Raw genomic sequence first — 61,230 nt, 5'->3', positions numbered from 1 at the left:
TTAATAAAGATAAATTTTTAATAAAAAAAAAATAATAAATCCAAAGCCCTTTGATAATTATAATTATATTACATACAATAAATTATTATTATTATATATTATTATAATAAATTGAAGAAATTGTGTGCCAAAAAAAAATTACGAAAAGGTGTTTTTGTAATAATAAATATATTTAACGTTATTATTAATTATTATTATCATTATTATGACAAAACAAAAATAAAACATATTATGAAAAGTCACCCGCACATTATATATTGTAAATTTTAATAAATAACTAACATGACACAACATACATAAAAACATAAACACACACAAGAGGAGGAATAAACAACTCGACTATTAAACGATAAACACATTAAACATAAAAAAATAAAAGTTATAACGATAAATATAATTAAACAATATAAAAAATCCATGCAGAAAATAATTAAATTATTATAAAATGAAAAAACACACGATGATCCTACATTGAGTTAGATCATAATTAGTTAAAAGGTTAAATTCGGTTTTTATATAGATAACAAAACAAAGCTATCAACCACTCAAAAAAAAACCTAAATAAACAATTAATTAATTATTACTAAAAAAAATTCTTTATATACAACATATTTATATATATATTATAAAATATATATAATATAGTCTGTTCATTTGTTTTTCAAGGATAAAAAAAGGCGTTTTTTAAATTTCATATATATTATAAATTGTACAACTGGAATCCAGGTGTCAAAAACGATTTTTTACTATAGTAATCAATATATTAATAAAAAAATATATATATAAAAATTATTATTATTATTATGAACAAAATATGCAAATTCTTAAAGAAAAAACACTAAATAACTATCCTTGAAAAATGGACGCTCGTTGTGAAATGCACTTTACTAAAATTATATACTATATGAATGAAAGCAAAAAAAAAATGTTAATGTAATAATAAAAAAAAATAAAAATAATTAAAATTTTAGATTTTAGAACGATAATAAATGAATAAAAAAAAACACACAACACACACACTCACACACATGGAAAATTAAACGAAGTATTAACTAAATAAATAAATAAAGAAAATGATGTTTTAATTAAAAAAATGTTTTTTTTAATAATAATTATTTTTGTATAAAAATTAAACAAGGTGAGTTTTATATTTGTTTAAAAATTTTTAAGTCGAAAAAAACAATTTTTTATATTTTTGATTTTTTGAAATAAAACAAGACACTGTCAAAAAGAATTTTTTTCTAAAAAAATTTAAATAAATATTTAATTTTAAATTATTAAAAAAAGAAAATTTTTAAATTTTTAATAAATATTAAAATTAATCATAAAAAAAAATTACATAATTTAAAATATTTTTTTAACTTTTCAAAATCAATTTAAAAAAAATTTTTTTAAATATAATTTTTTTATTAAATTAAATTATTTTATGAGAAAAATCGATTTATTTTAAATTAAATATTTTTCATTTTTTTAAATATTTTAAAAAATAAATATAGTTTTTTTTAATGAGAAAAAATATAAATTTTTATTTTTAACTCTTTTTCAATATTTTTAAAAATTTAACTAATAACAGAGCACAAACAACACAAAAAATAAAAAAATTATTTATATTTGACTTATTAAAAATTTTTTTTGAAATAAAAATAAAATTTTTGAAAATCTCTTTTCTTAAATTAAGTAATAAAATTAAAACTAAAAATGATTTAAAAAAAAATTAAATTAATTTATTAAAAATTTATTTTTATTTAAAGATTAATAATTATTTAACTTTTTGTCCCAAAAGCTTTTTTATTTAAAACTTTTTTACAAAAATATTTAAATAAAAAAATTTAAATTTTTATTAAAATAAAATCGTTAACAAAAATCTAACTTTTTCAAATATTTTAATAATATTTTTATTCATAATAATAATTTTTCAATATTTTTCCAAAAGTAATAAAATAAAAAATAAAATAAAAATAAAATAAAAATAATAAAAAAAAATTATTGTTTTTATTTAATTTAAAAAAACTTACCTTTTACCTAAAAATTGCCTCCGAAAAAAATAAAAAAAAATATATTTTCATTTTTAAACATATCTCTATTATCTTTCATGAATATTTTCATTAATATTTATAATTTTTTTAATACACATCATGTTGTAATTATATTACATCTCGTACCTTATAAATTTATATCTACATTTTTTCTTACAATTTAATTTTTTTAAAGTAATATTTTTCGTAAAATAATAAAATTTCTTAGAAATTTTGATTATTTCTCCTCATTTATGTTTAATTTTTTTTATTATTATCTTCTATATTTATAAAAAAAATAATAATCATAGGAACAACTTACAGACAGAGTTTTGTATCAAAAAACTTTTTTTAATAAATTTTTGAATATTCTTTTTTTTTCTTTATGTTCTATATAAAAGGTGATATGGAAGACATACATTCAAACTAATAAACTCAAAAAAGACAAAAAGAAAATTTATTTTTTTTACGTATATTTGGCCTTTCTATACATTTCATATTTTTTTTATTATATTTTATTTATTTCGGTGAAAAATTAAAAATATCAAAAATTTTCTATTTTTATCAAAATTTGTTCATTTATAAAAATTTATCTTTTCATCAATACGGATATTTAATATTGATATGCAATTGATTTTTTTATGGGTCGTTTTTTTGTAAAAAGTTTGTCTTTTTTTCTTCTATATGTTTCAAAATCAAAAATTCAAAAAAAAATTATCTCCGTTGTAAAAATTAAAAATCATAAAGGGAAGCTCATGTTAAATATAACGAACGAAAAAAAATTAACAAAAGTCTTAAATGCGCTTATGTTTAAAGTTATACAAAAAAATATCACGAATTTAAATATTTTTCATTTTTTTCTTATATTACACATTAATTGATCTCGTCTCTCGTCGTTGTTTTTTGGCACTACGAGTCATTGTTATGGTGGAAATCCGTTTTGAAGCGTTTCTCGTTCATGTCGTGCATGTTCGCTGCAATGGGTCTCGGCGGTGGTGTATCCAACTTCAAGGGATCCTTATCCGAGTCACTTTCGTGCATCTGAATTTTATCGCCGAACGTGTTGAGGTACGTCCGTTTCAAGCCATTTATTGGTTCTTTTGTGTTTTCCTGGTCGGCATGTCCTTCATCTGCCGAATCTGGGTATTCGCCGTCACTTTCGCCATTTTCTTCGTCCATATTTTCCATGGGGCGTTGCGTGGTATTGTTATTACTTTGATCTGTCGATGCGGAATTCAGTTTTGTGGGGTCATCTTCGTGGATTTTTCTTGCTACTTCGAGTAAACTCGCGAGGGACGTGTCACAATCACTCGTATCGATATTCGTCAAACTAATTCCAGACTTTTCTATTTCCGCATAGAGTCCAATGGGGAGTTTTCCCAAGCATTCGAGACGCATTACGTGCAATTTGCTGCGTAAATGTTTCGCCAGATGCCCATGGATGCGGAATTGGGTGCCGCAATCCTTGCATTTGAAGGGCCGTGGGTTGCTTTGAGACGGAACGCCGAATGTTGAGGTCATCGAGACCTTAGTTTGATGTTGCGCCGAGCGATTATGCTTTTGTAAGTGACCTTGGGTGCGGAATCCTTGACCACAGGGACCACATTTGTACTTCCGTTCCATGGCATGAATGTTTAGATGGAGTTTCAGAGCAGATTGCTTCGGGAAAACCTTCTTGCAAATGTGACACAAGGGACGTCCCTCGTCTTGCATGAAGGGTTTCGCGTCATTTTTGACTTTTTTGTTGACGACGGCGTTAAAAGCGCCCGGACCAACCACTACAGTACGGTTCACGTTGAATTTTTGGGCATCTTGATCACTTCCGCTCTCACCTTCGCCATCATTTTCCGAGGAATTCTTCACATTTTGGGTCAATTTCAGGAATTCCGTCGCAATACTCTTCGCATTGAAGTTCCGCGAGTCATTTTCGACCTTCGGAACTGGATCTTCGGGCATTTTTGGCGAATGTATCGGCGTGACATCCAATTTGACACTACTTGCTGCCACTTCCGCCAACGTATCCATCATCGAAATACCTGGTTCGTCATCAACGACGCGCGGTTGTTCAATCGTTTGAGCAGCAACATGTTCAATTCTTGGATTTTCCTGCATCGGCATCTCCTGACTGCTGTTTTGTTGAATAATTTTCTGACTTTGTTTGATTTTTGTGTCCAACAAGGCGCGATCCGTGATGTACTTGTGCGGCAAAATATTTTGATCTGCCACGAAATGCTCCCCATTTTGCCCGAGGAACGGAAATTTGTCGGTAATTGACATCAAACTTGCCAATTCTGAAGCTGATCCGTTGATGGGCATGATGACGTCAGAGACTTTTGCGGGTTTTTTACGAGCTGCTGGTTCGGGGACGTTTTTCGATCGTTTTGTAAGGTCAATTGGGCAATCTTCAGCTTCAGCTGGAGGTGCAGCAGTTTCCTGTCGTTCGTTGATTTTCACCAAATTAGGATCGGAATAGTACTGTCCGTGAAGGTCGAATTCAGTTTTTGGGGCGGCAAATGTGATAATTCGTCGGCAGGAGATCTCATCAAGACGAGGCGGGTCAGTTTTATCGATGGCAGGTTGGTTGGAGATCAAGTTGGTTGCGGGTGGTGTCATCGATAGGGAAAGCAGGCAACGAGCAGCTTCGTGTTCGGGTAATCGGGAACGATTTTCTTCGTTGTCTGTGGGAAAATTAAAAGAATTTTTAATAATTTTGAATATTTTTGCGTTACAAGAGAAATAATCAGATAGTTTTGTTCAAAATTTTCAAGAAAAAATTTCTTTTAGTAGAAGTTTTTACCAAAAAATTTCATTTTTCTAATTTTTTTTGTTTAAAATTTTTATAAATGAAGTTTATGATGAAAATAGTTTTTAATAAATATGAAAATAATTTTTCAAGAATTTTTATTTTTTTTTTAGTTTTTGAAAACAGAATATTTTTTCCTTTTTTGAAAAAAAATTGATTCATTGGTGAAAATCTGAATTTTCTATTATATTTTGTCTGTTTTGACATTTATTTGATAAAATTTTACACAAAAATTGAAAAAATTTTTCAATTTAAACATTTTTAAAAAATTTGTAACTTTTTAAAAAATTTTAAATTTTTCTTTCATCCAAATAAACTTTTGATCAGTTTTTGACTATTTTTTGCACAAAAGGTTGAAAATTTATCACTCAAATTTTTTTAAAAAAAAGTTATAAACAAACCAAGAATATTTTTAATATTTCTATTTTTTTTTCAAACATTCTATAAAATAAAAAAATAAAATAAAATAAAAAACTTTAAAATAATAAAATGATAAAAAAATTTTATGATTTTTTTTATTAATTAAATTTTATAAAAATTTATTATAAATTTTTTTTTAATTTATTTTTTTTTTAATTTTTATAAAATTTTTTAAAATTATTTTTTTTTAATTTTTAAGAACTTAATTAAAAATAAGTGCAAAAAAAGTAGAAATTTAAAATTTTTAATATTTTTGGTCATAATTTTTGAAATTTCTGAATTTTTTTTTGCCCAAAATAATTTTTTTTTAATCAAACTTGAGATTTTAGACAAAACTATTAAAAAAAAAAATCAAAAACTCACCATCACTTTCGGTATCTTCATCGCAATCGCTGTCATTCTCGTTCTCCGACTCATCCTCAAAGCCCGTCGTCATCGCATTCGCATGTTCTCCCGACCCATTATCCCCTTCACTGCCCTGATACTCTTCATACGGAATTCCCAGCTCAATGCATTTCTTGTAATGCGCCTTCGACTTCATGTGTTTCGTGAGATTTCCCTTCGTTTTGAAGCTAAAATTGCAATTCGTGCACGTATGCGGTCTCTCATCCGTATGCGTCCTAATATGCTTCTTCAACATCGACGGTTTCTTGCATTTGATGCCACACGTCTCACAAACGTACTTGCCTCTACCTCTGCCACGCACATATTCCTCCTCCTGCGTCGCATTTCCGTTATTGGTGGCGACTTGCTCTTCCAACGGCGCAAATTTAGGGAATCTCGTGGGAGCTTCAACAGCCGACACCCGAGTTTCGGTCGATTTGACCAACGTATAAGCCATTTTTTGGGTTTTTGCGATCGTGAATTTACGATTTCGCTCGAATTTGAACGAGGAACGGTAACAAAGCATCACATCAAGCGGTTTCAAGTTCAGAGGATGCGGTTTGCTCTCCGGATAGACTTGCCAGTTGCTGTACATCGATAATTTCGCTTGCGTCACACAATAAGCCGGTTGTGGTTTGTTCACGGTGCAATAAAAGGGCTTCGTGCTGCATTTCAGGCCCAAGTAGGTGTAAGCATGTCCATTGTGGTATTGCTGCACGCAAGTTTTCGACGGTCTCGGGGTTTCTGGCGAGATCAGAGGCAAAGTATTGGCTGTTGGGGTGATGCCATGATGTTGTTTCGGCGTAAAAGTCCCCGGTTTCAACGGTAAACTGCTCGGTCTGAGGAATTTATTTGGTCGGGACTCTTCTTTCACCTTTGGCGATGGCTTGACATCATCTCCGGGCCTCACAATTATCTCATTTTTCGCGATGACGTTCTCATAATTGAAAATTCTCACGTCATCCGAGTGTAATTTAACGACAGAAGCTGCTTTTGACTCTTCCTGGTCGCCTTTTTTGCTCGGACTGATGTTATCAGCGATCCGCGAGAAGTTGAAACTCTGTTTTGGGGTCGATGGAGGTCTTTGTGGCACATTATACCCATCGTCGAATGGCTCCAACTTGATTTGCGGGACACTTCGAGGTGAAATCATCAAATTATTGCTTGGAACGGTACGAGACGATGGCATTACCGGCGTTTTTGGACTCGGCATGATATTTTTGCTCAAATTTTCGACCTTTGGATTGAACGTATTGGGTCCTGGAATGCCCGGAACATGCGGAATTAACTTCCCGCCGTGCATGATGCTTTGTACTTGCGGACTGGAAGTCGTTGTAGCAGGCGGAAGTGTCAGCGGATTATATCCGGTGATCGCATTCAACGGCGGAAATTGAAAATGCGTCTTTTGTTGGTACAAACTCTGCGTTGGCTGCGTTATTGTGAGCGTTGGCGTGATTGTCAGCACAAGTTTCGGTGTCATCGGTAGCTTTTCATGGACTTTTTGGTCTTTTTCGTGCATGGGAACTGCCATGCCGCCCGAATGGAGTCCCGTCACCATCACCGGAGCATTTTCGTTCATTTCATCCGAGTTCGGGGACAGCGACGACATCGTGCCGCCCGAACTGAATTGTCCCATGGGAGATTTTTCCAAGATTTTTACGTCGCCGCCGAACATTTGCATTTTTTCGACGCGTCCTCGCATGTCGTTGTTGTAACGGGCGCGTTTTGAAGCCGAATGCATTTGTTGTTGCTGCTGATAATGGAGCTCTTCGATTTCCGAAAGACTCATTTTGCGTTCGATCACTTGCGAGCCGTGCATTGAGTACATGTCGATGAGGGGAGTTTTGCCGAGTAACGGACCGGGTGAGGGTAAGGGAGCTTGTGTCATTTCGATTAAATTTTTGTGGTGTTGAGGGATGAGATGGAATTGGTCGATGGAAGCTCCTTCAATTACTGGCGAGACATTCGATTGGGTGATGATGATGTTGTCGGGCTTTTGGCGTGAAAGACGAGGTTTGATGATTTTTGCGGGATTTCCTAAAAAAAAAATTAAAAGAAAAAATTTTAAAAAATTAATTTTTAATGAAAAAATTTAAAATTTTTGTCCCATTTTGAAAAAAAATTAAAATTAAAATTAAAAAAAAATTGAAAAAATCTAGAAACAAAAATATATTTAAAAATTAAATAATATATAAAAATTATTTAAAAAAAATTAAAAATATATAAAAATTATTTTAAAAAAATTTAATTGAAAAATTAATTTAAAAAATAAAATTAATTGGAAGTAAAACCTAATTATGTAATTATTTTATTTAAATTTTAAAAAAATAAATAAAAATTTAAATTAAATTAAATTAATTTTCATTAAAAATTGCCTTTTTTGGCATTTTCTCCTGTATTTAATTTTTTTATAATTTAATTTTAATTTAAAATTTTTTTCTTTGATTTGAAAAATATTTATCAAAAAATTGGAAGATTTTTCTCAAAAATATTTTTAAAAAATTAGGTAAAAGTATTTTAATTTTAATTACTGACTGACAATATTTGACTTTTAATTTTTTTTTATAAAAATTTATTTAAATTTTTTTAAAATCTTGAAATTTTTAATTTTTTGAAAATTTTGTAAAAAATATTTTAAAAGCCCAAAAATTTCCAAATTCAGTTAAAAAAAATTTTTTTTTTTTTAATTTGAAAAAATTAATGGGACAAAAATTTCAAATAAAATTAAAAAAAAAATCAAAAATTTCTTACCATGAATCCGCTCAATGACCTTCCCATGCTTATCCAACGAGGCAATATGCAACGAATTCGATCGAATATACTGATGAGGTGATGCCACAGGACTAATTGGCGCACTCTGAGGACCTTGTTCATCGATATAATGTTGCTGTGGCTGCAATTCCAAACTACTTCCGTCACACGCCACAAACTGATGATACTTGAAAACATCCGCATTTTGGAAAACTTTCTTGCATGTCGGACAAATGTACCCCGTTTCGTTCGTTTCTCCCTCCGCCACGACTCCAAAAGTCCTCGAATTCAACAACAAATCCTTAATGATCGATCTTTCCGGATTTTTGGGATGATCCACGACGGGAACTTGTTCCGTTTCTTGCGACGTTTTCCTCGATCGCGGACTATTATCGGGCATTTCCTGCGGTTTTGTCGCCAAATTCAGCGGGACTTGCAACTGCAAGGGCGTTTGTTGCGGCGACGATGGCACATTTGACGGAGTTGCTGTCACAGAAGATGCCGGCGCGGATGAGTTGAACATGATGGGTTGTTGAATAATTTGCACGGAATGCGGCGTCGCTTGCAACGGATGAATGAGCTGCGTGTGCGATTGATATTGCATCTGGCCCGGGGTCTTGGGAGCCACTATCACGATGTTATTTGGCATCGATGCCGGCGATGGAGGAACTGTTGCTGAGTGTTGAATGTTGTTGTTGTTGTTGGCGTGGTGATGATGCGAAAGTTCTCGCGGTGGGATCGAAAGGGAACTTTTGCGCGTGACGTTCGGTGTCGTGTTCGAACTCGAGGAAGAGCCGATGGAGTTGTCGACGGAGATTGAACGATTTATTCCGGTAATTTTGTGATATTTCTTCTGTAATGCCGGATCGACACCTTCGATGATGGCAGCGTTTTGTGAAATTATTTTTTGGATGTGTTGCGTCACGGATTCCGAGACACTTGCACTTAACTAAAAAAAAAATTAGAAAAAAAATATTAGAAAAATAGTGAAATTTAATAAGGTCGATATTAATCGATATTAATATCAAAAATGTTTTCTTTTTATCAATATTTTTTAAAATTATTTTTTTTTATTTTTTAAAAAATTAAAGTATAATATATTTATTAAAAATTAAATAATTTTTTAATTAAATATTCATTTTTAAAATGTGTTTCTAATTCAATTTAATTAAAATAAATTTAATAAAATTATTCAAAAAAAAAATGAAATTTTATCGAAATTAAATTTAAAAAAAATTAAATTCGATTTGAGAGATTTTTTTGCCTAAATTTGATGGAAAATATATTATTTTAAGACAAGAAAACTAATTTTATAATTTTAAAATTTTTAATTTAATTTAATTTAATTTAATTTAAATTTTTAATTTAATTTAAATTTATTTTTTTTATTTTATTTTATTTTATTTTATATTATTTTATTTTATTTTATTTATTTTATTTTATTTTAATTTTTTATTTTTTTTAATTTTTTTTTTTTTTGAATGATTTTAATGCTAATTGACATTTTTTCATGCTTTTTCAATTAAAAAACATCGAAATTGGTCAAAAAATTGTCAAAGTTCTACTTATTCAAATCATTAAATTTTTTAATTTTTTTTTTTTTTTTGACGAAATCTGCTAAAAAATTGCAAATATTAAAAAAAAAATAATTTAAGCTTGTAAAACTGGAAAAATGAAAGAAATTTTTGACTTTTTAATTTTTTTGAACTAAAATTTTGATCTTTTTCATTAAAAATATTGTAAAAAAATTCTTAAAATTGAAAAATCTCATGTAAGATCTTAAAAAATCTTTAGAATGAAATCGAAAACATTTTTAATTAACTTTTCCGACCCAAACGCAATAAAAACTCACCACAAAATTACTTGCACCCGGCGGTTTGGATTGAATGACACTCGGCGTGCTCGTTGTCATTGTTGAGGTACTAATGGTTGGCACATAAGATGACGAATCTTTGTTCGACGCAACTTTCGCGGGCGCCAATTCCGCCGCTTTTCCCGGATACAAGTGAAATTTTGGCTTGTACGGCTTATCCATGGATTGTTGCGACAAAGGACTCGACGTTCTCTCATCCACGGGCGATATTCGTCGCATCTACAAGACAAAAATATTAATTGTTTTCAACAAAAACTCCAAAATTTATTAAAACATACCAAATCTAATCCACTATTACTTGTATCCTTGTCAGTCGTTTCCCCATCTGAACCGTACGAAGCCATATCGTCATCGGGATGAGGTTCTTCACCCCTTTCGCGGGACATGTGAGCGCGAGATCTGAAAAAAAATCGTTTTTTAATATTTTTTTTAGGAAAATTAAGAAAAAATGGCTTACTTGAAATGCTTGTGCAAGTTACTTTTGGTCTTGAATGCGAATCCACACATTTTGCACGGGTACGGACGTTCGTTGGTATGCGCTCGAATGTGTTTCTCCAACACCGATGGCTTTGTACAAACCAGTTGACAATACGGGCAAACATGTCGGCCCGGCGTCGATTCATTTTGCGGATACGACGACGGATCTTGGTGACTATTCACGATCATCAGTGCCGGCGGTCTCGAATTTTTGCCGTGATTGTTGTTCATGAAGGTTTCGGGCGAATTTGCAGCTGCCGCAATTTTCGCGTCAATTTGCTGCACTTGATGATGCGTCAACTTCTCCTTCGTTATTATGTAATTTTCGTACGCCGTCATCACTTGTGGCACAGATTTCGCGTTATTACTACTACTACTACTGCTATTGTGGGGTGTCATTGTGTGATTTTGCACTACTTTGAAATTGTTTATTAAATTATTGTTGTTCGTATGATGATGACTGTTATTGGCACTTGAGAAACTATTTTGTTTGGAGGAATTCTCGTACGATGACGATGACGACGGCGGCGTCGGCGGTGGAGGCGCTTTGTCCTCGTGTTTGTTGTTATTTTCGAAATTGTCACTTGTTGCACTCGCGATTCGCTTGAATTTCTTATGCAGGTACTTTTGATCACTGTTGAACGACGTTAAGGAAGATGCTTGTTGTTGTGGCGGTTGCGGAGGTTTCGCCATCGATGGCGGCATTTCCGTTGAATTTGAGACGCCTCGCGATGCGACGACGGCAGACGACGATGATATATTGTTACTACTACTACTGTTATTGTTACTGATAAAAATATTGGTCGACACTTTGCCAGCATTTAAATATGTATCACTTGATTTTCGCTTTAGTGTTTCCATCACAGATGGCTTCTTACTGCTATTACGACCAGAATCTGCAACGAAAAGTGAGAAAATAAACAATTAGAAATAGTTTTGTGGACGAAAAAGCGAATGAATGAACGGAAACGTGCCACGCTCGTAAAAAAGTTCCAAATAAAGAAATCAATTGCCAGTTAACGCCAAAACTTTTTTCATTGACTAAACACTTTGCAATGAGTTTCTCAAATGTACATTCATTCATTTTGCTAAGCTTTGCATTGAACTTGAAATAAAAAGTAAAAAAATCTGTCGAAAGCGCATTTTTTTCCAATTTTCTTTGAAACTAATAGGATTTTGTCAGTTTTTCAGCTCTTTAAAAATTTTTCAGATTTTAACAAATTTTGACTCGAAATCTTGTCAGTTTTTCAAATTTTAAGATTTTAATGAAATTTCTAACTAATTATAACAAAATAAATTAAAACTAACTAAATTTAAAGAAAATCTAAACCCTTCAGCTCTTCATTAAATTTTCAGCTCTTTCAAATTTTTTAAGACTTTTGTCAAATTGAAATATCAGATATTGTTAGTTTTCATGAATTTCATGAAATAAAAGTTAATGTTGATGAAATAAATTATAATTTTAGAATTTTTTAGATTTAGGTTATATTTTAGCTCTTTATAAATTTTCAGTCTTTTTAAAAATCAAGAGCTAAGTTTTCAGCTCTTACAAAAACCTTCAGTTTCGACTTCACATTTTGTAAGTTTTATGAAATATTTGACATATTAAACTAAATTTATCACTTTAAGATTAAAAAAGTCTCAGTTCTTCTTAATTTTTTTTGAATAAGAGCTAAGTTTTCAGCTCTTCAAAAATTTTCAACTTTGACTTTTAAATCTTGTTAGTTTTAAGAAAAAATTGTCATTTTTAACTAAATTAATCGCTTATCAACTTAAAAATTTAAAAATTCTCAGCTCTTGATAAACTTTTAAACAAGAGCTAAATTTTCAGCTCTTTAAAAAAAATTTAGATTTGAATTTTAAATCTTGTTAGATTTCATGATTTCTTAGTTTAAAGTAATTTTTAGTTTTTTTTTTAAATCTTGACTGATTCTTAGTCCTTCAGAGATTTTCAGCTTTTATTCGATTTTCAGCTCTTTAAAAATTTTTCTTTTTCAGCTCAAATTTTGTTAGTTTTTTGTAAAAATTTTAAACATAAAAAATAATTTTTAAATTTTCAAAAAATTTTCAGATTAAAAAAAATTTTTTCAGCCCACAATTGAATATTCATAACAGACCAAAAACCCGTTCAAATCGCTCCATTTCTTTCAATCAAACTCCCAACAAATCACGAATTCCATTCAATTCACGATTTCATGCAAAAAATGTCGCGTCACTTCATTAGACGACGCTCTCTGAATGTTGATAACAAAAGCACACAAATTAAAAAGTCTTCCACCAAAATAAAAATAAATTGTAAAACAAACACCATGACGACGACGATATATTTGCAAAAAAAAAACTACCATTTATCAAAATTTTGATAAGATTTTTCACACACAAACATGAAGTCACTTTTGTCGTTTGTTTTACATGCTAAACAAACGGATTAACAATGTCAAGCACGTGATGTTCGAAAGAACTTCTTAGAAAATTGTATGTATGGCATTAATTACCGCGCAAAAGGAGAAGAGAAGCAGCTTCGCGAAATTCGTTATCATCAATGAACTTTCACATTAATTAATTCTGATTCTACAACTTTTCATGTGCGATGTTCGTCTGACGTAATTTTATGTTATTATCAATTATATTGTTATTATTGTGTGTTTTGTTATCATCCGAGCCGCGTTGGAAGCCGCCTGTATACAATTTTTTTTTCTATTCAGTAACAGGCAGAGTTTATTATCACTTGTATTTATTTTTAATATGTTTTTTATTTTGCTGGTGCCGAGACACTTTGTGATTATTTTAAAAGAAAACATCTTTTTCAAGCGTCCATCAAGTCACAATGACATGTAAATTGATAAAGATTCTAACAAATAAGGAAAGGCAGCCATCAGCGAGCGGCACGACAAACACTTACATGGATTCCCTCGACTATTTATTTTTATTATGTACATCGAGTTTGCTGTATTTTTTTTATAAATGACTAAGTTGTAATGAGTATTTAGCAATCACTCGCTTTTCTGCTTATTTACATCGCACGCACGAACGAGGCACCGTGTTGTATTAAAAATTAGCTAATATATAGTAATAAGTGACGTCAATGCTCGTCTCTCTCTTGTATTTGAATCAATTTATATTTAATATTACACAAAAAAAAAAAATAATAATTAAAATTGATGACCGACGACAACGACTTCGCTATGGAAAGTAAACTAAAAAAGTGAATACTTCAAGTCTATCCGGAGAGTCGTCTACTAAAATATCATCAGACTACGACGAAAAGGAATATACATATATGAATACATGTATTTATTATTTTCCATAGAGCGCAGTCGAGTAGAGCTGCTCTGAGTAATAACAGATAACAGCTTAATCAAATATGTGTTTTGATTATATTGGGGTCAGTAGCGGCGAATGTTCTGGACTTTAAAGTTCGACATTATCGCATTGCGGAGAAAAAACTAAGAGATTGTCAAAATGTTTATCAATCGGTGATTAACCGATAAGATATTGTTTTGGGGAATTCTCCATTCTCCGAAATTAAGTCGCCTCCAATGATACGACAAAAAAATCTTACTTACTAATAAACAAATAAAATAACCGACAACGACTCTGTCGACGACGACGACTAAGCGGCATCACACATCATCATATGTGCAAAATGTACTGGCAAACACCATTCGCGTTGCCTCTATAAATATAAAATTCAATCACTCGCGCATATTATTTGCATTACTCGACAATTTGCTAGACTGACACACAGCGCTTTATTTTTTATTTCTTGTCTTTATTTATTTTAAAAATTTTTATATTGCAGATAACACAAACAGAATTTCGGTCATCATTCGTTTTTCATTAATTTAAAATTTGTATAAAATTCACTTAAAAGTTTAAATAGTACACAAACCTTATCACTGATTATTTATTGTACTCTTCTTTCTCCTATTACTACTATAAAAATATGTTTATTTATTCACGTCCGGCAAATTTATTTTTTTTTTCAAACTACTTCGTTATGGAATTTTACGGGGTATACCAGAAATAAAGTCGCGACAAATGTACGAAAAAATTTGTATTTCTTATCAAAAAACAGGCGATTCTCGCGACACTAATCTAATGAGCAGCAATTTTCCGCTTAATTATATTAATATTATTTCGCTAGACGACACTAAAAAAAACGACACGACGACGACGACGATACGCGACGACTCACAGTGAGATATTACCGTAAGAAAAATATTTCTTTTGTTGTATATTATTCAACGATGATGATAAAAATTTTGTGTACATAACGCAATAGCGATAGATACTCAATTGACAAAAAATATATATATTTATATTAAAAACGAATAAAAATTGTCAAATGACGAGTTTTTGAGAAACTACCCGGCGGTTGCTTGTCGTGTCGTCGTCCAGTAATGGAAATCAATGAATACAAACCGGCACACAGTTAATAACAGGCACTAATCATTTGTGTTTGTACAAGCTTTTTTTTCATAGGTTTATTATCACATATCATACGTGTGTTGGTATTTTTTTATTTTGTTGTTCGGAAAGTATGAATTCCAAATAAATTTGAATGGCGAATTGCGTGAATATGAATTTTTGAACGAGACAAAAGCACATTCTCTTTCAGATTAAAAAAATAAGTATTTTTATATTTGTCTAATGGGTTTAAAAAAATATTTTAGCCCAAATTATGATATGCATAATTTTTTTTTCATAAAGCTTTTAGTTATCTATCGTTATGAGACTGATTTTAATAAGTCTTGGCTGCCAATTTTTAAAATGTCTTAACATTCTACAAAATTATCCATAAGTCATTTACTCTACTCAGTTCTTAGGCAGAATCCAGGTTCAGTAAAGTTTTTCGATTTTTAAACACTTCGGTAAAAATTATCTACAGGAGGACTTTGAATACATTGGATAAATTTTTATTGTCGTTTCTGTGCCATGGTCAGGTTTTGTGATAATCAAACACTAATCATGCTCTTATTTTTGCCATTAATGGTATACCTAAAGAGCAACTCCATGTTTCAATAGAAGGATGTGGTACGTTAAACATCATAAACGCAAAAAATCTGTTGCCTATGTTTTCGTTTGGTTTCATCACTTAATTATAACTTGTCATTAGTTTCTTTGACTTCGTATGGAGTACTTAGTTTCTTCGTTGCTTTGAAATGTATGCTTTCTGTTTTTATGGTAACATGGGTTCGGGGCAATCCTTCTAAAGCTGTATTGAGATTTACTTGCTGCTTGTGTTGCAAAATTTTTCATTGTCATTATATTCTTATTAAACAAATCAGGTATCTACTAGTTTGAAAAATTAACTGCTTGTAAGTCGAGTAAACTAAGTAGCTTAACACTTTTTAGCTTCATATGACTTTTTTTTCGATTGTCAGTAAGTCTTGTCTCTGCGATGTTCTGTTTTACATTGACTCATCCTAATTTTGGAAAAAAAAATAATTAAAATCAAATTTAAAAAAATTACCTTTCTTATCAGACAGACACCTCCATGGAGCCAAATTCCTCGCATGCCATGCCAAAAAAACGCATAACCACAAAAAATTCGCTAAACATTCATACATGAGTGAGTGTCTTCATCACCATACGACAAATGTGTTCGTCGTCGTCGGTTGTCGTCATGTTTTTGTACAGTCATCGCCGCGCGGCTGTTCATTAGGTATACCAACAAACTGAATGGAATCTACTCGTTCTTTCATGCTACGTAATCTTATATTTCACACACATTTTCACAAAAAGCGGTGCACAAACACATCCATCTATCTATCTAACACATTATTATTATTTTATTATGGAGAAACCACTTCATTCATACAACGCGACAAAAAACTATATACGGAGAACTCCGCACATTACGTATAATATATTCGAGAATTCGAAGAAATAGAAGTAAATATAAACAAATGTTGTGAAAGGAATTGAACACACGAAAAAAAAAACTACGTAAATGTGTAGAAATTTGTCGTCGTCGTCGTTGTCGTTCGTGGAATTAAAATTTTTGTGGAACTGTTAACTGAATCACCACCGTTTACGCCGTAGATTCGGTATTGTCCATTTATTTCGTTCGCTCAATTGAGGAATGATTTAAATTAAAAGCCTAGACAGCAAATAAATAATTTATCCACACATTATAATGAGGTGACTTTTCTTTCGTACACTTATTTATATTTGCACACGACGATGGAATTTTTTGTCGATTCCGGTGCTTTTTATATAGGGCAACGTCTTTTTTTTTGTTTATTTAAATTTTTATTGCAAATTATATTGATTGAACCACAAAGTTTATTTTAAAAATTAAAAAACACGCAAAAATCAAACGAAAATGACTCCACCAGATGTCTGTATGCACGAAAAAAAAAATAGAAGTGATAGAAGCTGGTTGGCCTTGAGCGTACACATTACGTAGAAAAAAGTATTTCATTTATGTAAATATTATAAAATAATACAAGATCCGACACCAACGACAACAACTACTACCTATTATTATTTTTATTATTATTAGTTGGGTTCGTACATCAAGTACGGCGTTCAATGTGCATTGCAATCAAGTTTTGCGCTTTGTAATTTGCTAAACTACGAAAAATGACGTAGTACCAATATTTACTATTATTATTCGCCATGTAGACGACTTGCAAAGTCTTGTTGGCGATGATCGATGCATATGTTATGAAATTCGTTCGTTTTAAATTCCACATCGGATCAGGTCAGATTTACATCAAAAACCGGTGTGATGTGATGATGGTTGGTTTGGTACAAAAAAAAGAAGGAGAAGTGTGGATGAACTCGCGAAAAAGAAAAATAATAAACATCCTCTTCGTTTTGGTCTGTCTCTCATCACATCGCTTGTCGCCTGGTCAAACCGGACCAACTAACTCTCTTTTCTTCTAGAAGACGACAGGAGAAGAAGACAGGTTTCAAGATTTTAATTATATTTGTTAACGTTTTATTTCACTCACTCACTCAATAATAATAATAATGAGATAACAAACTTGTTTCAGCAAAAAAAAAAAAGTTATTTAAGTGATAGCCAATCACTCGCCACTGGATGAGGAGTTTAACTAACGAAGCGATACTTGAACGGTTTTCTCGAGATCACAAGATGTCGAGAAGCACGTAAACAAATATAAGAAGAAAAAAAAATAAACAAAGTATGACTCAAAATGACTTACATCATACGATCGCGTTGATTTACAATCCGAAGTTCAAGTGATGATTACCTGATTTTTCTCGCCTGCTAGTTTGAAATTATTTTCTCAAAGCAACGGAATTTGTGGTGAGTATAAATATTTATTTGTAAAGTGTCGGGACTAATGATTGTTTTGAATAGATATTTTTGGCACACATCACAGCGCTCGCTATTTTAATGTCCAATCCAAAAATTGTTTTTTTTTCGCTAAAAATAACGACGCATACCTTTTAATAAAAAATATTTCAAAGACGATCATTTAGAATTCTTGTAAGTAAAAATATTCCGCAATTTTGAATGAAAAATGTGTCGTTTTTGTCACCTCAATGGATTTGTTTGTTTGTTTTTTATTTTAGAGATCATCTGATCATAAGTTGAGATCACCGCGGGAATTTGAAATTTTGACCGTTAATATTTTTCTAAAAGCTTAAAAATCTAGACAACTAACATCAAGTTTGCTATCTATAAAACACTTAAACTGGCTAAAAGCGATGAAAACCTACAAATTTCCTTGGAAGAAATTTAAATTTAATTTGCACCTTACAGGTGAGAGAGAAATTTTTAATCTGAATTGGCCCAATCACTGTGTGTTTCTCATTTTTTAACTTTTCGTTTCATGCTTCTTGTTTCATCCTGTGATCACTCTAACCAAATAAAACACTCCAACTGGGCCTGAGGGAGGACTATGATATTGTCAATGTCAACGGATCAAATGGCGCACGACCAACAAAATTAAAATGTGAACGAAAAGATGAGATTTTTTAAGCTTTATGCTTTTTCCTCCAACTACAATGCTGTAATCTTAATTTGATGAAATAAATAAAATAAACACAAGGTTCTCAGAACAATATTGGAAGCTAAGCGGGAAGACAAGAGATGGAGACGTAGATACAACTTCGAACATATTCCTGATTTTATTGGAATGAATTTCTTCAGCAAAGCCAGATTAAGATTAAGCTTTATACTTTGAAGCGGAAAATGATGCTCAAAATTCCATCGTCATATTCGTCAACTTAATTCTATTATGCCAAGTTCGCTATAATTGGCATACGATTCAACTAAAATGACGTTCTTCAACAGACCAAAGCCAAGTAACTAGACAAGGAGACTTCTTGTAAACTTTTAAACTTTTTGATTAACGTCCAGATCATTTTGAGGATCTAACGTTGACAAAAAGTTCAAACTTCAAGAAGTCACCTTTTTGTCTATCTTGTCACTTACAAAGCATTCATTGTCCATTGCAATCCAACCTTATCTCTTTCGGATGTTTTTGGTTTTCATTATCATCGAAAATAACACAATCCAAAGTCCATTCCCGTATCAACTACTCTATAAATCTCTCTCAAACAACAATTTCTTCTCTCACTTTCGTGAAACTAATAGCGCCAAGCCATGACAAAAACAAGTTCAAAATATGGAACGCGCAAAAGCTACTTACTTACAAATTACTTTACATCATCATCATCATCAAATCGCCACTAAAGTGCCCCTAAAGAGATAAGAGTGTCGCGTTGATAAGATTTAAAACTGACGCTTTTCTAGACTTCTGCTACGTCAATTGTTCCTTTTTTTGTGAAGCTCGCAACTTTACGACGAAAAAAATTGCAATATCAGTAAATTAAAAATTAAATTGTATCACGCCATAATCGTTGCTCGTCGTATTCGTGAGTCGTCGTCGTTTAATTGATAAGAACACACAATTTTTTGATGACATTTCTACTAATAAATACACTTCGGAACACTGGAAAAGTGGCGGTTGATAAGATTTGACATGATTAATCACGTATCAGTGCTCAGTTATTTACATTATTCGTCATTTTATTTGTGTTTATTTGAATAAAACGACGAATAAAAAATCTGTTTAGACTGTCAGATAACGGAATCCACTTAGATTTAAAAAAAATGACAATCAACGTGGCTTCACTTCAAGTCATCGTGAAGGCATTATCACCATTTCCTTAATACAAGTTGTTTGACTAATGCAACAACAATAACAGATGTATGATAAGCCAAGCGATAAGATTCCGTGTAAAAAAATTGATTTGATTGATGATTAATTTTTTTCACATTATAATAATTTAGTTATTTAGTTTCACCATCACAAAAAAAATCACAGACGGAATGTCTTTGGTGATTCATGCGGCTTTTTGTCTAAATAAGGAACCGACATCACGACACCTGTGTACCTATTTTTTTTTGCGTACACGTAAAAGGAAACCTCGGAAACGACGAAAAAAAAAACTTGTTGAAAAAATCTTACATTCATTCGACGACGACGTGTCGATGGCCGTAACGCGTAAACTTGATAATTTCTTACGAAATGAAAAAAAAATAATAGAAATTTTTTTTAATAAACAACGTCCGAGAACTTCTTACAAAATACAATGTACAAGTTCAACTGTCTGAGAAATTACTTGTTACTTTTGTATTTACACCAATGAAAAAAAAAATTATTTATTTACGATGACGATGATTGTGCATGGTTGTATTGGTGTTCGAACAGTAGTTCGAGGTATTTAGTGCTATAGTTGTTGATCTACCAAAGCAACTAAAAATATAATAATCGAGTAATTTTTTACACACTCTCACAGAAATTTTGTGTGAAATCCGTTTGTCGGTATGCGTGTGATGATGATGATGATTACTATTATTATTTATGGAGAATTAAATTTATTAATAAATACTCTCGGAACGATAAGAACTGGAATGAATTCCTTTCATGAAAACTTTTTTTATTTAAATATCAAAGAACTTTGTAATGAATTCAGAGTTAAAGAGACGCATGACGTAATTTGACACATATTGAACGTTTGGCAGTAGGATGTACACGGAAACGGTCTTTGTACCCATAATTCGTAGGTTAACAAAATATAGCAAAAATACTTTGATGAATGGAATAGAAGTTGTTTTTGCTTTATTTGGGCATTAGCGCGATGATGATTTGGTGGTGTGGTGCATCATCGTCGCCAATGTTCTTCTTCTTTTTTTTTCGCAATCTTCTTTGTCGCTCGCTGAACCGGTTATGTGCAGAAAATATGGCTATAAATAGTGATCTAATGGATCTCGATAGCACTTCAGTTTAAATTATTACAAAAAATTAAAAAAAAACGAAATGAACTGGGAAATCAAGTTCGAACCGTTAATAACCGATTCGAGGCTTGACATGAAAAGAAGTTTTATGGAAAATTTATTGAAAGAAATTTTTAAACGAGTTTAATGAAATGGGATTGTTAACTTGATCAACCAGAATTCTTGTTTCAATCTTGATTTTTGATAGGTTTTTACATTTTATTTATAGCCCACTTCAAGCCCGATTTAAAACCAAAAAAAAAATAAAATTTTTTTTAAAATCAATTTTTTAATATAAAATTATATTTTTACTAAACAATCAGTGATAAGAAACAAAAATTTTGCACAAAATCGATAAAAAAAGATTCGCACAAAAAATTCACCTCGTCGCCACTTTCACAAACAGACATTCAATAAACCCTACAATTTTTTTCTACCCATTGTTCTATTTTTTTACGACAATTTAGAGTTATTTGAATTAAAATTTGTCTGTTTTTGACGTTAACATGGTACGCATGAAATCACAGATTTTTTTAGACATAAGGGAAAAAATCAATATCGAGAAAACTTACCTTTCAGATCATCTGTGTCTTGATCCAGAGCTTCTATCTGAGTATTCTTTGCTGTCTTGCTTTTCGCTGTTGAGGTTTCTAAAATAAAAAACAAAAAAAAAAGAAAAATTATTGAATCGGTTCAGTAATCGGTTCATTATCGGTTCTACGAATTTATGAATCGGTTGCGAATCGGTAATTTCTCTTATTTATTTTTAATTTTCACAACACAAAAGAACGAATCAAGACCAGTAGCAAGCAATCCGCACTTCACAAAATAAACAAACAAAAGCGCTTATTATATTTTAATTCAAATCACATTCGGGCGTGTTTACTCTTTTTTTTTTTCCTCTTTCAATTTTTTTTTTTTCATTTTTCGTTTAAAATGAATTCTTTGAGAAATGAGATTCAAACTGAAGTGAAATACACAAAGAAGAACAATAATCGCATTGAAATTTTTTGCTCTCTCTTGATAAATAGTAATAAAAATGGAATAAAAATAATTCCTTCCATTTTTTTTTATGTAGTAGACTTGTGTCGAACGACGACGACCTTTACTCTACACATGCCATGAAAAATTCTGTGCAAATTGTGTCATCATTATCATCACGGACGATGATGCCGACAATATGTTGCGCATATTTCAGACGTTTTTTGAGAGGTTTCTGTGGGAAGGAAGGAGGAAGAAATTTTTTGGTCAAACATTTGTCTCGTACTTTCTTTTGTGTTACTTTGCCGCCTTTTACTGTAAGTTCTCTATATGACAAACAGACTTCGATAGGATTTTTCGATGATTTGTCTTTCTTTCTTTTTTTTTTGTAGGAAAGGAACGACGACGACATCGACATAGAGACACAGTATGCGGTAAGTTTTAATATTCATCGTTGTTGTTGCTTTTCTTCTCTTTTTTTTTTGTTTGTCAATCTCGATCACATACAGCACACAAAGGCCGTCGTATGGTGTGTACGTTGGGTTATTATTAAATTTATTTTACGTCGGAGATTCCTCTGCAACCATTGCCGTCATGTTGGCGCCAATCAAATGAACTCAGTTCAACATGTATTAAAATTTATGTGGATGTTTGTGTGTCTGTGTGTGTGTGTGAATGTTCAGACATAAGCAACATGTTTCTCTCTATTATTATTGCTTGCTGTTTGTTTGGCTCTTTTTATTGCGGAAAGATAGATTTTGTTGTTGTTGAGAACTATTTGATTGGAGATTCTGCGAAAAATCCATCGAAAATCGCTCGAGAAAGCAACAAGTTCGAAATGTCTTTTTAATTTTTATTTGTTTCTTTTTTTCAGAGAGAGGATCCAGTTTAACCAGTTTTTGACGATTATTATTATTTTTGTTAAAAATCATTAAAATTACTCTCACATTGTCGTAAAAAAGAAAAAATTTGCAAGTATGGAGGAGCAACAGGCAACAGCACCCAACAACACCATCAGGCGCATTTTTTACATTTTCTGCGTGTTGAAGGAAGGAATAACCGAAAAAATCAGCCAACCATGTGGTTTGAACTTTTATTTTGCTTTGTGCACTTATTTTTTTTTTTTATTTTTATTTCGTTGTTGTTGTCGTTTTAGAGGTACATGCACAGAAAATTGCAACCTGTTGCAGAAATATGCTGTTTTTATATCTGGTTTGGAAATATTTTTTTGCAGCAACGTATTAAAGTGTAATAATGATTGCAATTGCACTCGTTACTACTGCGGGACACCTGCAACTTTTTTTTCCGTGCGAAATTGGCACTCGAGGGATCGAAACTGGACCACCTGGCAAAATTTCTGATTTCCGACAAAATTTGTGGATTTTTTTTTTCAAAATAAGATTTCCAAACCAAGCAAAAAAATCTAATTTCAGCAAACAAAGACATCTTGGCATCTGATGAGTCACCACAAAACAACTGTCAATGACATAAAACGACGACGACGACGACGAATAATAACAACTCCAAGTCCCACAAAAAAAACTGAAAATAAACAGAAAAATGCACACAGAATACAAAAAAACGATCGAATTCATGCCAAATTTTTATCGTCAAGGTCAACTATCAATGTTCTGGGCAAATATTCACTTTTGCGAGCCGTTGCCGCCGCCCAGAATCTCGCGCGCCCAAGATTATTGATTTTTTTGTGTCATTTCGAAGACACAATCTCCTTCAATTTGTCACACTCACGTACTTGCCTGCAAATTTTTGGCACATATTCGATGATGGGTGCAAATTGTTTGTTCAAACAGCTCTTCAATAATTTTTTTTAAGTCTTTTTTAAATGCGTTTGACTTTGAATAAACACAAAAAATAAAAAGATTTACAAGGAAATTGTCGTTTTATGCGATAAATTTTGTCGATCTTTCTCGGGCAAACACATGTTCGAAAAAAAAAAGATGAAATCGGTACATCTTGAAAGAGTGACACAGACACACACACTCGACTTGACTTGAGTGGGATTTCTGTTTTAAAAAAATATTTCTAGGCAAAATATTTTATTTTTTCGTTCATCGGCGATGATGATGATGATGCTGATGAGACGAGAATTCCTTGCGTGTGATCTCTTTGAACGAGAAGAAAAATTTTTTGTTGTGTAGATAAATTATTAAGTAATTTCGAGTGTGTTTCGTTGGTGAAAAAAAAATAAATATTTTTGGACTTAATCCAATCTGTGACTTTTGCTTTTTATTCGAAAATATTTCGCGCGGTCTGATCTATTTCTCCGTAATTTATTGTGATTCATTTAAAACTTTGTGAGCGTCAACAATTTTTCATGTTTTGAGCATACTTTTTTCAAGCGAAGACGCGGTTTGTGAGTAATTTTAATGTTTTCTGGGAATTTTGATTATTTTTTGTGAAAAATTCTTGGTTTTTGGGTGGGATTTTCTTGTTTATCTGTTTATTTTTTAAAAAGTGTTTGACGTACCAAGTTTTGTTTTTCTAAGAGGTTTTAATGCAAGAAAATTAAAATTCATATTTGAGATGCTTTTTTAGAGTTGAAAAGTCATCTTGGAATGTCTTAAAGTCATTAAAATGTCCCAAAAAAAATCTTGAAATTTTTTTAGAGTTATTTTATTTATAAATTTTTTATTTTTTTTAATTTTAAAGAAGTTGATATTGAATAAATTTTGTTAAATACATAGAAAATAATTTAAAAAAAATAGATTAAAATAATTAAATTAAAAAAAATAAAATAATTAATTTTTACTCAATTTTGCACAAAAAAAACATTTTTTAAAATTTTTTATGTCTTTTTATAATTTTAAAAAAATTAAAAATAACTTTTGAGAACAAAAACAGACATCTTAAAATTCTAACATGAACTTTGATTTTGACTTTGATTGAATTTTTGGTCAAAATATTCAATTTTTAACTAAATTGGATACAATTTTTACCAAAACTCAAGATTTTGAGTAATTTAAAAAAAAATTCTTAAAAATTTTATAAGTTTCATAATATTTTTTGATGACCTTGAAGCTTAAAAGAATCTTGGAAAACGATCACTAAAATTTTTAATAACTTCTGAGAATCTTCTAAAAATTTTTTTATTCTTCAAAAATCAGTCCGGACATTTTTATTATTTTTTTTTTCTTTTGCTAAAAATGAACTTTTTAAGTCAAATTCTGTCACTTTTCAATCTCTTTTTATCAACAAAACTCTTCCATTCCTTGACAAGAAAAAATTCCATAAAAAACGCAAAATTCATTCAAAAAACCTCCATCAAATCCCCGTTTCGTCGACAAGTTCTACAGCATTTTTGTGTTGCAAACCACACACTTTTGCCTCTCTTCAACGTCAAACACAAAAAAAACACAACAAAATTCCTACACAACTTTCTGGTTTTCTTTCTCGACTCATATTTTTTGTGTTTCACATCGTAAAACACACATCAAAGAGGAAAACGAACATCGAGAGGTAAACGACAACACGAAGAACGAAGAGGTAGTAATAACATAAAATACGAAAAGAAAAAAAAATAACAACATAAAAACTTATTCGAGCATCCGATGGATGTTGAAGCGCATTTCCAAGAATTTTCGGGGTATCCCAAACGAACTTTACGTACGAGACGCATTGTACGATGCATTTGCTGTATGGATTCAGGTACGACAACAACGAAGATAAAGAAGAAAACAAAATACGAGAAGAGAAGAAAAAAATGCACTTGTTATGGTTTTACAATATTATTATTGTTATGCTGTCTTGCCATGCTGCCATGCGCTGTACACGGCACGAAGGAAGGCAGAAAAGAGAAGAGAACACAAGAAGACAAAAGAAAAGACAAAAAAAAAATACTAGACAGTACTGGTGCCAGTGCTTTAATTAATGAAAATAAATTCTTTTTAACTTTTCTGTCGATGATGTCGAAACAAGAACCGAGATAAATAGAGAAAGAGAGAGGAACATCCCATTATTTATTGTTGTTACACGAGAGACGATGTATATGAGTGAGAAACGCAAATAAATAACACAAAATGCAATTTCATAGATGACTTGGAGACAAGGAAGAAACATGTATTTTGACACTGTAGGGTGGTCGTAGACGTGTCGAATTTCCTGTGTGTACGAAGAAGAAGAAAGTAAATTGCTTAGAAAAAAGTATCACGTAGCGCCACAAGAATTACTCTCTTCTTCCCTTTTTTTCGGTTTCCATATCTGTTGTCCCTCATCTTCGTCAAGTACGTGATTGATTAGAAGAAATTTTCCCTCTTTTTGTCTTTTTTTGGCAGGAAAGTGAAAAGAAGAGTTCGTCCATGGAAATCAATTTTCATCGTTGCACAGTGGGGGATTTGGCGAAGTTTTACATCCGCATACTAAGAGGAAGCTAATTTGATGGAAATTAATGGAAAATTATGAAAAAATTGATTTGGTTTATGTATTGAAGGTTTTTAAGCCCCTGAAAGTAGGCAAAGTACATTAAAACTAAAAATTTGGTCAAAAAGTTAGTTTTCGAAGGACAATAGAGCTGAAATTTGGAAAAAATTGATAGAAAATAGAGTTTTCTCCAAATTTTGGCTCGATTGTCCTTCGATAACTTAATTTTTCAGCTTTTTTTAATTGTTGAGTATTTTGCATACTTTCAGGGGCACATCGCTCGGTTTCAACATATCATCAAAGAAATTTGGCATAAGATTTTATTGATGGTTTTGTGTTATTTAGGCCTAAAGTAATCGAAAAAACCTAAATTTAAAATTCTGGAATGAGCTTCAGTGTTTGTAGGTATTTTTAGTTGGATTTGGTATGTCAAAGAGATACTTGAAAACCCCCAAATCAACTGAAAAATTTTTAAAATCTCAAAAGCTCATTCTAGAATTTTGAATTTAGGTTTCTTAGGTTACTTTAGGCCTAACTAACACAAAACCATTAAAAAATCTCATTCGACATATTTTTTGATGAAATTTCGAAATATGTAGAGCGATTTGAGGGCCTTTTTCTTTCGACACATGAGCAATGGGAGCTTTTTCCGTCTTTCAAAGCCCTCCAAAGTTTTTCCTATTTTTTCCATTTTTCATGTTTTTATTCAAGAAATTTAGTGAAATAAATGTAATTTTGAAAAAAAAATTATGGTTATGGTTCAGAAGTAGTTCTACTGAAATTGAATTTTTGACCATAAATCATAAAATTTTCTCAAAATTACAATTATTTTACAATTTTATCGAAAAAAAAAACAAAAAATTGGAAAAGCTATTAGGAAAACTTTGAAGAGCCTTATTTTCAGCCTTTTTCTTATTTTTTTATTAATTAACATCAAATAAGCTTTCGATTAGTTTGTTAATGTCCCAAGGAGTTTTTTCAGACATTATTAAACTAATCGAAAGCTTATTTGATGTTAATTAATGAAAAATAAGAAAAAGGCTGAAAAAAAGGCTCTCCAAAGGTTTCTTAATAGTTTTTCCAATTTTTTGTTTTTTTTATGAAATTGTAAATTCTCCAATGAGTTAAAAAAAATAATTTCCGGAATTCTTCCACTGTGCGTTGTCATGGATGTCCCTTTTTTCCGCATGTACAAAATAAATACAAGTTGAGGCATCAACAGGCATTTTATTACACAAACACAAGCATACACCCTAAAAATTTTTCCACAACATTTGTAAATGTTTCATTCACGCATTTCACTGTCCAAAGAAGCGTTATGGCACGTGTACGAGCAAAAAACGAGGGTTTCCCATGGATTTCCCTCGTACCACGTACCTCCATAGACACTCGCACGACAAAAAGACGCGCGCATATCACACATTTTCCCGAACATTTTCTTAATTTTTGCACAACACAACAAGGACCCAAACATATGCCGTTGAAGTAAATAAGAGCACATTTATCGACATGAACCGAGAAGAAAAAAAGGGATGGTACGAAGGAGGAAGACGATACGAGTAAGAGAGAGAGAGAACGCACGAAAGAGATTCCCCAAATGACCTGAAATTGTGAACCGAACAATAATAAAGCAGAAAGTTAATGTAAACAATCGAAGAGAACAGACCTGGCGCACATTAAAAAAAGTGTGTATGCGAGAAAAAGCAGGTAATTTATATTCGGAACATGTTTTTTTTTTATTTTTAAAGGTGCACACCGGTTAAGCAGGTTCTGAGTCAGGTACGAGAGAACTTCATCATCGCACCTCACCACGCCAACCAATTCACTGTAAAGTGCTTTGTTTCCATGGTATCAATTTTTTCGTCGTCGTCGTCGTCATTAAAGAAATCCAGTTTATGCGGGGATTGCTCACTTCTCGCACTTCGCCCTGCACACAGACACATTCACAGCCCGTAGTAATAGGATACAGGAGAGACAAAAGATTACACAATACATGACCTGTCTTTCAAATAAAAAAAAAAAACATGAAACACAAATTTCTGCGCAGAGCGGTAATCGGTATGGAATGTAGGAAAATCACGTACTTTTTCTGTCGTAGATACAAATTTTATTTTATCAAACTCGTATCAAAAAAATACAGATAGGAAAAAAAAGGTAAACCTTATTGAATTGACTGAGTGTGTAAATGGGAACAACATGACATTAATCTGCGTCGTAAATATAAAAGAATATTCGTCATGGAAAAAAAAAATTTTTCTCTCTCACAAGGGACACATCAGCGCTGGCTGTCGAAAAAAAGGTCAATCAACAAGAACACGTATTTAGCACGACGGTGTGAGAATTTTAAAGACATGTGATGTGATGGAACGAGATTTTTGATGTTTTAAAGGTGAAGCTTGCGAGTGAAATTGTTGGGAAATGGAAAATTTGTCAGGTTTTTGATTGACAATTTTTATTAAGGGGAATTTTTGATGGTTTGACAGTGAGAGTTTGGATCGTTTTTAATTAAAAATTGTAGGTTTTTGAATCAAAAAGTGACAATTGAATTGAATTGAAGCAATTTGAGGAGTTTTGGTAAGATTTTTTTTTCGATTTTAAGAATCTATTGATGAAGAGTTTTACTCTTTATAAAGAAATTACAACAATTCTTAAAATTTCTTACAATCCTTAAGTTCTTATCATAAATTTAGACGATCTGAAACCCAGTGGGACGAAATAACCTTTTTTTAAGGCCCTGAGGTCTTGAAAATAAGGCCCTTAAACTTTTTTATGGAATTTTTATGAAATTTTTATATTTTTGAAAAAATTTTTTTTTAATTTTTTCAAAAAATAAAAATTTCGGAATTTCTCTATGTAAAAGTTTGAGGGCCTTATTTCCAAGACCCCAGGGCCTTAAAAAAGGTTATTTCGTCCCACTTTGAAGAATTCTTCGTAGGGAGATTCAAATGCTTTTTCAACTTTATCATTTTTAATCAACGCACGTTCTTATGCGAAAATAAGCTTCTTCGGTACATCAGTCATCCTTTTTATTACACAGTTTAATCCTTACTTTTATTTATTTATTTCATCAAATTAAGATTACAGCATTGTAGTTGGAGAAAAAAGCATAAAGCTTAAAAATCTCATCTTTTCTTTCACATTTTAATTTTGTTGGTCGTGCGCCATTTGATCCGTTGACATTGAAAATATCACAGTCCTCCCTCAGGCCCAGTTGGAGTGTTTTAACTATTTAAGTCAAAATTTATTTTCTTTCAGAAACTTTAATTTTCAAAAAAAAGTACTTTAATTTCCTAAAAATACTCGTTAAGCTAAAAACAAATAGATAAAAATTGGTTTGAAAAAACTGAAAAACGGATAATTTCCACAAAATAATGAAAAATCTGAACTTTGATCATTAAAGAAATGAAATTTTTTGAAGAAAAAAGTAAATTTGGAACCGATGAAAGTCACCTTGTACCCAAAACGGGCTTAAAATGCTTCCATTTGGTAATATATGTATTCACTTTTTTAATTTTAATTTTCTTTATAATATTCATTCATTTTCAGCCAATTCGAATACATTAAAAATTTTAAGTTGAAAAAATTTTTAACTTAAAAATCATCTCATAGAATACCGAAAACAGCCTATAGATTAGATTTCTAATCTTAATTTTCGATTCTATACAATTATCAGACATATTCTAATCATTTAAAACTAAACCATGATCCTGTTCCAGCTAAAATTGATTAAAATCGTCAATTAATCTCCATGAGCGACTTAAACTAACTTCATTAGATCTTCAATCAATTTCCAACGAATTTATTTTAATTCTTGGATTCAGCAACATTTTAAAACGCAAATTAATTCAATTAAACTTCAATATAAATTCCCGACCATTGCAGCTCAATACTTTCTTCGAAGTCGTGCCACTTGAGGCATTTTCCGCGTAATTCCCTTAATATACGGCACAATTCTCGCGAAACTCCTCGAAAAAAACGAAAAAAAAATCGCTCGCCGCATGTGAGATCATCATCATTCTCAATGGCATATCAATTTAAATATATTTCGCTACGGATTGAATATAAAATAGAGAATATTAATAGTCGCCATCATCATCATCATCAAACGCGACGACGACGACGAACTGAAATTTATATCGCGTCCATTCTATTGCTGCTTGAACGCTCGCTGCCTTGCCTGCTTTGCCCGATAGATAGACTTGTTCGTTAGATAGTTGAAAAACAAGTTTCTTTTCTTTTGAAATTCATGTATGCATGAAATTATTTCGTTTGTACTTGATTGAGAACGCAACGTTCTGCGTGGCACCTTTTTTGCACAAAAACGAAAAAAAAAATTATTAAAAGGCTGGCAAGTCACGGATTATTGTGAAATGTGTCTCCAGCTAGGCGTCTCCATCGGAATAAATTTCGTAGATATTTATCGGGCACACAAAAAAAAATAAATTACAAACTCTCCGTGTGTATTTACTATTACGTAAGGGAGATTCCCATACAACAACATATGTAACAACAACAACAACGACGACGACGGCAACGAGAGGTGATGCACACACACAATCGACGTCTCGTCGTTCACATACTCGTCGGTTATCGTATGTGTGAACAAGTGTGGAATACCCTTCTTAGTCAGTACTTTAGCGAGTACCGCGTACAACCATGATTGTTGTTTTGCCACGAACAACGACGACGACGACAACAAGTTCACGACGTTGAAATTTTTTTTTTGTTTCATGCCTCGAGAAAGCCGAATTTTTTTAAACGTTCTCTCTCTCGGATTTCTCTCGCAGTTGCAATTTTGCTCGGGCGATTACTCATGCAAGATTTTAAAATAGATGAACGATGATGATCTTAAGTGATTTGTTTACTGCTCTGACACAGTAAATTTTTATTGATGTATGCTGCCAAGAACTCTGAAGAAAAATCTGTTTGAAGGTCCCACAACGATTCCAGATTGCCTTTTTTAGACATGTGGCAAGGAAACCGGAATGCACTTCACATTTTTTTGCAACAACAATAAAAATTTTAAAGTTTTTTGTCAAAAGAACGCACGCAGCAGATAGAAATTCAGTCATTTTCAGGTAACTTCTATCGTTTCTTCCACACACATGTTCACATATTCTACGTGTGACGACTGCTCTGTACGTGATACAGGTAAATCAGGTTTCCTCTTGAATTTTTTTTCTTACACGACAGAGCGACGTGCATGCATGAAGAATAAAATAATAACAAAAGTTGTAGCTGTATAAACCAGTTTTGCCAGATGATGTAGGCACAGGCGATACGTTTTATATTAAAGTAAATGGTATTTAATAGAGGCGAGTTGTTGTTGCTCTTGCTGCTGCTGCTGCTGATGATGGTGATGTGGAAATGTACCGACTACACGAAAGACGTTGGCAGAGAAGAAGAAAAAAAATGAGGAATTTCTTGATTCACGGGATCGTTCGCGGAAATTATCGCGGCAGTGTAAGAAAAAAAAAAGCAGAAGGGGTTTACCGGATACTACTTTTTTCGCGATTATTGCAATTCGAGCATGTTCTTGATTCTTGGAACGGTGTTAGATATTGAAAGTATCACTTGACAAGGTCGGTTTGGTGATTGTGAAGAATTAGATTGCTTCTTCCTCGTTTCTTAAAGATTTCAAAGAAATTTTTTTCTTCTTTTTTTATTTCTTTGAAATTAAAAAAAAATTAAAAAATCCCAAATTAATTAGAATTTCTCAAGAATTTTTGTAGATTAAATTCAATTATTTTTAAAAATTTTGGTCGAAATTTTAATAATGAATTTAGTATTTATTAATTCGAATAAAAATAAAATTTATTTTCATAATTTTTTTAATGATTTAAATTCTTAACTTTTAAAATAAAATTATTGTTGTTGTTGTTGTATTTCTTTCCATCATTTACGATGATATTGCGACGATTTTTTGGCTAGTTCGTTTAATATTACTTTTTCATATACTTATTTCGTTTATCACATATTGCTTTGCTTTAACTTTAAAAGTCTCCAAACTATCATAGTCTTTAATATCACATATCACAGTCATTTTGTTAAAATAATTCTAAAATTAAATTAAATAATACTAAAGCTATTTTATGATTCTTTTGAATTTTTTTATAAAAAAAAAAGTTAAAATTTTTGACTAAAAAACTTCTATATTAAAAAAAAACTAAATTATTTTAATAAAATAATTTTTTTATAATAATTTCTTAGTAAAATATTAAAAGAATTTTTGGAAAATTTAATTTTTTTCAAAAGAAATTCTTTAAAAAAAAATTGCTAAAAAAATATTAGTTTTTTATAAAAAATTTAGCTTCTTTTAAAAACCCAAATTTTTTTTTGATAAAAAAAATAGTGTAAATTTTTGACTAAAAAAATTCTATATTCAAAAAATTTTACATTAGGTATTTTAACTAAATATTTTTTTTAAATAAAAATAAATTATTTTTTTAGTAAAATATTAATAGAAAAATCATTTTAAATTTTCTCAAAAAAATTCTTTTAAATTTTTTTTTAAAATTAATTAATTAAATTTCTAATTTAAAATATTATTTTTTTTAAATTCAATGAAAAATTTTTAAATTTAAATTTTTGGCAATTTTTAAAGAATATTCGATAAAAATTATTTTTTTATCGAAAAAATTCGACATTCATCGTCAAAAAAATTTACAAAAGTCGAAAAAAATAATTTTTTTTTAAATTTCGTAAAATGTTCATTACTCAACTCAAAAATCAACGGAAGATTTCTGTCCTTCCCGTTGACTGCCTTCAATGAACTTGAAAGCATTCACTGCCAAGTTGTCTACAATGAGAATTTCAGGTACCAAAGTGAACCTGCTTACCGTGTCTAGCAGGTTCAATCCATTTTAAGTAACAAGTGCAAGGTTTAAAATTTTTTTTAACCGGATCAAGTGGACCCAAAATTGACCTGATGCCAAATCATTAATGGATTTACTGGTTTACAAAACAAAAAAAAAATTATTAAGACGAACTTCGTCCTAAATTCTGTCTGATAAGGCACTAACGATGCGAAAATGAAAAAATTCTCAGTAAAACGTTTAACTTCGAATCATCCCAAAAGTACCTGTTTCATCATTTTATCATGTACGTGACTCATCATCCTTAAAAAAAATAAAAATTATTACCACACCCTTTCTGGGATGCTGCGACATTCCAAAGAAAGTTTTAATTTTTACATTCCGTCACTCACGGAAACTTTCGGAAAAGTCTCCCTAGACATTCGATAAAAATCAACAAATTCACAGACGACACAGAGATTTGTCCCAAAAATAGAAGAAGAACGGATCCACCACCGTAGCAGAAACAGAAGAAGAAGAAGAAGTAGAAGAAAAAAAAAGTTACTCACTTGTTTTCGATACTTTTCTTCGTGCCATGTTGATTCACTGTCCGTACAAATTTTTTTTTTTGTTTCGGTATGGATGACGTCAAATTTTTTGTGTACACCACACGAATTGAATGGGAAACGAAAAAAAACAACAAATTAAGTCTATCCTACTCGCACTTGTTAGATATTCAATGAACGAGGAGACATCATCGTCAACTATGCCTCGCTTTTGTGTTTGATATTTAGGTAGGTATTCCCTCTCTCTTTTTATGCAATTCACATGTGTGTGTAAAAATTTTTTTTTTTTTTGTGATATTTTTGTGTGTTGTTTGTAATAATGAGCGAAACGTTGCTTGCCTGCTCGCTGCTTGACGAGAAGAAGAAGAGCGACGACGAGAATTTGTACAAAGAAAATGCTGCTAAAATAAATTCCAATCTGTATATGTAATAACAACGCGTTACGTTATAATTAGAATAAAAGGCTCGTGGTGATGTGATGGGTGATACTATAAGAGAAATATTTTTCGTGTGTGCACTAATAAAAAAAAGGTGATTCTTCGTTTCGTTTTCTTTCTTTTTATTTTTATTCCATCGAGCTTCTTTCTTTTTTTTTTCTTCTTTTAATGCGACAACGTACGTGACATTACTTAATTATGTTTTCGCGTGTGATTGATAACATTTTTTCCGATGCTTGTGACGATGACTCGGTTGGTCACTTAAATTGTTGTGTAGACTCTCTTAATTGGATAATGTAACTTTTATTATCAATTGTACGTGCGTTTTGCTGTTCAGGTTCACTCTTATCATTTTTTTTGTTTTTTTGCAGAAAATAGCGCACTCGAGTTTTTCCTTTTACAAAAAGTTGAGGAATTCCCTTTTTTGTGATTTTTTTATTTATTTTGTAACACAAATTTTTCACGCGCGCGGATTTTTTTGTTTTTCTCGGATTTTTTTCTTGAGTGCAAGTTCAGTTGATTTTTTTTCTGTATTTTGGTATTTTTTTGTTATTTATTTGTTTAATATATAATATTATATATATATTTTTATATAAAGATATATAAAATACGAAAAATAAAATACGTCCACGAGTTATTTTCTACGACTTGCTTCATTGACTGACCGAAGAACACTGAATGACTGAATTTTACATACGTTGTTGTACTCAAATGTATATAAAGGACGGTACAATAGATGGTTTTGTTCATGAAATCTTTTTTAAATTTAATTTTTTTAATGGATTTTTAGTGATTTGTTTAATTTTTAAAATTATATTAATAAAAATTTAATTAAAAATATTTTTTAAATTATTTTTAGTGATTTTTTGAAGTAATTTCAGGTTAAAATGATTTTTTTCTAGAAGGAGATAAAAGACAAAAATTGTAAAGGCCTTTCACAACGCAATAAAAGAATACTACGCACTAACACAAGCATAAATTTCGTGATTCATACGCGTACTCACACCACTATAGAACATCTCGACATCGAGAATTTTGTTAACCCTTGTTCGCTCGATGTTGTGGGGGTGGAATTTTTATCATGTTTGAATGTTTTTAATTAAATTTTAATAAAAAATATTTAAATTTGACTTAATTTACGAAATAAAATTTTAAAAAAAATTAAATTGATGATTTTTTGTAATATAAAAATTTTTTATAAACTGTTATAAAAATTTTAAAATAAAAATTTGAAATATTCTTAGATATTTAAGAATTAATTTATTTAAATTTATATCTAATGGGCTATTTTATTAGCTCAAAAAATTTATTTTTTTTTTAAATTTAGATTGAAAATATTTAGAAATTTTTAATTTTGATAAAATTTGAGTTGTATAACAGTTATAAAAAAAAATTCTTCCAAAAAAATTAAAAAAAAATAATTTTTATGTGTCTCTTGATTTCTTTGTACTTCTTATAAGTACTTTATATAATTTTTCTTATATCATTTTAATTAAAATATTAATTATTTAAATAATAAATAAAGAATTTTTTGCAATTTTAGAACTGTTATAAAAATTTCATAATGCTGTTTTTGATATATTTTAGCAATTTTTTTAATAAAATTTTTAAAAAATTAGGCAAAATGGACTTCGTGATTAAAAATTTCATTTGAATGGATTAAAATTAAGAAAAATTTAACATGTTGATCATTGCAATAAATAATGAACAATAATAAAAATGTGTTATAAACTGTTATAAAAATTTCAAAAATAAAAAAATAACATAATTTTAATTTTTATGCATAAATAAATTGATCAAAATTTAAATTTAAAAGCCTTGAAAATGCTCAATAAATAAATCTTTACACGAAATTTAAATGAAAATTTGGTAAAAAATCAAAATTTTGTTAAATTTTAAATTGTATAACAGTTATAACAATTAAAATTTTATTCAAATTCGTATTTAAAAAAATTAAAAGAGCAAATTTAAATATTTTACAACATTTTATTTTTAAAAAATAACCATTTTTACAAAGTTTTTCATTCATATCATTACAAAAACTAAAGAAATGCGTAGAAAAGTAGATAAAATTGTTCTACCATACAATATAATAGACTGTTATACAAAGACATATGATATGAAGAATATCCAATTTTTGTCAAAAGACATTCATTAATAATTACGATTATCCGATTTTTTTTAGTAGTAAGATGGACAGTTAACGAGCAGTGATTAATTTACAAGAGAAATTCCCGGAAAAATCAACATTTCCCGTTATTTTTACTTCTTTTTGGTGGTGGTCGACGACAAAAATGTCAATCAAGTTGGGTTATTTTGCTTGTTTGAACGCAACCGCGCAAGACCCGACGTTCGTTCCTCCTCCTCGTCGCTCGTGTAGGAATTTTTCGAGATAAACCCGTGCGTGCTTGTGGCTTGCATGAGTTCCTGATCGGGCTCCAGTCGATTTTCGTACAACAAAATGTGCAAAGTTTCCTCGAAAATCCTCGCCTCGGGAAATTCGACTTTTGTGTGTTTCTTGTCAGTCGCATAAACGATCGATGTGCAACAAACTTCGCCCACTTTCTTCCCATTGCCGTAAAAAGACCAGCAGCAAATCTCCGACGAGCCAATTACGTCTTTGATGAACAGCACGCGCCCACTGAACCGCAAACTGAGTTTGTCGAATAATTCAATGTTTTTCAGCAAATTGTCGTCACTGGCATTTGTGTAGGAATATTTGTTGTTGTGTCGATTAATTAGCAGCTTCACGACGGGCTTCGTGCTCGTCGATATCAGATAAAGTTCCTCTTTTTGCGACGTAATGAGCGGAACGTTGCAAATTGGCTCAACTTCGTTCTGTTGTTGCTTCTTCAAGATCGTTCGTTCGCAAATTTCCGCCAATTCCGTGATGCAATAATACTTTGCCTCGGCCAAAATTTCGTGCAACGCCTTTAAATTGTGTTCCGGCAGCGGACAACTTCCATCACGCAAGAAATTGAGAATTATGTCGAAATGTTTGCCACAACGATCGATCAGAATCCAGCCCTCGGCATCTGTTAGGATCTCCATGCGACCCGAAAACATCGCGCGCAACATGGAATCATGCTAGAAATTGAAGAAAAAAAATGATGACAAGAAAAAAATTGAATTTAATTTTCTTACTTTGGTCAATGTAGAAATTGTCGTCTGGAACAGAGATCCTCCGATATTCAGTTTGACGTACTTTCCGCCTTTGTTCTCCAGTTTCAGCTGCTGTAGCGCGTTACTCACTTCCTCACTGCCCATTTTTTGTCCTCAATTTCCGTCCGTAAACCTCTTGAAAAGCCTTTTTCTCCCGATTTTCCAATAGAAATTTTTTGTTTTGATGGATTTATCATTTCCTTTCGTCTCAAAAATTTGCTTGAATTGGCAGAAAAGGCGATTTTAGAAGTGTAGACGACTGGTTTTTTATGGAAAAGACGTCAAATTTGAAAAAAAATTACGTTACGTTGCGAAAACTTTTTTATTTTTATTGTTTTTATTGATTTTTTGATGAAAAGTGATGGAAAATACTGTGACAGTACGGTCCGTGGGTAGTTTCTAAAATGCATTACTTCTTTTTCTTATTGCTTTTGCCAGATGGGGCGGGCAGAGGTTGTCCCGTCAATTCAGCAAGTTGTTTCTTGAGCCCTAAAAGCACTTCGACTTCTGGTTGCCACACACTTTTGTCGCTTGATCCCTTCAAAAGGCGCACTTTTTCACCCTAAAATGATTTTTTTTTTTATTTTTTACGAAATTTTATTAAAAATATTAAAAATTTACTTGTTTTGTTATTTTGTCTTCCAATTCTTTTACAGCGTTAGGAGAAGGTGTCGCCGCCGCCGGAGCTGCAGCTGCTTTCGGAGCACTTCCTGGTCCCAGTTTGAGCTTCAAATTTTCCAATTGTTTCTTCAATTCCAACAAAATTGTGACTTCTGGTTGCCAAACAGCTTTTTCGACGCCACTTCCCTTGAGTTTACGGACTTTTTCGCCCTGATCAGCGACAGCACGTTCGCATTCCTCCACAGTATCGAAAAGTTTATTTGAGGTAGTTTCTTTTTTCGCTGGCGCCCCAGTGCCTTGTTGGACTCCGGCGTATTTTTTCTTCAACTCATCAATTGTGGTTTGTTCGATTTTGGTGAAAAGGGGTGTGGGTTTGCCGATTTTGTGGCCCTCTTTTAGGAGCATCGACATTTGAGATTTTCTGAAAGTGAAAAAAAATTATGAGAAAATTATTTTTGAAGGTTGTTTAATTTTTTTTTCGAAAAATCAAAAAAAACATGGGACAAAAATAAAATTTAAAATTAAAAAAAAATAAAATATTTATAAAATCTGTCGTTTTTTGAGTTTTTTTTTTATAAATTTGTAATTTTTTAAATATTTCATAGTAAATTTCATAATAAAATTAGAATTTTTTCTTAATTTCCGAAAAATACCCAAAAAAAAATAATTTAAAAAAAAAAAATCCAATTAAAATTTTAATTTTTAAGCTTTTTAAAAAAAAAATTCTTTTTAAAATTATTTTTTTATCAACATTTTAAATTTCTTGTTTCGCAAAAATTAAATAAAAATCAAAATGTAATTTAATTATCAAAAAAAAAGTCGATTTTATGAATTTTTCTAAAATTTGCTTAAAAAAATCCGATTTTGAGCGAATTTTGTAAAAATGTACTAAAAAAATGGCATTTTCAACGATTGAGATATCATATTAATTATTTTTTTATTTTTTTGATTTTTGAAAAAAAAAATTGAACTTGAACATATTAAAAAATATTCAAAAATTAAGCAAATTCAATCATTTTAAATTAATTTTTTTTTTAATTTTTTTTAAAGTTTAAAATTTTTTTTAAATTTTTTTTTAAGCTTTAAAATTTTTTTTTAATTTTTTTAAAGTTTAAAAATTTTAATAATTAAATTTTTATATTAGTTTTAAACTTAGTAAATTTAAAATTATTTTTTTTTAATTTTTAAAAATTTAAACTTTTTTTAAAATTTTTAAAAATTTAATTTTTTTTTTTAATTTTCCAAATTTTTTTTTTTAAATTTTAAAAAGCATTTTTGGGAAAAAATTAATAAAAATTACTTACTCTGGATTAATTCTCTGTTGCTGCACATTCAACTGTTTGAACAAATTTCTCGCAGTATCGGGCATATAAGGGAACAACAGAGTCGCTAAAAGGCAAGCCATGTTACATGCAAGGCCAATAACTGTTCCAGCACGAGTTTTTTGCTTGTCATCTCCTTTCGCAAGCACCCATGGCTGTTGCGATTGCATATATTGATTGCCATGTCGTGAAATCGACAACAAATGTCGAATACCGTCTCGCAAACGCGCCTTCTCCAACGACTGAATGTAACCTTTGAGCTCGCGATTGACTAGAGCGAGTAAAATGAGTTCATCTTCCTCCAATTTTATGACCGGGATTGTCGAAGCGAAATTCTTTTCGCAGAAAACGAGCGCTCTGTTACAGAAATTACCCAAATTGTTCAACAATTCCGAGTTATTTCGCGCTGCCAAGTCGTTCCAACTGAAACTCGAGTCTTGTCCCTCGGGGCGGGCAGCTGCCAGGTAGAAACGCCACACATCCGATGGGATGCCCGTTTCTTGGGCATCATTTCCAAAGACGCCAATGCCGCGTGACTTGCTGAATTTGCCGTCTTCGTAGTTGAGATATTCCGTTGCCATGATGTTCGAGACCATTGTGTGACCTTTATTGATGCCCAAAAGTGTTGCGGGGAACATGACTGAATGGAACGGAACATTATCCTTCGCCATGAATTGGAATAGCTCAACTTTCGTGTCGCTAGCTGGTTGCCACCATTGCTTCCAATCTTTCGTGTATTTGCTCGTGATGGACAGGTATCCGATGGGAGCGTCGAACCACACGTAAAAAACTTTGGATTCGAAGCCGGGAACCGGGACAGGGATGCCCCATTTGAGATCGCGCGTGATGCAACGTGAACGGAGACCTTCTTTCAACCAGGTTCGGGTGATGACACGAGCATTGTTGGTCCATCCTTGTTCGACACTGTCGACCCATGATTTGAGTTTTGGTTCAATTTTCGGCAAATCGATGAAAAATTGCTTGGATTGTCGCACAACGGGTGTGTTGTTGCATACTTTGCATCGAGGACGAACAAGTTCGATGGCGTTGACGAGTTTTCCGCAGCCGTCGCATTGATCTCCGCGAGCATCTTCGTAACCGCAGCCTGGATGAGGGCAAGTTCCTTCGACGAAACGATCTGCGAGGAAACGATCGCACTTTTGACATAACAATTGTTCGACTGTTTGGGTTTCAATCATGCCAGCTGCCTGTAAATGAAAGAAAAAATGTTTTAATTGAATATTTTTTGCTTTTAAAAGGAAAAATATTAATGACAAAATATTTTTAAATAATTTTTTGAGAAATTTTGAGGAAAAGTATTTTAAAAATTTAATTTTAGGAGCAATTTTGACGCATTTTTTTTCAAAAATATCAGAATGTTTGTAAAAATGAGTATTTAATTAATATTTTTCTTAGTTTTCAATTAATAAATGAAAAATTTTGTGAAGAAAAAAAATCATTTATCTTATTTTTATCTAAAATTTTATTAAAAATTATGAAAAAAATTAAAATTTTAAGTTAATTTAAAATTTTTAGTATTTGTTTTGAAAATTTTTATCATTAATTTAACGAAAAAATTCAGAACTGTTGAAAAAGTCATAAAAATTTGGAAATTTTAAGACATTTTTGAGGAAAAATTATTTCAAAAATTATTCTAAAAACAAAAATAAAATTGAAAAAGTTGAAAAAAATAAAAATTTCTGAAAATATAATAAAAAAATTAGACTTTTTTTAATAAAATTGAATCATTGTGTTGATATTTTATCACAACAAATTATTTTTTTACCATGTCTGAAAGAAAATGTTCAAAAGTTGGTCAAAATTAAAAAAATAATGGTAAGATTTTTTTTGAGAATTTTTTTAAATAAAAATGCAGAACAATAATTTTTGATAAAAAGTGGGGTCTAGAGCGCAAGAATAAGGATAAAATAAATACACTACTCCCTCTCTGATATAAACATTTTGGGGGACGACTTAGTTGATATATGAGAAAAATTGATATATGAGAGGGAGGGTTGATTTTCAAGGAAAATCTAGACTTTTACTCGATAATCTTGTGATAGGCGTCTTGTGAATTTGATTTTTAAATATTTAGAACTTAATTTCTTTTAAAAAAGAATAATTTTCTCGTAAAATAAAAATTTTCTTTATACCGAAAAAATTGATAACCTCTCTTATATCAATAAAATATCGATTTTGACAGCATTTATTGATATAAAAGAGGTTGTCAACTCCGAAAAAATATTGATATATGAGAGGGTTGATATAAGAGAGGTTGATATAAGAGAGGGAGTAGTGTATTTTAATCATTTTTTTTTAATTTTCTTGCGTTATTATTGGTTATGGAGCGTTATGATATATAAAAAAAAAATTAAAGAAATTTTTTCAAAAATTTTTTAGCATCAATTTTTCAAAGATTTTCCTTCTTAAATGGTCAAAAATACAGAATTTTCTATTATTAAACCTTAAAAATAGGGTTAAAGCTTATTAAAAATTTTCTCATAATGTCAAAAATTTAATTCTTTTTTCAAATTAAAATTTGAATTTATTTTTGATGTGACTCTAAGACCTAAAATTTTATGAAATTTGACAATAAACTCTCAATTTTTTTGTCATATGTGAGAAAAAATCCAGAAAAATGCTTAATTATCACAAAAAAATGTAAAAAAAATGTTACAAAAAATAAATTTTAAAATAATTTGCTGATAAGAATTATTAAAAGGTGCATAATTTCGTATTAAAGTCAATAAATTAATGAAATTTTTAACTTTACCTGCAATTCCTTGAACATTTCCTGCACAATTTGCGTTTGTTCCTGCGTCGACGTACGCCCAAAATAATCAAACCCGATTCCAAACCACCGATAAATCGAATTATGAATCTCAAAATATTTATCGCAAATTTGCCGTGGCGTCATATTCTCGGCAAGCGCTTTCGTCTCTGTTGCTGTGCCATATTCATCCGTACCGCAAACGTACAACGTGTTATAGCCACATAAACGAGCATACCGCGCAAAAATATCCGCCGACAAGACACATCCGATGATATTTCCCAAATGCGGCACATTATTGACGTACGGCAAGGCAGATGTGATGAGGACATTGCGTTCTCCCTTCTTGGGCAGCACCACACGAGGCTCCTGCGCCTTCACCTCTTTAACGGGAACGAAATTTTCACGCGCTGCTTCCATTTCTTCCGGCAAAACGGTGTCCGAAATCGTAGGAGTTTCGGGATTCAACAACTGAAGATTACTGTCACCGATTTTCGGGTCAAGAACGATGTGATGAACGCCTCCGAAGCGGTTTGCGTTGACCAAGGAGTTGAAATGAAGTTCTTTGAGAGGTAAAACTTTCAATGCTTCTTGCACGGCGGGAAATTCTCGAACAGCACGATACCATCGCAGTAAATTATCGATATTTTGAGCTCCTTTTAGGGTTCCATCGGGCGCCAAGAGACTCCAAACTGCCCAATCGGCTGACGAAACTTGATCTCCCGTGAGGAAATTCACTTTTGCCAAATGATCTTCCAACGTTTTCACCAAGGCATTGAGGATGGCACGTGCATCGGGGTCCGCGCGATGCCCAACTGCGAAATTATGAGCCAAAGCAGGCGCTAGACGTGTCGAGGACCAATCCAACCATTGATCGTTGAGCGATTCGTTCTTCGTGACAGGCAATAAAAACTTGACAGCTGCATTTGTGCTGAAAATTTGGACTCCGCTGTCGAGTTCCAACGTTGGCAAGTGCTTCGGCTCCTTCAACGCAGGATCTAAAAATAAAAAAACGACACGTACGTGAGTGACCTTGGCGTTATCGGTTGTGGTTAGAATGAAAATGTCCTTAAAATCCTCAAAAATTAAATTATTTTTCATAAAAAATCATTTTTTGTGGGATTTTTAGGACTTTTTAACAGACGAAAGGTATGAAATCGAAGAATTTTTACCCGAAAAAGCAATTTTCTTGACTTGCACTTTTTTGTTTGCCACATTTGCACTTATCAACAGCTTCAGTGTGAGAGGGTTTCCGTCATTTGTGTAGATAATCATCGTGTTTGGCGTCCTTTGAGACAATTTTCGTGACTTTTCCGGCAATTTCCTTCAGTTTTTCTGTGAAAACTGCGATAAAAACACTCGAGCACTCCGCTGGTGTGAACAAAATTTGCCCAATTTACAATTTTCCGCATGTGTCATCGTCATTTTCGTGCCCATGCGACAATCGACGGCACAGTTGTTGTTGTTGCTTTATTGATTTTTCGATTTTCTCCAGTACTGGATCGCGATTCGTGAATATTTTAGTGCGTAAAACGAGTGAAAAGCACGGAAAATTGCCCATTAAACGCAAGACGAAGGCAATTGCGACGAAATTCAAGTGCGGAAAATGCCAAATTGAGGAAAACAAGTGCGCGGAATGTCGAGACGAGCAATTGACCCGGATGAGCAAGCAGCAGCAGCGACGACGACGACAAATTTAATCGAAGAATTTCTGGCGAAGACGAGTTCGTTGCGTAACTCGAAGGAAGAGAAGGAACGACAGAATGAGGTGATAAGTTATGCGGGGGGATTGACCGAAACAGCTGCTGGAGGCGATTCGTATGCTGTCGTAGCGCATCTCGATGACGAAGGTGAAAGTACGTCGAGTGACAACCATGTAAGGAACACCGATAGTGGATTTTCTACAATTTGCGACTACGGTAGCGACGTGAATTGCACACCGAAGCGATCGTGTTTCATCGATGCCAGCACTTTGTACGACGAAAATGAGTTTGATTCGCTGCCATCGACCACGGCAACGGGCGCGGAGTCATTTCGGGCGAGTATCAGTTCGAATAACAGCTCAACCTCGTCCTCAAGTCAACCGCGTTCTGATTCGCGGCAAGAAAATGAGAAGCGTCAAGGTTATTTAGTCTTCAAAAACTCCATTCATCAATATTCGGGGCATCCAATTTCAACTTCCTCGAATTCTAACAGCAAAGAAGCCGAAGATTTCGAGATTGTAGACTTCCCCGAAGAAAATGGGACCCCCCAAAACTCCTTGGCATACATCCCAACTGCAGCGCATGACGATGACAGAGGTCGAGTTGAGGACCCCGCGCCCATTTTAACTGCTGCCGAGCTTTATTCGAGTCGTGCGGCAATGACAAAGCGCCAAAAACACGACGAATCGGCGCCAATTGTCTCTGGAGGAGCAAGTTTGACGGATTTTAAGCCCTCAATGACAGAAAGTCCCGCGGTGAGACGTCGTACGGAGATGTGTCCCATCGTTTCCGGCGGTTTTTGTGACACAGATTTGCCGGTTGAGACAAAAGAACCCAAAAAACGATCATCTTCCGTGACTTCGGCTTCGTGGGTGGTCGATGTCAGCAGTTTGAGGGGCTCAAGTCACACGACAGAAGCCAAAAATGACTTTAGCAGTTTGAAATATACGCGGGAAACGAGTTCACCAAAGCCCAGTTTGAGTTTTTACGTGAATTTGGAGCCGGAGAAGAAGGAAACGAAGGAATTGAGGGATTATGAGACCCCGAAATCGCTTCAACTCACGAAATCTACGGGATTTTTCATTGATTTGTCGGGAGATAAGGAAGTTCCGAAGGAAAAAAAGAAAATTACAGCGCCAGAACCTGTGGTAATTGCTAAAAAACAAGAAGAAACTGACACGAAAAATATTTTTTCCATGTTCATTGACTTTGGTGAGAACAAAAAACCACGTACTGGTACGCCGCGACTCTCAAACAGTTCCTTCAAAAGTCTCGATGGCAGTTTCAGAGGCGCAACTGCTCAAAATAAGGACAACAAAGAAGTCACGGAGCAAAAACCAGCCGTCATTAAGGCTTCTGAGCAAGAAGAAACGAAAATTCCCGAAACTCCGAGTCCCGATAAGCAATCTCTGACCTCGGAATCTTTCACGTCGAACACAAATTCGCACGACGGCGGCGTAAATGGCGGCAAAAAGCAACAAGACGCAAAAATTAACGAAACTTTTGACAAAAGTTCACTCGGTTCATTGACTGACGGCATCCTATCGAAGGATTTATCGCCAATTTCGAGCACCGAAACTGACGATGCGACGTTCCAGCGCGATTCAGACGGAAGTTTTGTGCCACAGAAGAAATCCGAGTCGAAAGAATCGATTATCAGGTCACAAGAATCCGACATGCAAATTGCCATGGATTCGATTCAAGCGAGAATTGAGATTCAGAAACAAGCGTTACTCGATACGCCAACGAGTGACGGTGGGACTTTTGTAAAATTATCGGATATGGATAAACAACCGAAATCGTTGACGGGCTTGGAAGACGTGCAAAAACCACGTGGAAAGGGAATGTCGGCGTCAGCTGGAATGACGGGAATTAAGAAGCATAATTGGTTGGGCGACTTGGGAACGCAAAATGGTGACTTGGGGAAGCAAACGAATCTGTCGCCGTCTGAGGGAAATGTTAATTCGATCCCGTTGGCGTCTTCGGTGGAGAATTCCAAGTCACTTAGTCGATTGTTTCCGCATCTCAGTGATGGTAAGTCATGATTTTTTATTTTTTTTAAAGATTTTTTTTTTATCAAATTGAATATTTTTGTTCGAAATTTTTTAACAAAATTTTAAATTTGAAATTTTAAAATTTTCAGTTTCAATTTTTTTGCAGTTTTGAGTTATAAAATGATTAAAAATGATAAATTAGAGCCCTCTGACAAATTTTTATCCATTTGGAGCAAGATTTGACAAAAATGGCTTTGACACAGTTTTTGAGTTTTTGATTTAGTTTTGCTCTTGATTTAGTTTTCAAAACAAAACTATGTCAAAGAAAAAATTTTTTTTTCAGTTTCAATTTTTTGGCAGTTTTGAGTTATAAAATGATTAAAAATGATAAATTAGAGCCCTCTGACAAATTTTTATCCATTTGGAGCAAGATTTGACAAATATGGCTTTGACACAGTTTTTGCTCTTTATTTAGTTTTCAAAACAAAACTATGTCAAAGAAAAAAATTTTTTTTTTTTAAGAAAATGTTTTATAAATAATTTTTTTTTATTTTTCTGGAAATTATTTACAAGTGAGAAAAATTAATTATTTTTTTTCTCCAAAATTTGTTTTTCAAAATTATTAAAAATTGTTTTAAAAAAAATTTTTTTTAAAATTTTATGTTTTTATATTTTTTTTTTTTTTCATAAAAATTGAAAAATTTATACATATTTTAAAATTTTTTAAAAAATTTTAGAAACGCGTTTTAAAATTTTTCAAAATATTTTTTGGTCTGCAATACTATAAAATTTTATAAAAAAAATCATTTTTTAATTTAAATTTATTAAAAAATACCTCAGAAAAACAAAAAATCAGTAAAAAATGATAGAATTTACTTTATATTTATTTTTTATTTCTAAAATTTGAAAAATTATTTAAATTATTTTTTTTTAATTTTTGAATTTTAAATTTTTTAGATTTTTTTAAGAAATTAAAAAAAAATATTTATTGATTTATTGAGTTTTGATTTTTTTTTGCTATTCTTTTGCATTTTTTTTTTAATTTTTGAACAAAACTATAAAATTTCCGCCTAAAAAGTATCTAAAATAATAATTTTCTTATTCAGTTTTCAGTAAAAGCCTTCCCAATGACAGCGAATTCACAAGTTATCGCAACTCCAACTACTTGAGCGACATCGCACAGTCAGATATCTCCAACACAACGACATCAAGTGTGACATCAGGCTTAGGTGAGAAACGCGTGCATGCTAAATTATCGATTTTTTGCTTAAAATTTAATTTTTCTCGTACTTTGTAGATTCCCCCGATGAGTCATCCATTTCGTGTCGTCAACCGCGTCGCTTGGGTGAAGATCTACTCAAGATGTTTTTGCAGGAAATTGCGACAGATATCACCGTAGAAGTCGGCAGCAAGAAAATGCGAGCACATAAATGCATTTTACGGTCCCGTTGTCAATATTTTGCTGCAATTCTCGCTGGAAATTGGGTCGCCAATGCCGGAAATGTCATTTCGTTGTCGGGATATTCGTATGCTGCGGTGCACTTTGCCTTGTGTCATATTTATTCGGGTGCCTCGTATCCGCCCGAGGGAATTAGTTTGATGGAATTGGCGAGTCTTAGCGATTTGCTGGGACTGGAAGGCCTGAAGGAAGTGACAACGTACGCCTTAAAAATTAATTATTGTCACAATTTCCATAAACCGTGTTCCGGATGCATCGAGGGAGTGATGCAAGTGTTTCCGGTGACGCTAAATCATGGCCTTGATGATCTCTACAGGAAGTGTTTGAAGTGGAGTTGTAAATATTGGGGCAAAATATGGACTACGAGGTCGTTTGCACTGTTGCCAACTGACGTTATCTATCGATGTCGGCAGAGTATTTTGTCTCATATGGTAAGAAAAATTTTTAATTTTTTTTTAGAAAAATATTTTTTTCATTTTTGGATTTTGGGAAAAATTAAAATTTTAAAGATTTTTAATAAATTTTCATATTTTTGCATTTTTTTTTAATTTTTTAATTAAATTTAATATTTTGACAATTCATAATTAAAATTTTTTTTTAATGTTAGAATTATTGAAATATTAATTTAATTTTTAAAAAAATTTAAAATTCTAAAATTCTCAAATTTTTAAAGAATTTTAATAATTTTCCATAAAACTTTGACAATTTTTAAAGTAAAAAAATTTTTTTTTTTCAATTTTAAAATTATTTAAATTTTTTTTTGATAAAATCAAATAAAAAATAAATAAAATTAAATATTTTAATCAAATAAAAATTTAAATAAAATAAAGAAAAATTTATAATTAATAATTTTGAGATTTTTTGACTTTCTTTTTATCAAATTTTGACCTCAAAATTTCAAAAACTATTTTTTTGAATTTTTTTCATATAAAATTTTCGGAAATAAAATTGAAATAAAATGTGAAAAATCTTCAAAAAATGTTTTTTTTTGTATTAAAAAATACAATTTTAATTAAATTTTTCATCTTTTCCAGAGCTCTGAATCAGTTCTCAACTCAATAATCGACTGCGAGCAAATGCTTTCTGTGCTCGAACTCTCACGCTGGGCCGTTCTTGTGGAAAATGTTGTACGAGAAATCCTCGAATCAGCTCATATGTACATCGCGGATCACTTTGCGAACCTTCTTGCGAGTGACAGGTAAATTTTATTCCCTTCCAAAATTTAAATTTTAACTAAAAAATATTTTTTTTAGCTTTTTATCACTGGGTCACGGTAAAAGTTGGGCAATTACCAACTTGGAGGACCTCCTTTTGCGCACCGCTAGTACATTAACCCCCGACCAAGCATGCAAAAGTTACCCGAGAGCCGTTCGTTTGAACACTCTCTTGACTGTTCCGAACTCCCTGTCCTTCGACAACAGCAAAAAATCAAAAGATCACTCGGATGACGACGATTCTCTCACGTGGAACGAAGATTTTGTGCGTCTCGTGAGTGCGATCTTGACTGCCGTCGAGCAATGTCTCATCCGACAATGTTCGCGTGCCATGAAATGCAGCTCGTTCCAACGAATGGACCCGAATTTGAAGAGTAAGATCCAGAAATTGGCTTGCATCACGGATGTGATTGAGGAAAAGAAGCTGACGAGTATGAGAAATAAGGTAAAATTTCGAATTTTTTTAATTTTTAAAATTTTTTTTGATAAAAACTCTTTTTTAGTTGAACTCTAATTACCAAATCGCATCGTACCAATCACGTGATAGCGGATTAAATCAAATCCGGATGGCAATTCAGGCACATAACAACAAGTCAAACCGCGCTCCAGCTCCAGTTCCTTTGCAACCGTCCGTTTCGACGGCGACAGCGAACAAACCAAATGTGCCGAAAATGGGAATGGGCAGCAAAACGCATCGTTTTGTCGATGAAACGCGTTTTGGATCACTTCCAACGGCAATGACGAAGCAAATTCCCCGCGCCGAGAACGTTGAACGACTAAAAGTGGCACAAAATGGCGGAAATTCGACAGGAAGTTCTCGTAAAAGCAGCAATTTTTCAGTTTTGTCTGAAGCGAAGAACTCCAGTAGCAGCGGCGTAAGTTCATCTCTTCCAAAATCGCGCTTAGCTGATGTGAAACCGCGTTATTTGGAGCCTAAAAAATTGCATGTGGCTGAAATAACGCGCGGCGTTGGTAATAAATCGAACGCTTCGTCACGAACTGCAAGCCCAACTGTCGTGCGAAAGAATAAAATGGCGGATAGCAAGGCGTCACAAGACTCGAACATCTCTTTGGACAGCTTGACATCGCCGATGCGCAAGAAAAGTTCAATTATTTCCAGCAAACACACTTCCAAGGAGTCGCTAACGGCATTTTACCAAGCGAACGGCATGAAAGGACCGCAAAAAGAAAATGTCGACAAAAACGGGAAAGCAAGTTCGGTGCGTTCAGCTCGTAGTCGCATCGGATCCGGCAGTTCAACGCAGTCCCATTCAAGTTCTTTGGCTCCGGCGAATCGAACAGTTCGAAATTTAAAGTCTAAAAGTACGGATACGTCACCCGGCAATGCCCCAAAGAGCTTTTTCACGCAACGTTCGCGAAATATCCTCATGAAACGCGAACAAAAGTTCGGTTCGAGTGTTCCTGTGCCAGTTCCGGTGCAACTTCCAACCTCCGCACGCGAAAGAAATAAGCTTCGATCACAATTGGGGGTCTCAAATGTACCGTTGCCCGTCACAGCGAAGACCACGACATCAAAAGCGATGGCAAATCCCTTGAGGAAATCCGCCTCAGCGACTTCTGCAGCAAGTAACAAGTCGACAACAGCAAAAATTGACGTCACAAAGGCGAAAAATGAGAAAAACAAGAAAAAATCGCCCGTGCAAGCGACTATCGTGTATGAAAGAGTCGAGGAATTGAGTGGATCGACGACGTCACGCCTCGAACGGTCAAGTACTTTTTGCAAGGAATCATCGGATATCACAGATCTGGTCACCATTGAGTAAAAAGTGCACGAAAAAATGAGCAGAAATGCTTCTCTAGTCATAAACCAAAATAATATGCCCCAATTTTCTCCTTTTTCATTAAGAAAAAAAAAGTTACAAAGTAATCTCATCTTGTTAGAAATCTCTCTTATGTTAAAAAAAATAATATTTTAGAATTAAAGTTAAAAATTTAAAAAAATAATCGATCGAATGGACCGTACTAAGTAAAAAAAAACTAAAAATAACGAAAAATTGTGATGGCAAAAACTGAAATAATAATTAAAGTTATTAATTGATATCATTCCATATTCATAAAAATATGGCTTTTAAGTAAAAATTTAGCACGTAAGAGCTTATAAAAAAAGTATTGATTGAAATCTTGCTAATTTTTTTGAATTTTGTAAAGTATTATTAAAAATAATTTTAAAAATTTTGTTCAAGTGATTTATAAAAAAAAAGTTGTCGCATGGAAAATTTCTTTTTTGGAAAAAAAATCTCTAACCACCTGCAAAAAAAAATATTTCGTCCCTTTTTGAATCTCTAAAAAAAAATTTTTTTAACGCACTACTCTAGGATAGTTCTAACATACGTAAGACCAAAGGTTACAATTAATTATTGTTAGAAATATCACTCAACTTAGCCTTTCCCCGCAGTAAATTTGGGGAAAAATTCCGTCTTTTTGATCTCAGTTTTCATGACAGAAAAACTCGAAACTTAAAAATGCCTGTGACCTCTTTTTTTATTTGGATAGAAATTTAGTTTTAAGTTGATGAAATTAGTTATTATTTAAAGGAAAGAATTGATGTCTACTACTTCTATGTAGAAACGTATGGAAATATTTAGAATATACTGTTTGCTTAAAAAAAAATAAAATAAAATATAAAATTTATTCATTGCTGAATATTTAAAGGAAAAAAAAGAAATAAAATATAATGAAATAAATAAAGAATTATCAAAAAATTAAAGGATTTTTATTTTTTTTAAATAAATGAGGCTTCATTTTCTCTAAATGACAAAAAAAAATTTTTGAAGATTTTTTTAAATTGAAAAAAAAAAATTAAAATAATTTTTTTTTTTTAAATGTTCAAATGAGACATAAATTTTTAAAAAATTTTTTGAATCGAAAAAAATTTTTTTTTTAATTTTGGCGACAAATATTTAAAAATTAAAATTTTTTTTAGTAAAATTAAAAACTTATTTTTTTTCAAAAAATTTATATTTAAAAATTTTAATTTGAAATCTGAAAATTTTGAATTTTTCATCGCAAAATGTAACCAAGCAGGTTTGTCTAAAAACTTCGAAAATAAATTGAAACAAAGGTAAATGTTTTCAGAATTATTTTTTTTCATGATTCAATCAATTCAATAAAAAATTTAAAAAAATTAGAAAATTTACTTTGGGTTTCTCATAATTATATTTCAAAGTTAATCCACTTAATTTTATGTAAAATATGGGAAAATAATTTTTTTGACATTTAAAAAAATATTTTTAAACAAATTATTTTTTCGAAATATTTTTGAATACGAAAATCTAAAAATTGAAAAATTTTATTAAAAGTTTTATGAAAAATTTTGGAAATACATCAAAAATCGGTAATTTTTAAAATTTTTAACTTTTTTTTTTTTTGAAAAATTTAAAAATTTTCGAATTTAAAAAAACTTTTCGGACAAAATTATTGAATTTCATTTTTATTTTTAAAAAAATTTCATTAAAAAATAAATAATTAAATAAAATTATTAGAACTTAAAAAGATAAAAAAAAATATTTATCTGCGAAAGAGAAAAAAAATTATTAAAAAAATACTTGAATGAATTTTATTGCTAATTAAAATAATTTTAATTCCGATTTTTCATGCTTGTAAACAAACAAAAATCAATAACTCTAAAAAATCAGCGCCAAAAACTCATTTGCTGTACTCGCCACGCTCGAAATGTACTGCCGGAGCTGTTTAAGTATCACGGAATAAAAAGGATTCATCTTGGCGGAATGGCACGAATTCAGCTCGCATTGGCAAAGATTCAGTGAAAAATTTTGATTGTTGCTCCCTAACTCTCCAACCGTGTGCAAATCCCGTCATCACGTAAGAAGTTTTTTCATCCAAAAGACTTTTATTTAATTTTTTTCCCTAAATTTCAGTAAAGACGGAGTTTTGTTCGACAAAGAAGCGATTCTGCAATACATTTTGACGAAAAAAGAAGAATACAATCGCAAAATGAAAGCGCTTCCTTGATAATGAGCGACTTTTTGTCCTTGTCATCGTCATTAACGAGGGTGAATTTGACGTCAATGAGATCTTTGACTTTGATCGGCTTGTTGGTGATGGGACAATAAACTTGCTTATCGGGTTTTTCAATTTTTGCTCGTTTCGCGTCGGGAGTTTCGGATGGAGCCCAAAAGCTGGGAAGTTGTTTGTGTTTTCCGTTCGACATGTTGGAGATTGTACTTGAACTGGTTCCTGGTTCAGGCAGTTTTGAGCCAATTTTAGCGGTTGAGACGATATTTTTCTCCGTGCTGATGAATTTTTCAATGCGTTTGTTTTCTTCGGCGTTTGCGATTTCATTTTGTTCTTCCTCGTCGGTTTTCAATTGTTTCTCGTATTCCTTCATTTTGCGATTGTATTCTTCTTTTTTCGTCAAAATGTATTGCAGAATCGCTTCTTTGTCAAACAAAACTCCGTCTTTACTGAAATTTAAGTATAAAAATATAATAAAAGTCGGGTTTAAATGTAAACTTCTTACGTGATGACGGGATTTGCACACGGTTGGAGAGTTAAGGAGCAACAATCAAAGTTTTTCACTGAATCTTTGCCAATGCGAGCTGAATTCGTGCCATATCCGCCACTAGATGCGTCCTTTTTCTTCTCGTGATACGTGTAAACAGCTCCGGCAGTACTATTTCGAGCGTGGCGAGTCATTTTTAGGAGTTTTTGATGATTTTTTTTAGAGTCGATTGATTTTTGTTTGTTTACTTCGTTGACGGAGAATCGGAATTAAAATTACTTGAATTAGCGAAGCAAATTCGATTGTAGTATATTTTTAATAGATTTTCGATTTTGTAAGAGAGATTTTAAATATCTTTTTATTTATTTATTAATAAATTTAATTTAATTTAATTATTTTATTTTTTAAACTAAAAAAATTAAATTTTTTTTTTAATTAAAAATATATTTTTTTAAATTATTTTAATATTTCAATACATGTATTTCTTTAATTTAAAAAATTGAACATCAATGACAGGATTTAAAATTAAATTAATTATTAAATTAATTTAAAATTTATTTTTTTGATATGATTTATCCTTCTTTATATTAAAAAAAAAAACATATTTAGAAAACTAATTTTATTCAAAAATTTTAATTTTAAATTATTTTAAATAATATTAATTAAAAAAATATGAAGCAATTATTTTTTTACTTTATTTTTTTAATTAAAAAGAATTTTTTTTAAATAAAAAAAATAATCATAATAATTCTTTATTATATTAATTAAATTTTTTAAAATTTTATTAAAATTAATATTTATGTATTTTTTTTAAATTAATTATTTAATTTGATTATTTCTAAATTTAATCAATTTTATTTTTTTTATATTTTTTATTCAATTTTTAAAAGTGAAAAAATAAATATTTTTATAAAATAAATTCTATTTAATAAAAATTAGAAAAAAATTTGCTCAAAAAAATTATTTAAAAATTATCATAGCAACCACTTAATTTTTTTTCAACCCTTCAAAAAAATCCGTTACCATGACAATTCCACATTTTGTTGATTTAAATCTCAATTAAAACACTCAAAACTTACTTTTTACACCTCAAAAAAAAAATGTTCTGGGGATTCTGCGAAGCCATCGACTTAATCGACGAATACCACAAACATGTCGATCCCTCAAAATCCTCTTTTGACATCCTCTTGTACGGCGGCGGAGATCCTCGTTTCATCCTCAGCATCATCGCAAAGTCCTACAAAAGAAACGTCTCCGTCAACATTTACCTCGTCGAGGGCTGCATTGAGCTCGTAGCTCGTTACATGCTTCTCCTATCGATTGCCTTGGAGCCTCCCGAAGAGCTCAGCATCAAAGCCAAAACTCATCTTTACATGGATTTATTCGGAAATGCGCTCCTTCGCCCGGCTTCGCATCAGTACATGTGCAGCAAAGCCTTAGTTTTACGAAAAATCCTCACAGAACCCGAATTTGGCGAACAATTTGCTCCAATTTTCAATTTTGAGCATCTCAAGTACAAAGAACGCGATCAACTGGAAAACGCTTTTGAGTTTTGGACCAATAAACCGAGTTACGTCTTCGATATTCGGAAATATTGGAACAATCGGGTGCGTCACGAGCTCGCTAGTCGATACGATACCCGCTCCGGAGCATTCGATTGGGATCTTCAGATGCGTCTGAAGGAATATGGAGGCAAAACTATCACATCGCAGGAGTACAACAGCTTCCGAGATAACGGAATTGCCTTTACTTTTCCCGAATTTGAGCAAACTCACCCGAATAAAACGTTCGCAGTGGCTCTGCAGAAGAACGGAAACACCTTTTTCCATCGAGGATGTGTCGGAGACATCACCGTTGGTCCATTTATCCCCTATGGCGTCACTTGCAGCGACGAAAAATTCCTGAAACAGGACCATGGAGTGGGGAAATTTCGTGCTACAGACATCACGGAACGAAATTTGTACGAATTAATGTGGGAAATTCAGGAACGTCGTGAATATGAACACGATCCGAAGGACACTCATGCTTACGGATCCGCGAAATTAGCTGATGTTCCGATATTAGAAGCCCAAAAATCGCAAGAAACGCTAAATTTGAAGCCATTTGATAAGCCAATGCTCGAAGCTGGGGGCGTAAAAGTGCATTTCATGTCCATCGATGACGTCCTGCAACTTCATGAAAAGCCAAAATTCCACCAAAAGTTCGATTTGATGTTTGTAGCTGCCAATTATTTCACTTTTCTAAAGGAATGTCACCAAAAACAGCTCGCTCCAAAGGCAATGATGATTTTTGAGACGCGTCGTTACTCGACAATGACTAAAAAAGAAATCGCCGATTTTTTGGCGCAGATTAAAAATTACGCGAAAAGCTTAAATCTCGAAGCCGTAACAAATTTCGCGATTAACACTCAATATTCGATGATAAAATATAAACTTAAGGAATAATTCTTAAACATTTTAATTAAAAATATTTGGAAAAATATTGAAATTCAATGAAAAACAGCCAATTTTTTTTTATGACGACGCAATTTCCGTCAGTGGTCCTTCCAAGTATTCCGCGAGTTTTGTTGCTTTTTGCACCAACATGCCTAAATTCACGCTCGAGTTCGCGTAGAGGCAAAGTAATAAGTTGACAACTTGAGTAATTGCGACATTTCCGCCGTCGCACTGCAAAACGAGCATCTTTAAGGAGTTTTCTTTTAAAGCCATTCGCCCGTGTTTCTCGTAAACGGCCCAAATGTTGCTGGCAATCGCTCCGCATGAGATGTTGGGACCGCCAGTTGATTGTCCGGAGTAGGCTAGCAAAGCTCCTTCTTGATTCAGGAGCAAAGTGTTTTCGATTCCGCCTGTGTTTGCTTGACTCAGCACTTGCATGAGGGCCTGAAATTGAGGAAATTTGATAAAAATTTTTTGCTAAAAAGTGGAAAATTAAAAATTACCTTTGGTTTCAGCATTTTTTTGAAGATTTTTAAGTCTTTTTTGAAATTATCAAAGATTTGTTTTTGTTTATCTGAATTTTTAGGCAAGCGCAAGTTGAAAATTTTTTCCTGTATCTAAAAAAATTAGGCCAAAAAAATTAAAAATTTAAAATTTTGACAACATTTTTCAAAATTTAAAGAAATTTGAGTCATTTGATTTTGAAATTAATGATTTTAAATTAAATTTAGGATAAAAATATTTAACAAAAAAATTTATAAAAAAATTTAAATTTTTTCAAAATTCAAAGAAAAATAAATTTTGAATTTTAACTGATAAAATTTTACCAAAAAAAAACGAATAAAAAACCAATTTTAGATAAAATTTTAATTTTTTTAGTGAATTCTTTGAATTTTTGAAAAATAAAATTAAAAAGTAACTTTTTTTATTATTTAAATTTTTGAGTTATAAAAAAATCAGAAAATTTTAAACATTTTTTTCAATCATTTGTATGAAATTTAAACGCTTTGTGAAAATATATCTTTTTACTAAACTTTAATTTATTTCAAAATAAGGCCATTAAATTTAATTATTTCACTTTATGTAACCCCCCCCTCCGATTTTGCCGAAAAAATTTTGTACTTTTTGATTGAAAAACAAAAAAAATGTCCAGTAAACATTTAAATTATATTAGATATGAACTTAATTTGCTTTAAAAACGCATTATCTATCGAAAATTTGATGAAAAAATTTTTGAGTCACGTGACCAAATTTTTTATTTTTTCTTAAATTTTTATTTTGTGAAATTTTATTAAAATTTTGACTTAAAAATTTAAAATAATGAAAATAAAAATTATTTTAATGTGTTCAATCAACGATTAACGTTCAAAAAAGTAGTAAAAAAAATTAAATAATTTTTATTTTTTTTTTCTCCTCCCCCTTCATAAAAATCCACATTCGAAGTGAAATAATTAAATTTAATGGCCTAAATTAAAAAAATCATTTTTTGCAATTACAAACAACAAATTTTTCCATTAATTGTACAAATTTTGGTCAAAAATTAAAAAAAAAACTAAAAATTCTGAAACTAAAATTACATTTTTAACAATTTTAAATAATTTTGAATAATTTTTGAAATCAAATACGAAAAAAATTTAAAATTGCACTGGCCTTAATTTTTTTCAAGACAGCGGATACTCGTCACATTTTTGCACTCCTCTTCGTATTCCGACACGTCAGTCCGATAAATCGTCAAACATTTGGAAATCTGGAAAAAATCTCAAATTTCACGGGTAATAAGGCGACTCTCTCCTCGCAATGATGTACAAAGCAGGTAAATGTCACTTTCAACATCGCAAATGCAAAAAATTTCCCCTAAACCCTCAAAATTCGCTAAAAATCGCAAGATGCCGGCTGGGGATTCCATGTAATCACTTTAAGGGTGGAACGTTTTTATAAAAAAAATATTTTTCATCAATTTTTTAACTAACATTCGAAATATTTTTCATTTTTAGTGATTTTATTCGTGCTTGCTTGTGTGATCGCCTCGTCAACGGGTCTGCGAACGGTCCAGCAATGCCTTTCTGACGTCGACACCGCCAGATATAATCAAGTTTTTGCCGATGGCTTGAAATCCTCCGATCTCCAAGGAATTTATTATTCCGCAATTAACCACAAAACCGTGACCGATGCCGAAAAGAAGGATGTTTGCAAGCGATTGCCCACACTTTACACCGATTCCAAACTAAATGTGAGTAACCTTGAGTAAACAAATAAAAAAATTCATGTCAACGTGTCTTAAAAAAAATTTTTTTTAGGAGTTCGAAAAGAACTTTTACCTCGTTGGAACGCACAAACACTTCGGATGTACGGAAAAATATCCCTCGGAAGTAGATGCCAGCATCAAATTCGCCTTCAGCAAAAATAGTTCGACAACGCAGGAAGTTTATTTCAACTTTTTCACCGCAAAAGCGCTGAAAGTCAACTTGCCGAATGAGATGTTGTTGCAAATTAGTCGCAATTTGCAGCTCGTTTTGAAGAAAGATGACTCTTTGAGCTCCGTAGCTCATGCTTTTTATGTCGCCGCTGAACTAGGCACGCACGGAGAATTCGCCTGGAAGCGTGTTGAAAGCACTTTAGCTCAAGCTGACGAAGTTGATGGCAAATTTTTGCAATTTGAAGGTGGTTTGAGCATTACAGCGTCAGTTATTAGCAGCATTTTCAAATTATCCGCAAATTTGAAGAAAGAAGTCCCCCTGACAACGGAACAAGCTACCAAATTCACTGCCTACTTCTTGTCGCGTCGCTCCGTTCAAACCCCGAAAGGCGTTTCGTCACTTCTGGAAGTTCTCACAACAGTTTCTGCCAAGCCGAGTCACGCTCCGGTCTGCATGCGACTTTATGACAACGGAAAATTGAAGCCGGAACAAGCATTATTGCGAATTCTCGTCGCTGATGTCTTTGGAAAGCCTCTTGCTGCGGTGCCAACGGTCAATGTGAAGATCGTTGCCAAGCAGGGCAACAAAGAAATCGAATCCAAAGCCGCTTTGAGTCAAATTAAGGCAGAACCAACAACTTTCGTCATCGATTTAGCGAAATATAACTTGGCAGGTGGTCATTATTTGGTCGATTTGGATGCCGGCACCTACAAAACGCAAGTTGTCATTAGTATGTTGCAAAAAGTGAAGGTTTCCTCGTTCGAAGTTGGCGTTGGAGATGTCGAAAGTTCCGCTGCCATCAAAAAACACACCGTTAACCACCCGGATAAGCTTCGCGAGGTCTTAAACGCCGATTCGCAACAAAAAATCGTCTTAAAAGTCGCTCTTGTGGACGAACAAACGAAAGCTCCGTTGACCGTTCATCAAGTTTTCGTGCGTTTAAGCAACGAACAAACCAAAGAAGAGATCATTTTCGTCGCGGAACAAGATTCCAGCAAAGCATACAAGTTCGATATGGATGTCGGGGCACGTAGCGCTGACTTTGGACACAAATCCGGGCAATACAGCATGGAATTGATCGTTGGAGATGCGTTACTTGCCAACTCTTTCGTGTGGAAATTCGCTGATGCTCAACTAAAATTCGCCCAGGAACCGTCGAAGAGTGCGCAACCAGTTCGCAAGGCATTGCCCGAAATCGCTCACAAGTTCCGCGAACCAGAATCGAGACCCCCGCGTATTTTTAGTGACTTGTTTACCGGATTGTGTGCTGCTCCGTTGCTTATTTTGGTTGTTTTGTGGCTCAAGTTGAGGGTTAATGTCTCGAATTTCCCGTTGTCGTTGAGCGCTCTTGGGTTCCATGTCGGACTCGGATCGATTTTTGCACTTTTCTTGTGTTTCTGGCTCAAGTTGAACATGTTCACGACACTGAAATACCTTTTGCCACTCGCTTTGTTCACATTTTTGACCGGAAACCGACTACTGAGACACATTGCGGCACGACGATCGGAAAAATAGAAGACTGTAAGAGAATTTTTCAGACATTCTAGATACTGTACTACGCGTTTCACATTTTTTTTTTGTTTTTTTAGCTAAGAAACTCACACATTTCACATAAAAAATTGTCTCTGTTCTCTACTAAAATTAATTTGAATGCGCATTATTTGTAACAAATGATAAAAAAAATTAAGAGATAATAAACTAAAAATGAAAAATTAGATTTTTTTGATGTTGTTTAATTAATTTTCATCGATTTTCTTCTAATTTTCAGTCAAATTACGAATCTTGCTTCACAACATTGAAATTTTTTTCCAAGAAAATCTGGCGTTTTTCAATTCTCTTCTTGCGGTCCTTCAAAAAATTCTTGTATTCAGTCCAAACATCTGAAATAAGTCGATGGAGTCGACTTTCGGAGAGCACATCAACCAACATCCAACCACGGATCTCTCGAGCGATGGTTCTAATGACCTCCGAATCCGAAATTTTGGATGAATTTTGTTTGGCATCCATCTTGAGATAGTAAATGTAGCCAAGTAAATCCTTATTTTTCAATGGAATTCCTTGGATTTCTCGAAGAGGAAAATCATGGATGGTTCGCTCGTAAGGACCAGTAGCTTTCTTGGCAGGAATTTCACGATTTTTGGTCTTGCGGGTGTCCATTTTCTTTAATTTTTAAGATTTAGGAAAGCAGAAACACGTTTTAGTTGCGAAATCTTTTGAATAGTGATGTCAAAAATGATGCGACTTAAGGAGGGGAGGGGGAGGGATATCTATTTTAGACATAAGATGGAGCTAAATAGTGAAAAAAATTATCATTTTTGAAACCAAAATTTTGAAAATTTTATGAAAAAAATGCTTAATATTGTTCATTTACTTAATAAAAGCCTAAAATAAGCTTTAAATTACTAAATTTGAATTAGCAAAAGGCGATTTTCAAATTTTTAACGGTCATATTTTCAAATTGACACAAATTTTGGATCTTTTTTATTTGTCGCTGTTTTTCATTTTTATGCAAATTGTTTTCGCTTTTATGTAAGGATCTTGATAAATATAAAATCAGTTGAATCAATTAAAAAATTTTTTATAATATTAAAAAAAAATTTCACAATTTTTATAAAAATTTTAAAGTAAATAATTTAAAACTTTTAATTAAGCCACTAAATAAAATTATTTCAATTATGTCACAAAAAAACTCAGGGGGAATAATAAAAATGAAATAAGAAAAATTTTGCAATTTTACTTTTTGATTGAAAAACTTAAAAAATTTAAATTTATTTATTTTAATTTTTATTTAGGCCGCTCCAAATGAAACTAAATAGTTTTGTCCAAAATTTTTGAAATAAAAATGGGGGGGCAAAAAAAATAAAAAATTTTGAAATACTTTTTTTCATACAAAATGCCAAATTTTTTAAAAATTTTTGATTTTTAATCAATATTTTTGTTGTTTTGAGTTTTTTACATTGATATTTGTGTATTAAAAATTGATTTAAAAATTTTAATTAAAATTGAAAAAAATGAATTTAAAAAAAAACTGTAAAAATTTTTTTCGAAGACAAAAAATCAATAATTTTTATAAAAATTTATTTTTAATTTTTTTTAAAGAAAATTTTATGTCGAAATATGATTTTGAATACAAAAGTTAATAAAAATTGAAAAATTTTCTTAAAAGTTTTATGAAAAATTATGGAAATACATCAAAAATCGGTAATTTTTGATGAAATTTTTAACTTTTTTTTTTATTTTGCCCCATTGGATTTTCGAATTTAAAATGGGGCATCGGACAAAACTATTGAGTTTCATTTGGAGCGGCCTTATTTTAGGAATTTTCTTTTAAATTTGAAAATAACAAAATCTTAAATTTATCATCGTTTTACGTTCAAAAACATATAAAATAGCATACAAATTTAAAAATTAAGAAAAAAATTTGCAATTTCATAATAAAATGATAATTTTTGTATTGAAAAAAAAAATTAAAAAAAAACAAAGAGCCTCTCACTAATTTCCATATCTC

General features: G+C 31.9%; 8 protein-coding genes across 10 annotated transcripts; 3 read left to right on the top strand and 5 right to left on the bottom strand.

Moving 5' to 3' along the window:
• Positions 1 to 2,331: 2,331 nt before the first annotated feature.
• Positions 2,332 to 34,772, bottom strand: LOC134832164 (uncharacterized). Of its 3 annotated transcripts, XM_063846086.1 has the most exons (8): positions 33,709 to 34,772; positions 21,560 to 21,637; positions 10,704 to 11,619; positions 10,525 to 10,645; positions 10,226 to 10,465; positions 8,374 to 9,322; positions 5,602 to 7,659; positions 2,332 to 4,693 (listed from the first exon to the last, which is right to left on the bottom strand). In XM_063846086.1, the coding sequence occupies exons 1-8, from the start codon at positions 33,734 to 33,736 to the stop codon at positions 2,925 to 2,927; spliced, it is 6,159 nt and encodes a 2,052-aa protein (XP_063702156.1). In that variant the 5' UTR covers positions 33,737 to 34,772; the 3' UTR covers positions 2,332 to 2,924. The 3 variants fall into 3 exon arrangements, with proteins under 3 accessions (XP_063702156.1, XP_063702159.1, XP_063702157.1); XM_063846089.1 differs by lacking the exons at positions 21,560 to 21,637; positions 33,709 to 34,772 and adding an exon at positions 20,179 to 20,288; XM_063846087.1 differs by lacking the exons at positions 21,560 to 21,637; positions 33,709 to 34,772 and adding an exon at positions 13,626 to 13,805.
• A 1,378-nt stretch (positions 34,773 to 36,150) lies between these two features.
• LOC134830413 (BTB/POZ domain-containing adapter for CUL3-mediated RhoA degradation protein 3) lies at positions 36,151 to 37,504 on the bottom strand. The gene is made up of 2 exons (XM_063843892.1): positions 37,287 to 37,504; positions 36,151 to 37,229 (listed from the first exon to the last, which is right to left on the bottom strand). The coding sequence occupies exons 1-2, from the start codon at positions 37,407 to 37,409 to the stop codon at positions 36,444 to 36,446; spliced, it is 909 nt and encodes a 302-aa protein (XP_063699962.1). The 5' UTR covers positions 37,410 to 37,504; the 3' UTR covers positions 36,151 to 36,443.
• A 112-nt stretch (positions 37,505 to 37,616) lies between these two features.
• Positions 37,617 to 43,409, bottom strand: LOC134831236 (methionine--tRNA ligase, cytoplasmic). The gene is made up of 5 exons (XM_063844912.1): positions 43,190 to 43,409; positions 42,021 to 43,015; positions 39,230 to 40,455; positions 37,926 to 38,346; positions 37,617 to 37,866 (listed from the first exon to the last, which is right to left on the bottom strand). Exons 1-5 carry the CDS (start codon positions 43,290 to 43,292, stop codon positions 37,714 to 37,716), a joined length of 2,898 nt encoding a protein of 965 aa, XP_063700982.1. The 5' UTR covers positions 43,293 to 43,409; the 3' UTR covers positions 37,617 to 37,713.
• Positions 43,410 to 43,528: 119 nt separating this feature from the next.
• LOC134829410 (uncharacterized) lies at positions 43,529 to 50,994 on the top strand. The gene is made up of 6 exons (XM_063842461.1): positions 43,529 to 45,754; positions 46,821 to 46,943; positions 47,012 to 47,604; positions 48,208 to 48,371; positions 48,427 to 48,832; positions 48,891 to 50,994. Exons 1-6 carry the CDS (start codon positions 43,654 to 43,656, stop codon positions 50,169 to 50,171), a joined length of 4,668 nt encoding a protein of 1,555 aa, XP_063698531.1. The 5' UTR covers positions 43,529 to 43,653; the 3' UTR covers positions 50,172 to 50,994.
• A 1,375-nt stretch (positions 50,995 to 52,369) lies between these two features.
• Positions 52,370 to 53,122, bottom strand: LOC134828901 (nitric oxide synthase-interacting protein homolog; the record flags this gene model as incomplete). Its single annotated transcript, XM_063841891.1, has 2 exons — positions 52,889 to 53,122; positions 52,370 to 52,832 (listed from the first exon to the last, which is right to left on the bottom strand). Coding segments are annotated over exons 1-2 (639 nt in total), but the record flags the coding sequence as incomplete, so codon positions are not given.
• Positions 53,123 to 53,970: 848 nt separating this feature from the next.
• Positions 53,971 to 55,314, top strand: LOC134828900 (dynein axonemal assembly factor 3 homolog). The gene has a single exon (XM_063841890.1). It carries the CDS (start codon positions 53,971 to 53,973, stop codon positions 55,312 to 55,314), a length of 1,344 nt encoding a protein of 447 aa, XP_063697960.1.
• Positions 55,310 to 55,896, bottom strand: LOC134831328 (ragulator complex protein LAMTOR2 homolog). The gene is made up of 2 exons (XM_063845040.1): positions 55,809 to 55,896; positions 55,310 to 55,749 (listed from the first exon to the last, which is right to left on the bottom strand). The coding sequence occupies exons 1-2, from the start codon at positions 55,821 to 55,823 to the stop codon at positions 55,384 to 55,386; spliced, it is 381 nt and encodes a 126-aa protein (XP_063701110.1). The 5' UTR covers positions 55,824 to 55,896; the 3' UTR covers positions 55,310 to 55,383.
• A 1,116-nt stretch (positions 55,897 to 57,012) lies between these two features.
• LOC134831229 (dolichyl-diphosphooligosaccharide--protein glycosyltransferase subunit 2) lies at positions 57,013 to 59,437 on the top strand. The gene is made up of 3 exons (XM_063844905.1): positions 57,013 to 57,118; positions 57,300 to 57,535; positions 57,603 to 59,437. Exons 1-3 carry the CDS (start codon positions 57,103 to 57,105, stop codon positions 59,235 to 59,237), a joined length of 1,887 nt encoding a protein of 628 aa, XP_063700975.1. The 5' UTR covers positions 57,013 to 57,102; the 3' UTR covers positions 59,238 to 59,437.
• The last annotated feature ends 1,793 nt before the right edge of the window (positions 59,438 to 61,230 follow it).

The sequence above is a fragment of the Culicoides brevitarsis genome, chromosome 2 (genome assembly GCF_036172545.1).
Source record: "Culicoides brevitarsis isolate CSIRO-B50_1 chromosome 2, AGI_CSIRO_Cbre_v1, whole genome shotgun sequence".
Taxonomy (NCBI): Eukaryota; Metazoa; Arthropoda; class Insecta; order Diptera; family Ceratopogonidae; genus Culicoides; species Culicoides brevitarsis.
Note: the sequence above shows the minus strand (reverse complement) of the source record. Positions and strands in the feature narration are given on the sequence as shown.

Bases quoted from the DNA above. Each gene is read 5' to 3' on its own strand.
- LOC134832164 (XM_063846086.1), bottom strand. From the start codon at position 33,736: ATGGCACGAAGAAAAGTATCGAAAACAA. The intron at 10,646-10,703 runs GTAAGCCATTTT...ATTTTTTTTCAG, and splicing joins AACTTGCACAAGCATTTCAA to ATCTCGCGCTCACATGTCCC. The intron at 10,466-10,524 runs GTATGTTTTAAT...TTTGTCTTGTAG, and splicing joins GTAATAGTGGATTAGATTTG to ATGCGACGAATATCGCCCGT.
- LOC134830413 (XM_063843892.1), bottom strand. From the start codon at position 37,409: ATGGGCAGTGAGGAAGTGAGTAACGCGCTACAGCAGCTGAAACTGGAG. The intron at 37,230-37,286 runs GTAAGAAAATTA...TTCAATTTCTAG, and splicing joins CAATTTCTACATTGACCAAA to CATGATTCCATGTTGCGCGC.
- LOC134831236 (XM_063844912.1), bottom strand. From the start codon at position 43,292: ATGATTATCTACACAAATGACGGAAACCCTCTCACACTGAAGCTGTTG. The intron at 43,016-43,189 runs GTAAAAATTCTT...TTTTATTTTTAG, and splicing joins CAAGAAAATTGCTTTTTCGG to ATCCTGCGTTGAAGGAGCCG. The intron at 37,867-37,925 runs GTAAATTTTTAA...AAATCATTTTAG, and splicing joins AAGACAAAATAACAAAACAA to GGTGAAAAAGTGCGCCTTTT.
- LOC134829410 (XM_063842461.1), top strand. From the start codon at position 43,654: ATGTCGAGACGAGCAATTGACCCGGATGAGCAAGCAGCAGCAGCGACG. The intron at 48,372-48,426 runs GTAAATTTTATT...TATTTTTTTTAG, and splicing joins AACCTTCTTGCGAGTGACAG to CTTTTTATCACTGGGTCACG. The intron at 48,833-48,890 runs GTAAAATTTCGA...ACTCTTTTTTAG, and splicing joins TGACGAGTATGAGAAATAAG to TTGAACTCTAATTACCAAAT.
- LOC134828900 (XM_063841890.1), top strand. From the start codon at position 53,971: ATGTTCTGGGGATTCTGCGAAGCCATCGACTTAATCGACGAATACCAC.
- LOC134831229 (XM_063844905.1), top strand. The intron at 57,536-57,602 runs GTGAGTAACCTT...AATTTTTTTTAG, and splicing joins ACACCGATTCCAAACTAAAT to GAGTTCGAAAAGAACTTTTA.